This window comes from Miscanthus floridulus, chromosome 8 (genome assembly GCF_019320115.1).
Source record: "Miscanthus floridulus cultivar M001 chromosome 8, ASM1932011v1, whole genome shotgun sequence".
NCBI classification, from domain to species: Eukaryota; Viridiplantae; Streptophyta; class Magnoliopsida; order Poales; family Poaceae; genus Miscanthus; species Miscanthus floridulus.
In genome coordinates this window covers 104,949,744-105,021,593 of record NC_089587.1, presented here as the reverse complement: position 1 = coordinate 105,021,593, position 71,850 = coordinate 104,949,744, and the positions used below count along the sequence as shown (strand labels likewise).

The window sequence follows — 71,850 nt, the reverse complement described above, 5'->3', positions numbered from 1 at the left end:
CCCCAAACTCTACGGGCTTAACAAGTGGAAGGGTCAAAACACATGGACCCCTTTTCATACATAAAAGGAGAGGAAAAACAAATTCGTTCGCACCAAAACAAAATGACAAGTTTGTTCAAACAATACAATAGGGTCAGAACTTGTTCACTTATTACAAGAATGACTGCCCGACCTATTGAACTAACTAACCCCTCTAGGGGAGAACTATGCCTTCGATCCTGTCTGCCAGGTCCTACAAAAGGGGAGCCACCACCGCTTTTATCTCCTCCAGCTCGTGGACTTCATAGCCAGGCGCAAAGCCATGGCTCATCGTCTCTAGATCAATGTTGTCCCCATAATGAGAACGAGCAATCACGAAGGATTGATTGACCCTGGAGCGAAGGGCATTCCTCTCGAGCTGGCACACCCTAGCTGTGATCTCGATGGCATGGGCCGTGAGCGACCTAGTCCGCTCTGACTGCACCACCTCAAGTTCGTCGTAGACCACTCTGAGGGTGGCGCTCATGATACCAAGCTTGTCGCTCTCCGCCTAAAGATTCCTCCTCACCTCGGTCAGGTTCATGGCTAGCCTGGCAGAAACACTCTCGGCCTCTAGCTTCTAGGTCGTCATGTTTCTAAGCTCATCCTAGAGGGAGCCGACCTTCTGTTGTGCGTCGTCATGCTCTTAGCAGGCATGGTCATGCCCTCAGAAGGCCTAGTCATGCTCCTCTCGAGCCACGCCATGCTTCGAGTGGAGCCTCTCTGCGGTCTAGAGCAGCTCATCCCACTCCTTACATAGCTGGGCGACTACCACGACATCTTGGCTCGCCCTCTTCTCTAGGGCCACGAGCTTCTCCTCGCCCCTAGCTTCAACTCCCTTTCCTTCTCAACCTCAGCTAGAAGGGCGAGGATCCGCTGGCGGGTCTCAGCATCCTTCTAGAGCAGCTCGTCCTACTCCTTCCTGACCTTGGTGGCCTCCTCATCGTCCCTCTGTGACCACACTGATAGGGCTTCGAACGCCTTCTCGGCCTTGTCAGTGTCCCGACGGGCCTTGGCCACCCATGACCAAAGATTGTCTGCCTCCTCGGCAAGGGGAGTTAGCTCAGCCACCCTCTGTTGGGTGGCAATAAGCTAAGCGGTCACCTCCCCATGTAGCCGTGCCTCTTTGATGAGGCGGTCTTAGGTCTCCTTCTGTTGACGAAGGAACCGAGACTTCCCTTGGCTACGAGGTATAAGGGACTGCAGGGAAACGATGGTCAGAATACAAAAAGTATATAGAGAAAGAAAAGGGCAAGAAGCAAGATCAGGCAAGTACCCGGCTGAAGGGAATGACAACATCGTGCAAGGCACCCTTGGCGTGGTCCAAGGCTTCTAGCACGGACATGATCCCCATGTCGAGGCTCTCTCGCTCCATGCTCCCAGCATCATCATCGAGGGTGAAGAGCATCGACGCCGGATCCTATGGATTTGTCCACCGGAGCAGGGGCTCGCCCCACACGGGTGAGTCGCTGCCTACCAATGTCAGGGCCAGGGATGACTCCCCGCCGGTCCCAAGCACCACCGACCCCTCTTGCCGTGATGTCCCCGCCAAGGGACCCCCTCTAATGACAGAAGGAGTTAGCAGTGTGGACCTCGACCTCTCTGCCACCACCACAACTCCCGAGGACCCCTCGGCCATGTCCCCATCCATCCGGCCCATGTCAGGCATCGTCGCTTGGGCCGTCGATGGCGCGGGTCGTGTCGGTGCCTCAGGCACCACTACGATTACGCCTGGTTGTGACCCATTTGTCACGGCTGCCGCTACCTCCACCTGTGTTGGTGGGGTCATGACAGGCTACGTCGCGCCTGCCACGGTTGGCGCCGTGAGCGTGGTCGGCAGCCCCGTCCGCCCTATCGTCAGCAGCGATATCACGGCCATCACTGGCTGCCCTACGACCTCTGAAGGCGCCCTTTGAGCCCCCATGTTTGCCTGTCCCATCAAGGGCATGGGCGCCACCATGGGTAGCATCCGACCGCCTGACGACGTGGTCACACTGGTGCTGCTCCCACCCAAAATGGGCACGACATCAGCTAATGGTTACCGCCTCAATTGGAGAGCGACACTCTTCTTCGACGCCAGCGCCAATTGTGCTGCCTGCCGACGCTGCAAGAGACGAAAAGCATAAGTCACGATGAAATCTGACTAAAATAGGATAAAACAGAGGAACTGATAACTCACCTCAGCATCGTTGGACGGCAGGTACATTTGGGGGGCAACCCCTTGACCTCTGCTCTGCCTCGTAGGGTGATGCCATTTTGAGCCCACCTCCTGCTCCTAGGCAGAGGGGCTTGCTCCCCTTGACTCTTGAGGCATGACGGCAGAGCCGCTCGCCTCTGTCGACATCTTAGGCATGGCAGCAGAGCCACCCGCCCCCATTGACTCCTAAGGGAGGCCGACAGTATGTCCTGCCTATGCCAACTCCCCGGACGTACCCTCCCCTCCGTGGAACGGGAAGAGTCCCAACTCCTGCAAGGATGAACCAATACCTGTCAGCACATCCTTGTTCTCTAGGATGTCCCACTTGACATCATCGGCTATGTCATCGTCATTGCCATCATCGTCATCATTGTCGCTGTCGGTGTCCTCCCCCTGTTCCCACGCCTACAGGTTCTGCTGCCTCTTCCTCTTCTTGTCCTCCTTTGCCTTCCTCAGTCGCTCGCCCTCGGTGGCAACGGCACCGAGTGATCCGTGAAGATGAGGTCCCTCGACTGGTCCCGCCCCTCACAAAGTTAGTATCAAGAGGTTGGGAAATCTATTGAAGAGAAGGCTTGAGAAGGGTAAATTTACGAAGATGATGTGGCCTGGTTCTGGCCGCATTGGAGGATGTCCCGGCATCGTGTAGACAAAATTGAGCGGGGCACCCGTGTCATCCCGCAAGAGCTCCATTGCCTCCTTGATGCGTTGCGCGATCTCAGAGTTGGGGACCACCCCCTCGGCGAGCGCCGTTCCATCGAACGATGTCTTGGGCGCCATCGCATACAGCGGGAATGCACGCGTCATCAATGGCACCACCCTCCTTGCATTGTAGGCCCCGATGATGCCCAACCCTTTCAAGTCATTCTCCTTGAGGATGTGGATGGTGGCGATGTGGTCCCGGATCTTCTTCTTGTCCTTCTCCAGGATGCCCCACTTTCTCCATGACATCGAGGCCTCTTCGATCAGGCGCCTGGTGAACTCCAGCAGAGAGGTGGCGGCGGCATTCTTGAGGTAGAACCACTGCAAGTGACACCCCTTGTTGGACGTTGATAGCCGCATCGATGGGTACTCGCTGACTCGATTATTCCAGAGCTGGATGCTGGCTCACCCCATCGGCATGTGCAGCTCCTGCCTGTCGCTCTTCTCCCTCTTCTTTTGGAGGTTGATGACAAAGAAGTACCTCCACAAATCAAAGTGGGGGCTGATCCCACAAACCCCTCGCATAGAGCGACGAACGACGCCATGTGCTAGATCCCGTTGGGATTGAGATGCTGCACTTCGATCTTGTAGTAGTGCAGCAACCTCCAAAGAAATCTGTGGGCGGGGGTCGCAAACCCATGCTCGTGGAAGTGGGTGAACGACACCACATAGTCGTCGGGCGGTGACAACATGTCCTCCTCGCCGGGCAGCAGCCACTCCTCGGCCGCGGTCCGTGCGTAGAGAACACCATGACGGATGAGGCCCTCCATGTGCTAGAAGGTGATGTTAGAGTGGCACCACAGATCCATTGGAGATGGGGATGGGTGGATGCGAGCTTGACGATGGCGGGGATGCGGAGACAAGAAACCTGAGCGATTGGCGGTGGTGGTCATGGCAACGTAGGCAAGGATACAAGGTATGGAATCCAGGGGCGAACCCTTTGGTTTTATCAGGGTGACAGATGTGAGGAAACCAACTATCCACCTAGATCTTGATGCCTGCCATGATCTGTCGCAACGTCCTGCCATGGGACGTGCACACGCAATCTCCGTCCATTCCCTCAGAAAACTCGCTGGACATTTCGCCTCTCTGGACGGGCCACGACTCATCACGAGTAAGAGGAATATGGATCTAAAAGCACCTCTATGGCCTGACTGGGCCTATGAGTTCATAGGTCGGCCCATCGATAGGTTCAACAACCGCTTTAGGCACCTTTAGGGTAAGAGGTGGAAAGGGATGGGCCCGCTAGCAGCCAGTACCCGAGCGCATGAGTGCAGCGGGCATCCCAGCCCATGTTCGAGTATCGACCGGTTATGATCCATGGTTTTTTTAAAAGAAAGGTACTTAGCCCTCGGGACCGGTCGAACAGACCCAAGAACTATATGGATTGACCGCTGAGAATCTAGGGTCAGTCACCAGGCTGATCCAAGCTGGATCCCATGAACGTGATGTAGGGGGCCCCACTCAGACTAGCCCATTAACAGCTCACAGGGTGCCATGATTTGTCCTTAGAGGAAAATCATGGCACGGCTCGGCCCCTCCATTTTTATCAGAAAAAACACTTGAGGGAAGACAATCGTAAAGACGAACCGATCATCGACCGGGGCCCTGCTACACGTGGGAGCTCGAGGAAAGGGAATCACCACCCTAGGTCACGCTGTGGGCAACAAAAGAAGGCCGAGGCCTTCAGAGTCCTCCTGTTTGGAAAAGCCTCCGAAGAAATATTCTACTCCTCGGTAGGCTCGGGGGCTACTGTAGAGGACCAATACTAGGGTACCCAAAGAGGAGGAGCTAATAACCATCAACATTGATTCATCTGAGCAGTCAAGAGCACGACTACAGCTCCAATCGACCCCTAGGTGCGCAAGCTCCGCCTTGCCCGACACCAAGGCCATGGGCTCCACCTCTCCCGACCTCTGAGGGCTGGCTCCACCTCATCTGGCCTCTGAGGGCGGGGTATGCCTCACCCAACCTCTGGGGACAGGCTCCGCCTCGCCCGATACCGAGGTTGCGGGCTCTGCCTCGCCCGATCTCTGAGGGCTGGCTCCGCCTCGCCCGACATCTAGTGGTGGGCTCCGCCTCGCTCGGCCTCTAGGGGTGGGAACCGCCTCACCTGACACTGAGGTCGTGGGCTCCGCCTCGCTCGGCCTCTAGGGGCGAGCTCCTCCTCGCCCGACTCTTGGGTTTGTGTTCTGCCTCGCCCGACCTTTGAGGGCGAGCTTCGCCTCAGCCGACACCGAGGCCGCGGGCTCCGCCTCGCCCGACCCTTGGGTTTGCACTCCGCCTTGCCCGATCTCTAGGGGGGACTCTACCTCGACCGACCCTGAGGCCGGGGGATCCGTCTCGCCCGACGGAGACCCAACCACCGCCAACCACTTCAGGTCCAAGCGAATGGGTCTGGGTCAAAGCTCTGACACCAGGGAGGTGACCGACATGCCCTAATATAACCCGTGGCCGTGACGGGCCATGCCTGGGGATTCACATTAGGAACACCATCGGGCGTACTGGTGTTGTTCTGCCTAGCCCTCGTACGAGCACTGACAGGTGCGTCAGTTCACCACGACGTCCGCGCAGGACAGAGTGGAGCGCGCATGACCTAGAGATGACGCCTACACATGGCGCCAGTGACGGATAGGGCCACGACATGGAGCTATCCCTGTTAACGTCTATAGGGTCGGCGGGACCCATGTGAAGGAAAAGAAGGACCTGGCGATCCCGAAGGACTTCTTCTCCTTCTCATTCTCCTCTTTTCCCTCCACTGTAACCCGTGCTTTCCCTTGGTCTATAAAAGGGAAAGCAGGGCGTCCCATGAAGGGGACTCGAACCTATCAAACCCCAAACCGATCAGAACACACAAGCACACAGCTGAGAAGCGACCGAACTCTTGGCACCCGTTCGCTCCTCTCACGAGAGACTTGGGACATGTCCCTCTCTTGACCGTTTGTAACCCCTACTACGAACTTTCAGTGCTAGTAACATGAGCAGCAGCAATGAACTGGACGTAGGGACATTCTGCCCGAACCAGTATAAACCTCGTGTCCTCTTAGCACACCATCTGAGCCAGACGTGCAATATTAGAAATTTACTTGTCGGTGGCAACTCAAAACACCGACAATGACACAACTAAACTCACTGGTATGTAAAAGACATTTTTTGGATTCGTTAATCTATGTCAGCGCGAAAAGCAATTGAGGCATGAACAATGCAAAATAATTGAGGCCTGAACACTACAAAGTAATTGAGGCCTGAACAAAGGCAATAGTCCCATAGTTAGTAACCTAAGTGGAAATAGCTAATTAAATTGGCAAAGTTTTTTTGTTGAATATAGTACCTACTCGGTACCACGAGATCCGGACGCTGAGAGGAGCCGCTGCCGCCGGTGGCGGCGAGGAAGAGGGCATGCCAGGCGGGGTCGGCCGTGCCGCGTGGTCGCGTCGTGGCCGAGAGCGGCTTACGACGCAGCTGGGGTCGTCAAGCACACTTCACCTAGGACACGGCAAGAAGCGAACGGAGCAGAGGGGGCGCCACCGTGCACACGCAAAGTAGAGGAACCGGTCATGGCGTGGGGAGCTGGCCGCGTCTGCTGTGGGCGCCGTGGCGAGCACCGTGACGGTGCGCAGCCGTGCCGGGGGCAGGCGTCGCGAGCGCGTCGGTGGCAGCCCGTGCCGGGTCCGCGAGGGAGAGGGGATCTGGGGTAGAGGGGCCATGAGACGAGGGAAGAGAAGAGGGTGGCGTACCGCTAGAAGCGGACACTTAGCGGAGCCGCCGGCGCGACCAGCGAGGAAGAGGCTGCTAGGGTTTCGTCGAGCCCACGCGGATCAGCAGGAGAAGGCAGCGCCGAGGGGAAGCCGCGCCGGCGGCCACAGGCTAGGCCCGGTCATGCTGCTCCGTGGCCAGGGACGGCCGCCGTGAGGGCAGGGCGTCGTCGCCACCGCGCGTCGGGGAGAGAGAGAGATCGAGCGAAGAGGAGAAGGGTTGGGAAGCAGAAGTTTGGGGAAGGAGAAGCAGAAGCCGTTATATATTTTTGTCTGATCGGATTCGGATGAGAAGCTGCTGAAGTGAAAGATAAGCAGAAGAGAATCCATGGAAGTAAAGGAGTAGACCGGGAAGCCGCTCTCGGTAGAATCCGCTCTATGAGATCTGGATCGTCGAACTGAAGATCTGATGGTGGTGAGAATTCAGGGCGACGTGGAGTGATGTTCTATTGAGGAGCCCTGCTAGTATTTTAGGGGTTAATTAATTAATTAATGCGAGGCGAGGAGATGTGTTCGTGTGCCTTCTCACCCACCGGCGGCTAGCGTCGCGATCGACTCGAGTGTGCGTGCGTGTGGTAGCACACTGCTTCAGCTCGCGGGTCGTCGGCTCGTGGCGTCGTGCGCGCGCCGTGAGCTGAGCTAGCGTAAAGGTGGCCGGGGGCGGGGAGAAAGCGCGCACGGCGTACGCATGCAGCCGCTGGATTGGCCTTAGCTGCAGGGATGCGTCCAAGCTTGCTGAAAAGACGGATCGAAGGCTTTGCCCAGCCTTGGGACTTGGTGCTGGGCGGGAAGGCCAGGTGCTGCTGCAGACGAGACGTCAAACCGGCAAAGCGTCTGCGTAGCGCGCTACTGCGCTAGGGCCAAGTCCAGCCCTAGACGGAAGACGATCACACGCAGTGAGAGGATTATTAGAAGAAAAGCAAGCGAACGGCTAAGGCCTTATTCGATGCACGTGTATTCAATTCAATCTATATGTATTGGAGTAGGATGGAATATAACTTAGTTTAATTTCACTTCAATTCATTTCAGCATAAATGGATTGAGACGAATACATGCACATCAAAACATGGACTAAGGATTTTCTAGACGGGAACGCGGCAGACTCACGAAGATGCTCAATTGGGATGGTGAACAACGTGAGTTCGCGAGACGCAGTAGTTTCTGAGGGCTTAGTGGACTTGGATCCTACTCATATTGCTCTTGACGTCTTTCATCATCTGGAGCTTTTGGCGGGCGCGCCTAGAATACGCGCGGTAAGCAGCGGGCTCTCCATTGCCTATGAGATCAATCAAGATAATGGGGCAGCCAAGACAGAAAAACCATGGCTTCCAGCCAGCCCAGCCTGGCACACGCAATGGCATGCGTTCACGCACGGCTAGCCCTGGAGGGTAGTCGTAGCTACTCCTACATTGCCTGAGCTCACTGCCAGATAATATTCCCGGCGCACATACGTCTGCTGCTGCGACAAGGCATGGCAGACGGCCAGACAGGCGGCCACCGGTTGATGATACTCCACCAAGGACCAGAACCAGATCGGCAAGAGATGGATCCAGGAGGAGTTAAGGCCCGGCGTGGACGGTTGCGCGGCGAGCACTGTAGGCTACAGCGTGTGCTTGTGCGCTTATTCGCAACCTCGTCTGCTGGCGCTGCTGCATGCATGCCGCGGCAGCGGCAGCAGTATTGCCCGCTGCCCGGCCGTCGGTGGCTCACATGCATGGTCCATCATCATCCCAGCTGCAGGATCGGCCGGCGGGATGCAGGGCCCAGCCATACCGCCTGGGGCAGGCGAGCAGGGTCCTTGAGTGCCATCGAGTGGACTCCCTACTGCTGCACTGCACACGTACGGCTCCTGTCCAGCGTCCGAGCGATGGCTGACGATGAGCTAGCGCGCCAATCGCCATGCATGCAAGGGTGGTGTGGTGGTGGCTTTTGTGTAACGAACAGCTGTCCGGTATCCTGTCAGTGCGTGGGGCCGGCCGGGAACACGCAGCACAGCCCTGGAACAGCCCTCGGCGTCGAGCTCGAGCCAGGCAGAGAGCGACAGCGGAGAGCCGGAGACGACGGAGAAGGGAGAAGAACCGAACCGACCGACCCCTACCCACCGGACCACGGGCCACATGCAGCGGGGCCAGGCAAGGCCACCGGACAAAATACTCGCGGCTCGTTAACTCGATTGACTCGTATCCGATTCGACTCGGGTCGTTTTAACTTGTTCACGAGCTAAGTTGGAAGTCTAGCTTGTTGTTTTAACGAGCCAGCTCGCGAGCTGCTCACGAGCTCAAACGAGCTGAGACCTATCAGCCTACGACCATGAATTCAGAAGATGATGATGCTGACCTAGAAGTATACACCTATTACATTGATATGTAATCCTTATTTTCAGCTGTTTCATATAATTTTTTATTTTATAATTGTTGTGGTACTTAAATATTGATTTATGGATTGTTTTTCAGAGAGAAGATGATGATGCTGACATTGAATCTGTGGACTTTCCTAAGTTTGTGGTGGCAAGCAACTAGTTAGTATGCTGGAACTGCATGAATCATGGATGGATCAGCTACGTTGCATGGTTGATACTTTTGATGAACCTGATATGTATTAATCATGTATGGTTACATAATGATGAATGTCATCTTCTGAAATTATTGTGATATGAACATTATAAACATGTGTGTCATATTTTTTAGTAGCTCGCAAGTTAAACGAGCCAGCTCGAACTCACTAACGAGCGAACTGTTCATCTAGCTCGTAATATTAACGAGCTGGTTCGTTAGTCTACCGAGCCGAGTCGAGCTGTTTCGTTAGCCTAACGAGCCAGCTCGAGCCGGACCGAGGTAAATTGAGCTGGTTCGACCTACCCACCCTGACGAGACGACGACGAATCAGCCCAGAGCGGACGTGGCCACCCCAGGCCCGGCGTGTCCGTGCTGCGCTGACACGGGCACGCACCGTTCCCGCCCCGTCGTACCACAGCAGCCAGCCGGACGCCCAGCTCGAGCTACAGCGTCATTGGCGCCATGCATGCATGTGCATGCTTCCGCGCGCACCGCTGTGCGCTGCTGGCCGGGACGGACGACGATCAGGCCGGTTAGCTTAGCAGAGCACTCGCTCGTATTAATGCAGTAATGCATCTACAGTACAAGCGATGAAGCCACTGCGCGGCAGCCTGCTTTCGTGCATGCATGCTGCATGCATCGCAGCAGTTCGATCGCAACAGCGGGCGCCGGGCGGGGGCAGCAGGCAGGCAGCTGCATGCGTGCACTGTGCGCGCCCGCAGCGCGCGTCATATATCCTCATCCCGCCGTGGCAGGGCCAGGCGGCAGCCATCGATCAATGAAAGGGGTTGGATCGCGCGGGGCCGGCCAGTTGGGTTTCGTTGGGTGGGAGTGGTGGGACACCGGGACGACGCCGGCGGCTGGCCGGCCTCACATCACATGCGCCGGACACGGAAACCTCAGCGGATGACCGCGGACGATGGGCCGGGTGCACCGAGGACGGACGGACGGACGACGAGCATTTTTTTGCATTGGCGTGAGCGGGCGGCCGGTGGATAAGCCTGTTTGCTGGCTCGTATACGATCGTGGGCTGAAATAATAATGTACGATCGATTGTAACGAAACGAACACGCTTAATCTTCGGGGCTTCTCGTCAATCCTGATGGTGCCCGCCTGTTGTACACTGCCCGTACGTGCATGCTGTGCCCGGCTTGGCGTCCTGCTTGTCGCAGCTGGAGTTAATAAATTTCGAATTGACCTGTCTCCCTCGTGGAGAGCAGCGAGAGGGAGGCGACGCAGGAGAAAGGAGGAGGTGGAGTGGGTTCCGACAGCGACAGGACGAGGAGGAGGAATGGCTCGGCCGTGATCTCTCTCTCTGTGTTTCTATTCCGTCGCAGGCTTTTTGCTCCCAGCCGTCTGTCCCGATGCTGTTTACTCTGTACTTTGGGTATGGTCTTGGGCTCTTGGCTGGTAGTATACTACAATACAGCATCGTACGTATTTTTCGGTGTCCGGAAATTCTACTGTACGTTTTATTTGTTCAACGCATTTCATACACTTCCTCCAAGTACTGACATTGTGATGCTATCATCATATTTTTTTCTCTAATACTAGAAGGTGACCTCGAAAGAAATCTAGATGCTGAAGTACACACGTGGCCACATATGCCTGTACAAAAAAAAACGATATGAATCATCCTTAAATTTGCATCTAAAATCACACACCTTAACTATTATTAAGTTTTTTTTTTGCGAATAACGGTGCAGACCTAAACACTCATATATGCATGCTGTTGACATAAAAAAAAATGTGCCGACAAGTGCAGTGAACTCCGCGATTAAGTTCCTTGACTTAACACGTTCGCATTTGCAGTTTGAACGAAGAAAAGAGGTTTTGGGCACTGAACGGCCAAAACCGCCTAGCGGGATTCTTGAACCGGCCCAGTCGGTTTCTCTCTGTCGCTAGGAGGCCGAAAGCCAACGTCATGAAAACTGGCTTGGATGGTTTCAGGATCCGGCGAGGCCGGTTTTCATAGTTTGAGACCGGTTTGAGTCCAACTCGTCCCTGACTCATTTTTTTGTCATGGGGAACTCCATCTTGGAGATGTTTCCTATAAGGATAAGATGACCCCCTCTATTTATATCGTAGGATTACTGCCGATTGAGTAATCTAAAAACTAATCGATCAAAAATATACCCATTACCTTTTTTTCATTTAACATAGATTTTTCCAACCCTCTCTGTTTAGCGTGTCTCTCCAACGAGATTGACGGCGTTCTAGGTGGACTTACCGCCCGAGGACAACCTCGACGTGCCCCTCCACGACGGTTCTTCCCAGAGGTGTTCTCGAGATTTCCATGCGAAGAACGAGCACCAAATATAGGCTCTACATACTGACCTGCTAATGGGTTGGGTCTCGCTGATTTCAAGCGTCCTCGCTACGTGATATGCCATGTGCAGCCTCAAACGTGCTAGTCCTTGCTGGTGTGGGACACAATAGTGTCAACACACGAACACTCAGTCCTTATGAACACACTCACCCACACCTTACCTCTATAAACACCTCCGAATGATTGAGATTGGACCGAGTCAACATAGATAACCCATAATTCTAAAATACCTACATATGCCTTTATAAAAAAAATACAAAGTATGTCGATATTGTTCTAAATTACTAACTTCTGATTGTCAATATACAAAACTAACATAAGCATAAAAGTTAAACCTTAAATTTGCATCGACTTACAAAAGTTGCTTTATGTATGTGCTTCTAAATCACTCAACTCTATCACTATTTATGGGATATCTTTTTCTACGTGACACTAAAAAGTGAAGCTGCATTGCTAGCCAACACTAAAAAAAGTCTAAGTAACCCGCGGACAATAAGGTTTATTGAAAGACATTGCGGTCCATTAAAGTATTTATTTGTGGCTTACAAGAGACAGAAACACGACGGAGGGACTAGTACTCAGTACTCACTCCGTCCCATAATAAATGCGTTCAAAATTTTTCTCAAAATAAGTGCACCTCTACCTATAAGAAAAACTAACTTCACTTATCTTTTTCTACTTTCTCTCTTTTAAAGACGTAATGATTACATCTTTATAGAAGCATATAGGTAAATTTCTCACTAACCTTTATCTCTTCACCGACCCCCGGAAGTGCACTCGTCTTTGGGACGGAGCTAGTACTCCGTCAGATCTACGGGACGAAAACACCCTATGACCCTAACAGGCTGGGGCCGGCCGGTACGGCCAACTTCCTGACCGCTCGCACGATGGCTACTAGCTGGAGCTGCAACGCTTTCAGCGGAAACTGCGCAAAGCCGATGGAGCAACGAGCACCCAATCCACTGTCTCCCTCCTCTCGTAGTCGTACGGCAATAATGGCATCGATCGATCGACCGATGGCTTCCAATGCATTCTTTTCACCGCGGTAATAACTCAAAACGAGGCGCGCGACTGCCGACTGGGTTGTGCGTTTTGCAGTACGCGCCCCGTAATTATTTACCCGTGCACGAACAGTGCGCAGCAGATTCGGCCAGTCACCAGCGCGGCCAGTGCGCGCGCAGGCAGCAGCAATGAAGAAGATGATGAAGCGAGACGTCCGGGGGGCAGGCCAACGCCATTGGCCAGGTGAGGTAGCCGAGGCCCGAGGGCAGCGCACCGCAGGACATTTCCATTCCATCTTGTTGTCTCTACTCTCACCCTCATGATTGCCATGATTTCTTTCTTCCCCCTCGCTCGCTTTTCCTCCTCTCCAGCTCTCCCTCTCCATGTCCAAAGGTCATGCATATGCCCCGCGCTCTGCTGCTCCACGGCACTACGGCAGCACATCGAAATGCTCCTTGATCTTTTTGTTAGAATTGATCTCACCCGTCTTGACCCAACGGTCGAGACGGACCCCTTGACAACGTCCTGATCGGGGACGTCTAGCCATCTAGTGCTAGTGGGCCCCCGTCGCACAGTGCCTATAAAGAGGAGGTGGGGCAAACGGCTCTGTTCACGAGGTTCACCGCCGCCACAGCCCCACTGTCCTAACCCTAATCCGATCCAGAGGATGGCACTGCCAGCGGCGGAAAGCGCCACTGCCTTCACCACCACCGCCGGTCTCCACCGCTACTCCGACCGTCGCTGCCTAGTGCAGAGCTTCACCAACAAACCAGTGAAAGCAGGGAGCTCCTCCGACGGTCAGATGCTCCTACTTCTCTCTCTCTCTGTCTCCTACCCCGAAGCAAACTCATGATTCAACAGGAAAGAACTAACCTACTGGATCCACTACTAGATGATCCAAAGTAAAGTTTAAATAATGGTATCGGAGCCAGGTTCTCTAGTATGTGGATTTGGATCGGGGCAAAGAAAAGAAGAAAGAAAAAGAAACGAACTTCGGTTCGGAGAAAATGAAACCCTAAAGAAATTGGACGGTCCGGGGAAGTTTTCCCCACCGCCGTCATTACCGCCTCACGCGGGATGGAGCACCCGCCGCCGGTTTGCTGACGCGCGGGAAGAGATGAGCTAGATCCGATTCGGATCGAAAGAAAAGGAATACAAAGGGTCCATCGAATCCTAAACCCTAATCGGGTAAAGAAAAGGGGAAAGAAGGGGTCTCGATTTCGAAAAGTACTCGAACCCTAACCCTAACCCGTCGGGGAAGAAGAACAGTGTCCATCCCGAAACCCTAACCCTAATTTTTACCCCATCCCCAAATCGGGTAAATCCCAGAAGAAAGAATGGGGACAGAAAGAGAAAGGGCCTGCGGGACGTACCGCCGGCGCCACCGCCGTCGCGCGGGAAAGAGATACCGCGACGCCGCCTCATCGGCGCGCGGGAAGAACAGAACGGCTCCCGGCCGGTTGTTACGCCATCGCACGGCCACGCCTCGGACTTCGAGGTCAAGGACGCCGCCAACGGACCGCTCGACGGCGGCGCGTTCACTCTACGGAGAGAGCGCGCGCACCGGCGAAGGGACCGGCGGCGGCGCCACCACCTTTTCCTCCCGGCCGCCACGGGCGGCATCAGCTCGGTAGCAGCACGAAAAGGGGAGGCGAAGGGAAAGAGTAAGAAAGAGGGCCGGCCGGGGAGCTTGCTCCGGCGGTCTCACCCTCACCGCCGTCACCGACGGTGCGTCGGCCGCGAGCTGCGCGCTCGGAGAGAGAGGGCAGCAGTGAGAAATGACCTAGGGTTTAGGGTGGGATGCGGCTGGCCAAGTTTTGATCTAGCGAAACTCTCGCTCGACCGTCGGATGCACAGGATGACGAATGAACGGCCGAGATCACTCGGGCCAGATTGAGCCTAGGCGGGCGACGAGAATCCCAGCCCAGGCCCAGGTTGCGGCCTGGGCGGGGGAAGCACGCGTGCGCAGAGCCGCTGGTCCGCCCGCGTCGCTGGGTCGGCCCATGTGCTGCGCGAAATGGGCCGCTGGCCGTTTTGTTTTGTTGGCTGGGCCAAAATGCACAGTAAAGAATTTTCAGGAAATTGCATTTTCCTGGAAAATGATAAATGGCTCAAAGAAAATTAGAAAAGAGAATTTTTCCGTGGGTAAAATTCACTCAATTAAGTTAATGTTTCCGCTGCAAAGTTAAAAATTTATTGTCTTCTAATTTGAAGAGCAGTTATAGTTATTCAGTAAATGATGAAAAGTTTATCCTCCAGTTAAAATTAGAATCAGCTGGAAAATTTTAATTGGAGGAATAGTCGGTTGATAGTTAAGATAAATTATAATATTGTTATTTTCTGACCAACGTTGATGATAACAATATCATAAGTTTATTTATGAGTTTAAGTTTAAAGTTAAATTATGGTATTGTTATTTTCTGACCAACGTTGATGATAACAATATTATAATGAGTTTTATGATTAAAGTTTAAATCTCTGATGAATTTTGCATCAAAGTGACCAATTTTCAGAGAATATATAAAGATCAAGGAATGCTCTTAAGCTAGAGAAATGTATTTTCATGTTTCCGCTGCAATGAAGTTGATTGTCTTCTAATTAAATTCGAACCAACGGGAGAATTTAATTTTGAGGAGCAGTTCTATGTTTTCAAGATTATTGAATTTCTATACGTTAATTCCATTTCTGCCCAACGGTGATGTGGAATTAATGTAGAAGAATGATGTTTTATTCTATTTCTGCCCAACGGTGATATAGAATAGAACATAAAGTTTTCAAAGTTTAATGAGCATTATTGTTGAATATTTTTCAGACAAAAGACCTCCATGCTTTCATTCTTGAAGGCAGAAAGAGAAATGAGCTGGGTACTTGTAACTCAGATGATGAAATGCCTAAGGGCAAGTTATGTATGAAAGAATGCCATTGGTTAAGGGACTGTGTTCTCTTTAAAGAATGGCTTCAAAAGAAAAGAATTCTAGGATATTGATCCAAGAAAAAAAAAAGGATAGATCAATGAGAGTCTTCATTGAGAAATGTCTTTTATGTACTCTCTGTGGAGAAGAATTTATTTTCAGTTTCACTTATGAGAGTTGTAAAAGTCATATACATGTTTAATTTGACTAACATTGTACTAAACATGTGTGTTAAAAGAATATTCGGATTTATTTCTGAATTTGATGATTGAACACGAGCCAATCCTGGCAATATATGTCCGTTCAAAGGAATATCTCGCATGGAGGGAAAAAGTTTGTGATAGTACCCGCATGGCGGGAAAAGTTTGAGAAAATACCTGCATGGCGGGAGAGTTTGGCATAGTACTTATCCCGCATGGCGGGAGGAGGATGTGATGATTCATATGCTCTAAAGAAATATCCCGCACATGGAGAGAAGTTTTGGGATAGCTCTTATGCTATTCTAGTATTTACCGTACACTCTGATTGTGTCATGGTCATAAGTACTCAATGAGTTTGAGAACAAAAGAAAGTTGCATGTGAACCAAGAGATAAGAATGATATGCAAGTGTGACTTGCAGAAGTATTGATAATAATAGACTATGTTGAGTTTTGAAGTGTAATGAGGAAAATATACTCCCATACGAATTTTGTTTGCATGATGTAATCATGTGGATGAAGTAAGTAATCAAAGTTTCCTTATTCACAAGAGTTCTTAATGTTTCGAAATTGTGGCATACGAATTTTGTTTGCATGATGTAATCATGTGGATGAAGTAAGTAATCAAAGTTTCCTTATTCACAAGAGTTCTTAATGTTTCGAAATTGTGGTAGAAAAGTTCATACCACATTTCGAGGGGGAGAAATGTAAGATTAAGAAAGATACTTCCCCATACTTCAGATAATGCAATGCATACTATGCATTGAAGGTAAAAGTGATCTATAAAAGATGAATGTGATCGTTGAGGGAGTAAGACGGTCATAATAGCGATACCCCTAAAGTAAAGAAATAGCTAAATTCCTAGACTTTTTATAGTTCCGATGGGAAGATAGCATAGTCAGCTAGTATTTATACTAGATGACGCCATATGAGTTTTTAGCAGATTAAACCCAAAATAAGAAATTTGAAGATACACCATCTTTACAGAAGATGGAGTAATCTGGGGGAGTATGGTATGTAGATACCTAAGGCTTGAATAGAAGTGGGATTACATATCCACTACAGTGTTTTTAGAGCAACAAATTGCTTTATACATGCTGATGTTGTATGACATATACAACACCAGATGTTAGCTCTTAAAGAGGATGAATAAGTAAACAAGGATCTTGTGATACAGGAGGCTATAGAACAATTGCCTTTTTGGCAATGAAGAGTAACAATAGCCCCATATGAAAGAAGTGCCACGAGTCCCTAGAAGGTCTCAAAGAATAAGAAAATTAGATATTTCTGGTGACTAAGAAGAAATTCCTAATGGAGCCAAAACAGTAGGCTATAATGGGTCTACAAGACAAAGGTGACTCCAAAGGGAATATAGAAAGATACCCAAAGAGAATATGGAAAGCAATAAAGCGCCACTTGTGGTGAAATGATTTACATAAAGAGAAGGAATAGATTAATAATGAGCATGCAAGGATTCTTTTAGAATCATAATGGTATTAGTGGCACATTACGATTTACAGTTACATCAGAAGGATGTAAAGACACATTCCTCAGCGAGGATTTGTATGGAAACGTTTACATGGCATAACTCAAAAGGTTTTGTCGTGGAAGGAAAAGAACGTAAATGGATGTTGCCTAAAGAAATCCATTTATGGATTAAAGCAAGCTTCAAGACAGTGGTTCTTGAAGTTTGACAGTACAATAAGAAAGTTGGGTTTTTAAAGAGAATGTAGAGGACAATTGTATTTATGCAAAGTTTAAACATGGGAAATTTATTTTCCTAATCCTGCATGTGGGTAGCACCTTACTCGCTAGTAGTGGTGTTAATCTACTGTTGGAGAAGAAGCAGTTCTTGTCCTCAAGTTTCAATGAGAATGGTCTTGGTAAAGCATCATTCGTTCTAGGAATTGGAACTTACCGAGATAAAAGGAAAAGGGGTATTAGAACTATCTCAAGTGTATACTTAGAGAAGATTCTAAAGAAATAAAGTATATATGTGAATAAACCTGCGCCTGTTCCTATAGTCAAGGGTAATAGTTTTCGGAACTTTCAGTGTTCCAAGAATAAATGTGAGATCGATCAAATGGACGTCCTATATGATTCAGCTGTTGAAAGCTTACTGAATGCTTATAAGCAAGAACTTACCCTGACACAGTTTATGTATCCGGGATGTTTTTTGGCAGAAGTCCAGTCCAGATATAGATCACTGGAATGGAGTTGAGAATGTTTTGCAATTGTGCAAAGATTTATAGGCCTCATGGTAAGTGAGAAAGAATAAGTACTCTCAAATAGTTGTGGGTATAAAAGTTAAATTTTGGCGAGATGTTTAGTGAAACCTACATAGTAGCTAACACTCGCAGTTGGAGTTTTATTGTGGAAAAGCTCCAAAGAAACAGTTGTGGTGTCATCAAAGATGCATAACCATGGTATAGCTTGTTATGAGGCTTAAGGACAGGCGAAGTGGTTAAAAGAACTTACACCCGGAATTGATAATGGTATTCAACAGCAATAACCATTTAAGTAGTTCGCTCCTATAACAACGGGTCAAGTGTGCTGCCAAACACATTGACGTTAAAGTTATACGTTGTGAAGGAGAAAGTCTGGAATCATACTAAAAGTATTGAACATAAAAGCAACAAGCAAGTGTTGCGGATCCGCGTACAAAAGGCTTACCACCCAGTGTGTTTAGAGAACACACAGTCGACATGGGTTTATGGTATAGCCTATGATTTCCGGACAATAAAGGGCCCAAAGTTAAAGAATCTGTTTCAGAAGAGAGATGTGTATTGTAGCTGTTAAGTCTATCGGCGATTGACCGTGACGATGAAGCATGCTCTATGCACTAATCTGTGATGGAACAAATAAAAGTAAAAGTGATTAAAGTCAAAGTTTAAAGTTAAAGTATGAGTTGAGATCAAGGGGGAGAATGTTAGAATTGATCTCACCCGTCTTGACCCAACGGTCGAGACGGACCCCTTGACAACGTCCTGATCGGGGACGTCTAGCCATCTAGTGCTAGTGGGCCCCCGTCGCACAGTGCCTATAAAGAGGAGGTGGGGCAAACGGCTCTGTTCACGAGGTTCACCGCCGCCACAGCCCACTGTCCTAACCCTAATCCGATCCAGAGGATGGCACTGCCAGCGACGGGAAGCGCCACTGCCTTCACCACCACCGCCGGTCTCCACCGCTACTCCGACCGTCGCTGCCTAGTGCAGAGCTTCACCAACGAATCAGTGAAAGCAGGGAGCTCCTCCGACGGTCAGATGCTCCTACTTCTCTCTCTCTGTCTCCTACCCCGAAGCAAACTCATGATTCAACAGGAAAGAACTAACCTACTGGATCCACTACTAGATGATCCAAAGTAAAGTTTAAACACTTTTCACACGCGCTCTATACGGACCAAGACCACCATACGGTCATACGGCCATATCGGGCAGGCAGCCATGTGGCTGTGCGAGGTAGCCATGACTTTCATTCAAGAGGCAGACGCGTGGTACGTGTGCGCGTCGCTGCTGTATAGCTGGTACTGTAGTTGTCGTACATGCATGGACGACCGACGACCCTGCAGCAAGGCAAGCAGGGAGAGAGCAGAGAGCTGAACCTGAGAGGCCGGGACGGGAGAAAGCTGATGAGCGCTAGGCTATACTCCTACGTAGGCTATGGCGGCTAGGGTAGCAGTGGTAGCCCGTAGGGTGGGGATGCCCTGAGCCGACGCGTGCAATTTTGCAGTGCATGGGAGTGCGAGATCAGGTGGGTCGACCAGCCCACCATGCTCCATGCAATGCAACATGCATCTTTCCGACTGGGGCCTTGTTTAGATTGAGAAAAATTTCAATCCGATGAATAGTAGCATTTTCGTCTTATTTGGTAAATATTGTCCAATCGTGGACCAACTAAGTTCAAAAGATTCATCTCGTGATTTCCAACTAAACTGTGCAATTAGTTTTTTTTTTACCTACATTTAATACTCCATACAAGTGGCTAAAAATTGATGTGATGGAGAGAGAGTGAAAAAACTTGGAATTTTGGGGTAATCTAAACAAGGCCTGGGCTTCGTCGTTCCTGGGGGCTCATGATTAGCCAGCCGCTGGGTCGGTAGCTTTCATCGCATGCATGCATGCTTTGGCTGTGGCTCTCGATCGGTCGGCCTCTCGGCGCACTTGTCACCTGTCCTCCCCACCCACCAGCGCACGCAGACGCAGGTGCGCTGCCGCCGTGTCCCTTTTCTTTCTCGCAGCTGAGGGCTGACGGCTCGTGCCTGCCCTCCGCCCCGGCAGTCATGCCCTCGCCAAAAGGACTAGAGCTAGCAGTAGCGCAGCACGATGCCTCCCCGCTTAGCTCTGGCTTTGCTTTGGCTCTCTTTTCCCCGATCAAATCGAGCCAAAAACGCTCGATGCCTCGACAGATCACTGCACGCGGACCTACTACTCCTAGCTAGCTTTAGCGCATGCATGCAGCAGGGGCACCGGGAGAGTGCGTGCTGGTGGCACAGAAACACTTGTTGCGCCCCCGACCCGAGTTGGCAGATCCGATGCCGCCTGCCCCCGTGCCGGCAAAGGCGGGACGCGGGCGGACCCTCTCTCGCGAACAGGCTCAGGTCAGGGTCAGGTGGTAGGATTTGTTCTTGTGCTGGGTGACACGTGGGAAGCCTGCGGTCGGCACTCCGCACTCGGGAGAGAGTGCTCGGCTTGGCTGCGCCACCATGCGCGCCTGTCTCCAACCTACTGTTACTTTGCTCATCAGCTGTTGGTTAGGCCTGGTTTAGTTGGGTAAAGTTGGGATTTTGGCTACTATAGCACTTTCGTTTTTATTTGGCAATTAATATTTAATCATGGACTAATTAGGCTCAAAACGTTCGTCTCGCGATTTCCAACCAAACTGTGCAATTAGTTTTTTTCGTCTATATTTAATGCTCCGTGCACGTATCATAAGATTCGATGTGACAGCTACTGTAACACTTTTTGGAAAAAGTTTTTGAAACTAAAAATGGCCTTAGTCAAGTCTACGCTTCGTCCGACGACGAGGCGCAGCATGCGATGGACTACTGCCTCCCTAGATGTGTTTCCCTTTTCCTTCTTGTCGGTCGTGGAGTATAAGCACTTTTCATGGAAGTATGGAGCGTCTTATATCAGCCTCTTCGTTTTGACGGGATGGGCTTATAAGCCATGGGCAGAAGTACTGCCGGTTAGTTTGGTATGAGAGAAAAATACTATTGACTGGCTTATAAATCAAGTCAGATATACTATGTCGAACAGGCTGATAGTTTTTGTACATTATTTTGTGTCTACAGCCGAGCGAGAGAGGTACATACTGTGCTCCTACATGCTACAGTAGTCTCTTTCCATAGCACTTGCAGGCATGCGCTGATATGACTGGCTCCGTTCGCGTACCTTTAAATTCAGCTTGATCCTTTTTTTTTTATTCAAAATAGTATTTTTCTCTTATAAATTTCTCCAACATTTCTCTAAATCATCCAGATTTTTCTAGAATTTCTCCGAATGAACAGGCCGCTAGAAGGAAAAAGATGCAAAGGCCAAACTGGTCAGGGTCTCAGGGATAAGGCTCACTAGTACCGTTGGTGTCCTGGCTACAGGCTACAGTACATTAGATTGGATTGGAAGGGGGAAAAACAAAAGGACCTTCAACAAGGCCTCGTCCACGCCGGAGTCGCTGATGGCGGATCTCATGTCGTCGGAAAATGACCCGTGGTGCTCGCTCAGCGGGCTTGAGGAAGTTGCATGCAGTCGTTGTTGGTTGCAAATCTGTGCTAGGCGATTAAGACGCTGAGAGCATCTAAATTCCTAATTGGATTTTGATGATTAATAATAATATAAGATTATTATGACTAACGTGTGTTTTATAGAGGCAATTTAAGTTAGGTCAGGGTAATGACAATTGATTGTGCAATCATGGTTGTCGTGCCCCTACGATAGAAATCATTTTAGTTTTTAAAGGACGGACGAAAAGTTAAGGACGGACTAGTTCTAAGTATTATTGGTATTGAAGAGACGCTTAGAGTAGTTTAGGACTTTGTTTTTCCGTTTGGCCGTACTATTAAGGGGGTATGGACTAGTAGCTTGACCTAGATGAGTCTAGTGGGTTAGGTGTGGTGCATATTTGTCAAATCTAACACTAGATAGTTCAGGAGTAGCCCTAAGATCAATTGGAGCAAACTTTATTCACATATGATCTCGAGTTGTAAGTGAATGGAGGGTCAAATGACTGACCAAACGCTAGTCTGGTTGTGACCGAACGCTGAAGGGTGAGTCCGGTCAATTCATTTGATCAACTGGAGCCGTCTGGTTGCGACCAAACGCTGTCTGGTTGTGACTGGACGCTGAGTGCCTACGTCCGATCAACTCCAGAGAAGTTCCAGAGATGAAGTTTCTTGATCGGACACGTCCGGTCAGTGCTGACCGGACGCTGGTCAGGATCCGATAACTGACCGGACGCTGAACAGTGAAGTGACCGAACTCTGGGTGCTAGTGTCCGGTCAACTTCCAGAGAGCGTTTTTCGTGACCGAACACGTCCGGTCAGTGCTGACCGGACGTAGATCAGAATCCGATCAGAACTTAACGGCTCTTTCTGATACAGTGACGGGGATAACTGACCGGAGCATCCGGTCACCCTGACCATAGCGTCCGATCACCCCACATAATGATGACTCAGCCTCCGAACGTTATGTTTTGAATGAGGGGATATAAATACTTACTCCACTCGTCCAACGGAGGTCTCTTGCTCATTTGTTCAGTTGAGAAACGCCTTTAAGAGTGCAAAGGAGAGCAAGAGCCTAGTGAGGTGATTGAGATTTAAGAATTCAAGATTAAGGCCTTATTAGTGCAAGGAAAGTAGCAATTGTGCATTCACCCTTCTTATTAGGCTTGTCGTGGTCAAGTGAGAGTTTATGCTTGTTACTCTTGGTGATCGCCATCACCTAGACGGATTGGTAGTGATTGAGAGTTTGGTGATCATCCGGCGAAACTTGTGGATGACCCAACTCAAGTTATGAGCGGTTGTAGACGATTCACCGTGCGCGGGTGCTCCAACGAGGACTAGTGAGGAGTGGCGACTCTTCAATACCTCGGCAAAACATCGCTGCATTCCTCTCCCTATCTTTACTTTAAGCATTTACATTCAAGCAATTCATTTCTTGTCTTTACATTTATAGAATTGCCATGCTAGAGTAGGATTAGAACTTAAGGTGCTAAGCTTTTATGCGGTAGAACAATAGAATCACATTCTAGGCACAAAGTATGAAGTGGGCTAAGTGTAGGACTTAATTATTGCAAAGAATTTAGAATTAGCCCAATTCACCCACTCCTTTTGGGCATCTTAATCCTTTCAATTGGTATCAGAGCCTCGTGCTCACTAAATTAGGCTTAACCGCCTAGAGAAAGATGTCTCATGGGGATGGACCTCTTCCTATCTTTGAGGGAGATGATTTTTCTTATTGGAAAATCCGCATAAAGGCTTATTTAGAAGCTCTAGATGTTGAAATTCTTAGAGCCACCTCTTAAGGTTTCTCAAAACCTAAGGACCCCACACACCTTCAAGGCGATGAAGTTAATTATGAGAAATGAAATACAAAGGCTAGAAACATCATCTTTAGAGATCTTTACAAAGATGTTTTTAACCATATGCAGAACCACAAGGACGCCCATACACTATGGTCAGACATTTGTGTGCTCCATGAGGGAACAAAGAGTGAGCGTGAGAAACGCTATCATCTTGTTATGAAATAGCTTAATTCATTTGAGATACTTCCTAAAGAAGGTGCTAATGAGATGTACTCACGCTTGAATATTCTTGTAGATGAAGTCAATGGGCTAGGACTTACACAAATGCAATCCTCCGATGTTGTAAGAAAAATCTTGAGTGTCCTCCCCCATTGACAAATATGGGCATATTATAACTGTGTGCTTTATCAAGGTGATCTTTTCACCGCTACACCAACATAAATATTAGAAAAGATCAATGCACATGAGATGTATATGCACATCACACCACAAGATGGCTCTTCTTCCACCAAGAAGAAAGACCTAGCATTCAAGGCTAGTCAAGAGAATAAGGGCAAAGCAAGAGTTGAATATGAGAGCCCAAGTGATGATGAAATTGATGATGCAAGTCTTGCTCTCATGGTGAGAAGAAACCACCGAGATGCTTAAGAAGCTCAACAAGAACGATGTCAAGTTTAATGGCAAGAAGAAGTTCTTCACTAGCAATAGAAGGAAGTCAATTTATGAGATGGATTGCTATAATTATGAAGAACTTAGTCATCTAGCTCATCAATGCCCCAAGCCCAAGAAAGACAAATACAAGAAGAAGTACAAGGGCAAGAAAGATGACTCAAGTGATGAAGATGATGATGAGAAAAAGAAAAACAAGCCATACAAGAAGGATGACAAGAAGAAGGATTTCCATTAGAAGAAGAAGAATAGCAAGGCATACATCGTCGGTGATTGGCTCACGGATATTGATTCATCAAGTTGCTCATCCGATGATCAAAGTAAGAACGAGAAGATCGCTGCCATAGTAATTGACTCTTCACTATCCTCACCGACACCACCGCCGTCATTCTCTACACACCTATGCCTTATGGCCAAGAGTGAACGAAAGGTATAAAATAATGATGGTAGTAGTGGTGATGGTCATGCTAGCAATGATAATAGTGATAGTGATGATGAATTTGAATCACCTTCATATGATGATCTTGTCAAGTTGCTAAATCAATATACTAAAATCATTAGAAAGACAAGATCTAAAAACAAAAAGCTTAAACTTGAAAATGACTCACTCTTAGCTAAATGTGGCATAGCCGAAAAAGCTAGTGTTGACCTTAGAGAAGAAAACAAAATTATGTCATCCAAACTCAAGGAGCTCAAATCATCTATAAAAGAGCTTAAAGAAAAATATGATAAACTTGAGGGGATATATAATGAGCTCACCACTAGCTACAAAATGCTAAAAGAAGAGTACACAAATCTCAAAGTCAATCATGATAATCTTGTTGTCTCTCATGAGTTATTATCCTATGAGCCACATGATGCTACCAACCATGTTGTTAAGATTGATATAGCTACATCATGTGATGCTTTGATTATTGAGAGCATTGAGCAAGGTTCCAGTGGCAAAGGCAAGCAAGTGGTTGAGTTCGATAATTATGATGAGTATGTCAAGATCAAGAATGAGAATAAGAAGCTCAAGAAAGATTTTGAAAAGCTATCAACCACCAACACCATCGTGATAGAGAACCTTGACCATGATTGTGATCTAGCTCTTGAGAATGAGAAGCTTAAAGAAGAGAACAAGAGACTCAAGATGGAGAAAAATCATGATGAACTCAAAGAAGAGAACAAGAAGCTCAAGTTGGAAAAAGAACATCTTAAGACCGGCTTAAGCAAGTTCACAAGAGGCCAACATCTTCAAAGTGAGCTACTCATGAACACCGTAATGAAGATAGATAGAAGTGGCATTGGGTACTTGGCACATCAAGAGAAGAAGGCTCAAGCTCAACACCAACAATAACACAAGTCAAAGCTAGAGCCAAAGAGGTGTTTTGAGTGTGGACAAGAAGGCCACTTTGCCCATGAGTGTCAAACTCCACCACCACAACTCTTGCCGAAGCATGCTAGACCCTTTGCTTTCAATACTCATTACATGCCTAGAAAGGACTCTAGTGGAAAAATAAAAGTCATGTTCTTAGGACCTCCCAACAAGAATAGGCCTAAGAAAATTTGGGTTGTAAAGTCACTTATTGAGAAAGTCAAGGGCCCTCAACAAGTTTGGGTCCCTAAACAAGCTTGATCTCTTGTGTGTAGGTGAACTACAAGACCGGTGGAAGTCATTGGGTAATTGATAGTAGTTGCACTCAACATATGACCAGTGACCCTCGTATGTTCAAATCACTAGATGAAGAAGTTGATGGTCAAGAAAGAATTACATTTGGTGATAATTCAAAGGGCAAAGTTCAAGGATTGGGAAAAGTGGCAATATCAAATGATCATTCCATCTCAAATGTGCTATATGTTGCTTCATTGAGCTTTAACTTGCTATCCATTGGTCAATTGTATGATCTTGGCTTTCAATGCTTGTTTACCAAGAAGGAAGTGGTTGTATCTAAGAAAGATGATGATCAAATTATATTCAAGGGATTTAGATATAACAACCTATATCTAGTGAATTTCATCTCTGAAGATGCCAACTTGAAGACATGCCTGTTCACCAAAACTTCACTTAGGTGGCTATGGCATAGAAGACTTGTTCATATTGGGATGAGCTCACTCAAGAAGCTTATGAAGAATGAATTGGTGAGAGGGGTTGAAGGATGTGAAATTTGAGAAGGACAAGCTTTGCAGTGCATGTCAAACCGATAAGCAAGTTGCAAACACTCATCCTATAAAAGCTTACATGTCAACAATAAGAGTGCTAGATCTCCTTCATATGGACTTATTTGGACCAACAACCTATAAGAGTTTGGGAGGAAATCTCTATTGTCTTATGATTGTTGATGACTACTCTAAATATACATGGGTGTTTTTTCTTCATGACAAGACCAAAGTTGCATCATGTTTCAAGAAGTTTGCCAAGAGAGCACAAAATGAGTTTGAAGTGAAGCTCAAGAAGATAAGAAGTGATAATGAAAAAAAGTTTGACAACACAAACATTGAAGCTTATTATGATGAAGTTAGAATCAAGCATGAGGTCTCCGCAACATATACTCCTCAACAAAATGGTGTAGTTGAGATAAAGAACCGGACACTTATCACACTTGCAAGAACAATGCTTGATGAGTACAATACACCCGAAGCTTTATGGGCGGAAGCTATCAACACCGCATGTTATGTATCCAACCGCCTATTCATTCAAAAGTTTTTTGGCAAGACACCTTATGAGTTGCTCAATGGGAAGAAGTCGGACGTCTCACTCTTCTGTGTGTTTGGTTACAAATGCTATATCTACAAGAAGCGGCAACACCTAGGGAAGTTTCAAAGATGTTTGTGATATTGGCTTTCTTATTGGTTACTCATCAAAGTCTAAAGCATATCGAGTATTTAATCATGCCACCGGCTTGGTTGAAGAAACATATGATGTGGAATTTGATGAATCTAATGGCTCCCAAGGAGCACATGAGAATCTTGATGATGTAGGTGATAAACCATTGAGGGAGGCTATGAAGAACATTTTGGTTGGAGACATCAAGCCTAAAGATGATGAAGATAATGTACAAGTGGTTGATCCACCTTCTTCATTAAATGTGCCATAAGATGGTGATAAAGATGGAAGAGTAGAAAATAAAGATACTCATGTCTCCCATGATCAAATGGTGACACAAGCTCAAGATGTTGATGCTCCACAACCTCCCCCTCAAGTGGTTGATAGAAGAAATTCACCTCTACTACAAGCTCATCCATAAGATCTCATCATAGGAAGTCCATCAAAGGGTATAATGACTCGCTCTCAAAAACTTGCTTTATTTATTGAAGACTACTCTTTTGTCTCTTGTGTTGAACCTAAGAATGTAGAAGAAGATCTCCACGATTCCGATTGGATAAATACCATGCATGAAGAGTTGAACAACTTCACTCGTAATGAAGTTTGGACTTGAAAGGATCAAGATGCCTAAGAGGGGGGTGAATTAGACTAATTCTAAATTTCTTTGCAATAATTAAGTCCTATGGTTAGCCCAATTAACCCCTTGTGCCTAGAAAGTGTATCTATTGATCTACCACACAAAAGTTTAGCAACCTATGTTCCAATCCTACTCTAGCATGACAATTCTATGAATGTAAAAGACAAGAATTGAATTACTCAAAGTAAATAGAGAAGGAGGAACGCGGTGATGTTTTACCGAGGTATCAGAGAGTTGCCACTCCCCACTAGTCCTCGTTGGAGCACCCACGTAAGGGTGTAGCCCCCCCTTGATCCGCGCAAGGATCAAGTGCTCTCTACGGGTTGATTCTTCAATACTCCATCGCGGTGAATCACCCACAACCGCTCACAACTTGAGTTGGGTCATCCACAAGCTCCGTCGGATTATCACCAAACTCCCAATCACTACCAAGCTATCTAGGTGATGGCGATCACCAAGAGTAATAAGCACGGACTCTCACTTGACCATGACAAGCCTAATGAGAAGGGTGGATGCACACTTTGCTACTATTGATCTCACTAATGAGGGCGCTCTTTGGGATTCTGAAATCTCAATCACCTCACTAGGACTTTGCTCTTCTTGACACTTTCAAAGGTGTTTCTCAGATGTTGGAATGAGTAAAAGTACCCCCACACATGAATGGAGGAAGTATTTATAAGCATGGCTGAAAAACGAACCGTTATGTGCCTCTGCGGGGTGACCGGACGCTCCGATCATGTTGAACGTACGCTCCGGTCAGTTCACCCTGAACTCTAGTGTTTAAGTGGCGACTGGACGCGTCCGGTCATGATTTTCCCTCTCTGGAACCTTACTAGAGTCGATCGGACGCTAGAACTTAGCGTCCGGTCAACACTGACCGAACGCGTCCGGTCGTGATTTTCCCTCTATGGAACCTTACTGTAGTTGACCGGACGCTAGGACTCAGCGTCTGGTCACTTCACCTCTCAGCATCCGGTCACTTCCAGACGACTTAACCTTGATCAAATGAGCTGACCAGACTCTACGCCAGCGTCCGGTCAAACCGAAGCCAGCATCCGATCAACATTTGACTCTCCATTCACTTCCAACTTTCGATCATACGTGAATGAAGTTTGCTCCAATGGATCTAAGGGCTTTTTAGGAGCTACCTAGTGCTAGGTTTAGCAAGTGTGCACCACACCTAACTCACTAGACTCACCTAGGTCAAGCTACCCATCCATACCCCCCTTAATAGTATGGCCAAAGGAAAAACAAAATCCTAAACTACTCAACTTAAATCGACACTTAGAACTAGTCCATCCTTAACCTTGTCATCCATCCTTTGAAAACCGAAACAATTTCTATCGTAGGGGCATGACCACCATGATAGCCCAATCGATCTCCATTACCATGACCTAACTTAATTGCCTCTGCAAAACACACGTTGGTCAAAGTAATCATGTATTGTCATTAATCACCGAAACCCAACTAGGGGCCTAGATGCTTTCAATCTCCCCCTTTTTGGTGATTGATGATAATACCACCTCAAGTATGTGAAAGATAAACTAAGCTCCCCCTAAGTCTAACATACTCGATCCCTCTCCCCCTTTAGCGTCAAACACCAAAACCTAAGGGTCGGTTGATGAGGCTACAGCGGACGAGTCGGGCGCTGAGGTACGAGGAGCGAGCTGGAACTATGTGCCATCATCATCTAACCTTGAGCTCTGAGTTGTGACCTTATGTAGCTGGAGGCAATGCTGAAGCGGTCTGGGTCGGATCAGAGACTAGAGCGGCCGTAGACTGTGCAGGTATCGCTGAAGCAGGCGGCTCTGATGATGCAACAGAAGAAGGGAGCGTCTCTGTAGTCCCGATAATAGGTACAACTATAGAAGGACCTAGGACATGAAAATATGGTGGAGTAGGCTACCCTGTTAACTCACTGAAAGTCACTCCAAGGCTCCTAGAGACTGAGGTATCTGGCACTAGCAACGAGGAAGTCTGAGCTGGTGTGAAGCCCGTCTAAAGAGGTGTGAACTGTGGGGCTAGCACTGGCGAGGCAAACCACTAGGACACCTACTTTGTAGATAAAGCAAACTGTGCTGGTGGCGATCCCTAACTCTGAAGCCCACTAAGCTATAAAGCTAGAGTCATAGAAGTGGTGGTAGGCTGACCTAGCTGGGGCAAAGACTGGCGGTGGAGCCCCAATAAGTGTCACAACATGCTGCATAAATCCAAGGAGCTACTGCTGCATGAGGAGCTACTGCTGATGCATGGCCTACTGCTGCTGCTGTATAGCTTGCTACCGCTGCTGGATCGCCTGTTGCTGTCACTGGACCTCATCTTGTCTCGTCTGAAATTGAGCAAAAGTGGCAGCTGTCTCCTGAGCCTAGTGAGCCTGATCCTGCCTCATCCGCTCAAGTATGGCAAGTAGAGCGAGGTCATTCTGCGGTGTAGATGGAGCTAAACTGGAGCTACTGACCTCATGGTCATGTCATCGTGGAGGCATCTGAGGAATAGGCTGTTAGTCATCATCTGAGCTATCACTGCGGTCGCTCGCAACAATCCCCTCCTGCTGAGCATCAAGCTGCTCCTCCTCTATAGCTGCTATGCTCCTGATGGTCTCATCCTGCTGAGCTATAGTCTTTAGCATCTCTGGACATCGGCTCGGCTGGTTGAGTGTCCTCACTGCACTATGTCAGATCATCTGAGTCATGTTGTATGTAGGGAACTCTGTAGTGGCACCACTATGCTTTGCCAGCATCTCTAGTGACCTCACAGTAACTGCCCTATGAATCAGGAATGTAATCTAGTGAGCATACGGTAGCTGCCTGTGACCCCTGAACCCCTCTGTAATGGTATCCTCCATCTTTGATAGAAAGAGATCCCAAATATCAAACACTGTCTGCTGCATCAGAGTGTTCAGCAACCATAACTATATGCGAGTCAAGCCCTTGTGATACCCCATCCTCAAAAGCAGTGTCCTCCTCATAACGACATCAAGCACTCTAGCAGTGGGAGTGAGATCACTGGGTGTCCTGCTCGACCCCTTACCGAATGGCTCTGTGAAGCAATGGCGGACTAGATCTGTAGGGGGCACCATACCGCCATGAGGGCATCTAGGGGGCGCTGTCTGTCCATAGCAAACCTCATGTAGCCGGACAAGCTACTCTTTAAGCCTGAGTATCTCTCTGACCCTAGTGCTTGTCTGCCTATAATCTCTGCCTCTGAATGCAAAGTGTATAAATCTATGCTGTGGGTCAATCTAGAGTGTAGCATAGAACTGACGGACCTAAGATGGAACATATAAGTCTATCTATCCAAGTAAATCTGTTAGCCCTGGTAGGTAAGCTAGGTAAGGGCGAATATGCTCTCCAGCTGTTGCTACAATGGTCTCAATGTTACACACCCTCTGAGATCTGAATACTGCCCCACTATTAAGATATGCATTATAAAAAATCTTCCTGCAAAGGTGTGTAGAAACCCTTTGAAGCACGCTCATCTCGCCTCGGTGGGAACCACTGTTCAAAGTCCACAAATCTAAGTTGCTGCACCTGCTTGGCCATGGCAGCCCTCAAATCCATGTGAGTCACTAGAGGCGGACCCTGTGGTCTAGGCGGTGGACGTGAACCCCTCTGCTGTGTCTCTGACCTCGGTGTGACTGGAGCATAGGTATGACCTAAGCGGTGAAGCTGTGGTTGAGGTGCCTGCTCTATCTCCTCGGCCTGCTCTCCCTCCTGAGTTTGCTCTGCTGGCTATGGCTATTGCTGAGGCTCCCCTGAGACTAACTCTCATCAATAGCCACACGCCATCCTGCAACCATGAGGGTCCCAGCTAGACCACCATGATGGTGCTCAACCTGCTCAAGTGCAGCCCTCATAGATGGAGAGAGCTGATCTACAATAACAACACCACTCCAAGCTCCTCCTCTCTCTGCACGCTCTATGGCCTCTACAACTGCGGCTGCTCTCGTTGTATCTGCATCAGGGTACTTGCGCTTCCTCATCGCTAGCTTCTTTGTCGCCTTGCCTTTTGCATCTGTAGGCTAGCAAGGTGGGGACCTCGGATCCTCATCACTAGGACCTCCTCCAACATTCTTGACATAAGCCATCAGATGAAGCTGAAAGGAACAACTGCCCTAACAAGAATCAACTGCCAACTGTCACTTTTGAGGCTTGGCCTCGATCCGTACTCGTGAGCTTGGCCTCGAGTTGACTGACAACTGCAAAAAGGACTACAACGGCACCGACTTGCTGCATGATAGAATAGACAGAATATACAAATAAATACAATATATCTAAAGATACGAAATCCTAGGAAGCAAGCAATTAGGAACAAAATTAGAAACGAGGGCTTGCTACCTGACGAACCGGTGAAACGACAAGAATAGGATCAGATCAGGGAATCACCGGGTCAGCTAGGGTTTGCAGTGGAGTGGATCGGCAGTGCACTGTGGTGAAGGGCACGGTGAGCAGTGGCTGGGGCACTCGGAGCGTTAGGGCAGAGGCTCGGCGGTGCTTGGGTAGAGCACGTGCACGGTGGCGCGGACTCTGCGGCGCTGGAGCTATGTGGGCGGTGGCGCAGGCAGGGCTCTACGGCGGTAGGCATGGGTAGGCGTGACGGCGCAGGGACACGGCGGCGCGAGCAGGGTGTGGGGCGAGCGACGGTGCGGTGGTGCTCGGGCTCGACAGAGGATGGCGTGGCGGAGCTTGCTACACTGCAGCGGTGGTGCGAGCGCGGATGGTGGCACTGGAGACGGTGGCTCGGGCGATGTTGGTGCAGCAAGGATACGGAATAGGGATTAGGTCAACCGCGCGTGGCGATTATATGGTGGCTCCCACGAAGTAGAAAAGGAAATGGATGAGAAGTCCTAAAACAGCACATTTTCTACTAACCGGACGCTCTGGTGGCAGCGACCGAACGCTGCCACCCAGCGTCCGGTCGATTCCAGAGAGGTCCAAAACCCCTAGAATCACGACCAGACGTGTCCAGTAAACCACGACCAGACATAGCCAGAGTCCGGTGCAAGCTGTGTCCTTTGTCTTCGATTGACCGGACACTGGATCGCCATCGAACTGGACACTACGAAAGCACTGTTTCAGCGTCTGGTCACTCCTCAACAGCAGTTCACCTCCTATGAACTGACTAGACATTGGACATCAGAGTTCGGTGCAGCGTCTGATCACTCTTTTTCCAGCAAATCTTCAAAGTCCTTTGTGCTGCCTGTTCCCAATGAAGTCCCAACTTCAATAAGATCCAAATAAACACCAATTGGGACTGATGTGAGTGACCTCTCTCAAACCCTCAAAAATTTTCAAGATATTTTGCTTTAGGTTATAATTCTTTTTAAGAAAATAGGCAATAAGAGGGCAATTGAAGATAAACAGCAACGCAACATTCATGCATATGCAATGCAATATTTGAAAGTAAATCTAGTTGCTTGTCAAGTTTGATCCAAGGTTAAGCTTCTTCACACGCTTTTCGGTGGTTATCTTAACCATGTTAGACAAGCCCTATATGCATTACTATAAAAAGTAAACATGTTGTATATCACAATGCAATGCAAGGGACAACACAAACTTATTTTTTAGTGAAGTTACTAAACTCAAGAACATTGAGCTCATTCCACAATCGACAAAAAGTCGCCTCATCTTGCGGTTTAGTGAAAATATCCGACAATTGATCCTCGGTCCTTACACCTTCTAATAAAATATCATTCTTTGCAACATGATCTCTAAGAAAGTGATGACAAATATCTATGTGCTTGGTGCGAAAGTGTTGAACCGGATTATTTGCAAGTTTTACTGCACTTTCATTGTCGCACAAAAGAGGTACTTTTTCTAGAACTACACCATAGTCTAGCAAAGTTTGTTTCATGTAAAGAATTATGCACAACAAGCACCCACGGCAATGTATTCCGCTTCGGTGATGGACAAAGCCACACTATTTTGTTTCTTGGAGGACAAAGACACAAGTGATCTACCAAGCAAATGACACCCTCCGGATGTGCTTTTTCTATCCACTTTGCAACCAGCATAATCCGAATCGGAATAGCCAACTAATTCGAATATAGCTCCTTTGGGATACCAAAGGCAAATGCTTGGTGTGTGCTTAAGATACCTAAGGATTCTTTTAACGGCAATTAAATAAGTTTTCTTAGGATTAGCTTGAAATCTAGCACACATACACACAACAATCATGATGTCGGGCCTAGATGCGGTTAAATATAACAAGCTACCAATCATAGAGCGGTAGAGTTTGATCAACCGTGTTACCTCCCTTATCTAGGTTGAGATGTCCATTAGTTGGCATTGGTGTCTTGATTGGCTTACATTCATCCATCTTGAATCTCTTGAGAAGATCATTTGTATATTTCTCTTGAGAGATGAAAATCCCTTCTCTCATTTACTTGACTTGAAAACCAAGAAAGAATGTAAGCTCTCCAATCATTGACATCTCAAACTCCTTTGACATCAATTCACCAAATTCTTTGCAAGAATCTTCATTCGATGATTCAAAGATGATATCATCAACATACACTTGACAAATGAAGATATGCCCATCAAGCTTCTTGGTGAATAGTATGATGTCGACCTTCCCAATGGTGAAGCCCTTCTCAACGAGGAAGTCCTAGAGGTGCTCATACCAAGATCTTAGGGCTTGCTTAAGCCCATATAATGCCTTGGACAACCTATAAACATGATTATGATATCTAGGGTGTTCAAACCTGGGAGGTTGATCAACATAGACTAGTTCATTAATAAAGCCATTTAAAAATGCACTTTTCACATCCATTTGATATAGTTTCATGTCATGATGTGATGCATATGCAAGGAGGATACGAATGGCTTCTAGTCTTACAACCGGTGCAAAGGTCTCTCCAAAATCCAAACCTTTAACTTGAGAGAACCCCTTTACAACTAGTATTGCCTTGTTCCTCACAACAACGCCTTAATCATCTTGCTTGTTGCAAAACACCCACTTTGTTCTAATCACTCTTGCACCTTTTGGCCGCTCTTCAAGAGTTCAAACTTTATTGCGGGTGAAGTTGTTCAACTCTTCATGCATAGCATTTATCCAATCTAGATCTCAAAGAGCTTCTTCTACCTTAGTAGGTTCAAAACAAGAGACAAAAGAGTGATGTGCAATAAATGAAGCAAGTTTTTGTGAGCAAGTCATTACACCCTTTGATGGACTCCTTACGATGAGATCTTGTGGATGATCTTGTAGTAGAGGTGTGTTTCTTCTATTGACCACTTGAGGAGAAGGTTGTGGAGCATCAACATCTTCTGCTTGTACCACCATTTGATCATGGAAGACATGAGTGTCTTCATTTTCTACTCTCCCATCTTTATCACCATCTTGTGGCACATTTGATGAAGAAGGTGGATCAATTACTTGTACATCATCTTCATCATCTTTAGGCTTGATGTCTCCAACTAGAATGTTCTTCATAGCCTCCCTCAATGGTTCATCACCTACATCATCAAGATTCTCATATGCTCCTTGGGAGCCGTTAGATTCATCAAATTCCACATCATATGTTTCTTCAACCAAGCTGGTGGCATGATTAAATACTCTATATGCTTTGGACTTTGATGAGTAACCAACAAGAAAGCCAATATCACAACGTCTTTGAAACTTCCCTAGGTGTTGCCGCTTCTTATAGATGTAGCATTTGGAACCAAACACCCTAAAGAAGGAGATGCCCGGCTTCTTCCTATTGAGCAACTCATAAGGTGTCTTGCTAAGGAACTTTTGAAGGAATAGGTGGTTGGATGCATAGCGTGCGGTGTTGATAGCTTCCGCCCATAGAGCTTTTGGGGTGTTGTACTCATCTAGCGTTGTTCTTGCAAGAGTGATCAATGTCTGGTTCTTTCTCTCAACTACACCATTTTGTTGAGGAGTATATGTTGCGGACACCTCATGCTTGATCCCAACTTCATCACAATAGGCTTCAATGTTTGTGTTGTCAAATTTCTTCCCATTGTCACTTCTAATCTTCTTGAGCTTCACTTCAAATTCATTTTGTGCTCTCTTGGCAAACTTCTTGAAGCAATATGTAACTTCAGATTTGTCATGAAGGAAAAATACCCATGTGTATCTTGAATAGTCATCAACAATCACAAGACAATAAAGATTTCCTCCCAAACTCTTGTATGTTGTTGGTCCAAATAAGTCCATATAAAGGAGTTCTAGCACTCTTGTGGTTGACATGAAAGCTTTTGTTGGATGAGTATTTGTAACTTGCTTGCCGGCTTGACATGCACTACAAGGCTTGTCCTTCTCAAACTTCACATCCTTCAACCCTCTCACCAAATTATTCTTCATTAGCTTCTTGAGTGAGCTCATCCCAACATGAGCAAGTCTTCTATGCCATAGCCACCCAAGTGTTATTTTGGTGAATAGACATGTTTTCAAGTTAGCATCTTCAGAGGTGAAATCAACTAAGTATAGGTTGTTGTATCTAAATCCTTTGAATATCACTTGATCATCCTCCTTAGATACAACAACTTCTTTCTCGGTGAACAAGCATTGGAAGCCAAGATCACACAATTGTCCAACGGATAGCAAGTTGAAGCTCAATGAAGCAACATAGAGCATATTTGAGATAGAATAATCATTTGATATTGCCACTTTGCCCAATCCTTTAACCTTGCCCTTAGAATTATCTCCAAATGTGATTCTTTTTTGTCTATCTACTTCTTCATCTAGTGAGGTGAATATATGAGGATTACCGGTCAGATGTTGTGTGCAACCACTATCAATAACCCAATGACTTCCACCGGTCTTGTAGTTCACCTACACACAAGAGATCAAGCTTTAGGAACCCAAACTTGTTGAGGGCCCTTCACCTTCTCAACAAGTGACTTTGCAACCCAAATTTTCTTAGGCCTATTCTTGTTTGGAGGTCCTAAGAACATGACTTTCATCTTTCCACTAGAATCCTTTCTAAGCATGTAATGAGCATTGAAGGCAAAAGGTCTAGCATGCTTGGGCAAGGGTTGTGGTGGTGGAGTTTAACACTCATGGGCAAAGTGGCCTTCTTGTCCACACTCAAAACACTTCTTTGGCTTTGGCTTTTGTTGTTGTTGTTGAGATTGAGCCTTCTTCTCTTTGTTTGCCATGTACCCAATGCCACTTCTATTCATCTTCATGATGGTGTTCATTAGTAGCTCACTTTGAAGATGCTTGCCTCTTGTGAACTTGCTCAATCTAATCTTGAGATGCTCTTTTTCCAACTTGAGCTTCTTATTCTCTTCTTTGAGAGCATCATTATTTTTCTCTTGCTTGAGCTTCTTGTTCTCTTCTTTGAGCTTCTCATTCTCAAGAATTAAGTCACCATCATGATCACTAGTTTCAAGTACTATGGTGTTGGTGGTCTTGAGCTCTTCAAGATCTTTCTTGAGCTTTTCATTGTCATTCTTGAGCTTGACAAACTCATCATAATCATCGGCCTCAACCACTTGCTTGTCCTTGCTACTAGAACTTTGCTCAATGCTCTCAATGATCAAATCATCACATGATGTAGCTATATCAACCTTAACAACATTGTTAGTAGCATCATGTGGCTCATTGGATAGAAATTCTTGAGCAATGACAAGATTATCATGATTAATCTTAAGAGTAGTATATTCTTCTTTTAGCTTATTGTGGCTAGTGATGAGCTCTTTGTGCATCCCATCAAGTTTATCATGTTTATCTTTACGCTCTTTCTTAGAAGATTTGAGCTCCTTGAGTTTGGATGATATAGCATCATTTGCTTCTCTAAGCTCAACACTAGCTTTTTCGGCTATATCATATTTTGCTAAAAGTGAATCATTCTTAGCCTCTAGTTTTTCATTCTTAGCTCTACTCTTTCTAATGATCTTAGTGTATTGATTTAGAAATTTAACAAGATCATCATAAGAAGGTGATTCATATTCATCATCATCACTATCGCTATTATCATTGCTAGCATGTTTATCACCACTACTATCATCATTTGATACCTTGCTATCACCCTTGGCCATAAGGCATAGGTGTGTAGGGGATGATGGCGGTGAAGGTGATGAAGAGTCAATAACAATGGCAGCCACCTTCTCGTTGTCACTATCATCATCGGATGAGCCACTAGATGAATCAATGTCCGTGAGCCAATCATCGACGATGTATGCCTTTCCACTTTTCTTCTTGTGGAAGTCCTTCTTGCCATCTCTCTTCTTGTATGGCTTGTTCTTCTTCTTCTCATCTTCTTCTTCGTTGCTTGAGTCATCTTTCTTGCCCTTGTACTTGTTCTTATACTTGTACTTGTCTTTCTTGGGCTTTGTGCATTGATGTGCTAGATGACCAAGTTCTCCACAATTGTAGCAATCCATCTTCGAGATTGGCTTCCTTCTAGAGCTTGTGAAGAACTTCTTCTTCTTGCCATCGAACTTGATGCCACTCTTGTTGAGCTTCTTTAGCATCTTGGCGGTTCTTTTCACCATGAGAGCAAGACTTGTATCATCAATTTCATCATCACTTGAGCTCTCATACTCAAGTCTTGCTTTGCCCTTCTCTTAGCTAGCCTTGAATGCCAAGTCTTTGTCTTTCTTCTTGTTAGAGGATGAGCCATCTTGAGGTGTGATGTGCATGTACATCTCATGAGCATTGATCTTTCCCAAGATTTGTGTCGGTGTAGCGGTGGAAAGATCACCTTGATGAAGCACAGTCACAATATGCCCATATTTGTCAATGGGGAGGACACTCAAGATCTTTCTTACAACATCGAATGGTTGCATTTGAGTGAGTCCAAGCCCATTGACTTTCTCTACAAGAACATTCAAGCGTGAATACATTTCATTAGCACATTCTTTAGGAAGCATCTCAAAAGAGTTAAGCTTTTTCATGACAAGATGATAGTGTTCCTCATGCTCACTCTTTATTCCCTCATGGAGCGCACAAACGTCTGACCATAGTGCATGGGCGTCTTTGTGGTTCCTCACCCGGTTGAACACATCTTTGCAAAGGCCTCTAAAGATGGTGTTTCGAGCCTTTACATTCCATTTTTTGTAATTCACCTCATTGCCTTGTAGGTGTGTAGCATCACGAGGTTTGGGGAAGCCTTATGAGGCAGCTCTAAGTATTCCAACATCTAGAGCTTCTAGATATGCCTCCATGTGGATTTTTCAATATGGAAAATCATCCCCCTCAAAGATAGAAGGAGGTCCATTCCCGTGAGACATCTTTCTCTAGGCGGTTAAGCCTAAATACATGAGCATGAGGCTTTGATACCAATTGAAAGGATCAAGATGCCCAAGAGGCGGGGGTGAATTGGGCTAATTCTAAATTTCTTTCAATAATTAAGTCCTATGGTTAGCCTAATTAACCTCTTGTGCCTAGAAAGTGTATCTATTGATCTACCGCACAAAAGTTTAGCAACCTATGTTCCAATCCTACTCTAGCATAGCAATTCTATGAATGTAAAAGACAAGAATTGAATTACTCAAAGTAAACGCTCAAAGTAAATAGAGAAGGAGGAACGCGGCGATGTTTTGCCGAGGTATCGGAGAGTCGCCACTCTCCACTAGTCCTCATTGGAGCACCCACGCAAAGGTGTAGCTCCCCCTTGATCCGCGCAAGGATCAAGTGCTCTCTATGGGTTAATTCTTCAACACTCCGTCGTGGTGAATCACCCACAACCGCTCACAACTTGAGTTAGGTCATCCACAAGCTCCGTCGGATGATCACTAAACTCCCAATCACCACCAAGCCATCTAGGTGATGGCGATCACCAAGAGTAATAAGCACGAACTCTCACTTGACCACCACAAGCCTAATGAGAAGGGTGGATGCACACTTTGCTACTCTTGATCTCACTAATGAGGGCTCTCTTTGGGATTCTCAAATCTCAATCACCTCACTAGGACCTTGCTCTTCTTGGCACTCTTAAAGGTGTTTCTCAACTATTGGAATGAGCAAAAGTACCCCAACACACGAATGGAAGAAGTATTTATAAGCATGGTTGAAAAACAAACCATTATGTGCCTCTGTGGGGTGACCGGATGCTCCAATCATGTTGACCAGACGCTCCGGTCAGTTCACCCCAAACTCCAGTGTTTAAGTGGTGACCGAATGCTGGACAACGTCTAGTCAGCATTGACCGGACATGTGCGGTCATGATTTTCCCTCTCTGGAACCATACTGGAGTCGACCGGATGCTGGAACTCAGTGTCCGGTCAACACTGACCAGACGCGTCCGGTCATGATTTTCCCTCTCTGGAACTTTACTATAGTTGACTGGACACTGGGAGTCAGCGTTCGGTCACTTCACCTCTCGGCGTTAGGTCACTTCCAGACAACTTCACCTTGATCAAACGAACTGATCGGACTCTGCACCAGCGTCCGGTCAAACCAAAGCTAGCGTCCGGTCAGCATTTGACCCTCCATTCACTTCCAACTTTCGATCATACGTGAATGAAGTTTGCTCCAATAGATCTAAGGGCTTTTTAGGAGCTACCTAGTGCTAGGTTTAGCAAGTGTGCACCACACCTAACTCACTAGACTCACCTAGGTCAAGCTACCCATCCATACCCCCCTTAATAGTATGGCCAAAGGAAAAACAAAGTCCTAAAGTACTCTAAGCATCTCTTCAACTCCAATCGACACTTAGAATTAGTCCATCCTTATCCTTGTCGTCCATCCTTTGAAAACTGAAACAATTTTCATTATAGGGGCATGACCACCATGATAGCCCAATCGATCTCCATTACCATGATCTAACTTAATTGTCTCTGCAAAACACATGTTAGTCATAGTAATCACGTATTGTCATTAATCACCGAAACCCAACTAGGAGCCTAGATGCTTTCAGGACTCTTGAAGAGCGACCACAAGGTGCAAGAGTCATTGGAACAAAGTGGGTGTTCCACAACAAGCAAGATGATCAAGGCATTGTGGTAAGGAACAAGGCAAGACTAGTTGTAAAGGGGTTCTCTCAAGTTAAAGGGTTGGATTTTGGAGAGACCTTTGCACCGGTTGCAAGACTTAAAGCCATTCATATCCTCCTTGCATATGCATCGCATCATGAAATGAAATTATATTAAATGGATGTTAAAAGTACATTTTTAAATGACTTCATAAATGAACTAGTCTATGTTGATCAACCTCCCAGGTTTGAAGACCCTAGATATCCTAATCATGTTTATAGGTTGTCCAATGCGCTATATGGGCTTAAGCAAGCCCCAAGAGCTTGGTATGAACGCCTTCGGGATTTCCTCATTGAGAAGGGCCTCACCATTAGGAAGGTCGACACCACACTATTCACCAAGAAGCTTGATGGAGAAATCTTCATTTGTCAAGTATATGTTGATGATATCATATTTGGATCATCAAATGAAGATTATTGCAAAGAGTTTGGTGAATTAATGTTGAAGGAGTTCGAGATGTCAATGATTGGAGAGCTTACATTCTTTCTTGGTTTTTAAGTCAAGCAAATGAGAGAAGGGATTTTCATCTCTCAAAAAAGTATACCAAGGACCTTCTCAAGAGGTTCAATATGGATGAATGTAAGCCAATCAAAACATCAATGCCATCTAATGGACATCTCGACCTAGATAAGGGAGGTAAAATGGTTGATCATACATCTCGGCCTAGATGAGGGAGGTAAAACATCAATATGTATGAATGTAAGTCAATGATTGGTAGCTTGTTATATTTGACCGCATCTAGGCCCAACATCATGTTTAGTGTGTGTATGATTTCAAGCTAATCCTAAGAAAGCTCATTTGGTTGCCGTTAAAAGAATCCTTAGGTATCTTAAGTACACACCAAGCATTGGTTTTTGGTATCCCAAAGGAGCTAGATTTTAATTAGTTGGCTATTCCAATTCGAACTATGCCAGTTACAAAATTGATAGAAAAAACACATCCGAATGGTGCCATTTGCTTGGTAGATCACTAGTGTCTTGGTCCTCCAAGAAGCAAAATAGTGTGGCTTTGTCCACTGCCGAAGCGGAATATATTACCATGGGTGCTTGTTGTGCACAAATACTTTACATGAAGTAAACTTTGCTAGACTATGGTGTAGTTCTAGAAAAGGTACCTCTTTTGTGTGACAATGAGAGTGCGGTAAAACTTGCTAATAATCTGGTTCAACACTCTCGCACCAAGCACATAGATATCCGCCATCACTTTCTTAGAGATCATGTTACTAAAAATGATATATCACTAGAAGGTGTAAGGACTGAGGATCAATTGGAGGAAATCTTCACTAAACTGCTAGATGAGGCTACATTTTGTCGCTTGAGGAATGAGCTCAATATGCTTGATTTTAGTAACTTCACTAGAAAATGAGCTTGTGTTGTCCCTTGCATTGCATTGTTACATACAACATGTTTAATTTTTGGTAATGCACTTAGGGCTTGTATAACATGGTTAAGATAACCATCGAAAAGCATGTGAAGAAGCTTAACCTTAGATCAAACTTGATAAGCAACTAGAAGTACTTTCAAGTATTGCATATGCATGTGTGTTGCTTTGTTGTTTCCTTTCGATTACCCTTTTATTGCTATTTTCTTAAAAAGAATTATAGCCAAAGGCAAAATATTTTAAAAATTTTGAGGGTTTGAGAGAGGTCACTCACATTCGTCTCAATTGGTGTTTATTTGGGTCTTATTGAAGTTGGAACTTGATTGGGAACAGGCAGCGCGAAGGAACATTGAATATTCGTTCAAAAATAGCGACCGGACGCTGCACCGGACTCTGGATTCCAGCGTCCGGTTAGTTCATCAGAGGTGAATAGAAGCGCGTAGGAGTGACCAGATGCTGAAATAGAGATCATCCTGCGTCTGGTGTGAAGGCATCCCTGCGTCCGGTCAATCGAAGAAGATGTTTTTAGGACCAACCAGACTCTGGCTGCGTTCGGTCAAGGGTAACCGGTCACATCCGATCATGACTTGAGAGGTTTTGGACCTCTCTGTTGTTGACCAGACTCTGGGTGGCAGCGCTCGGTCGTTGCCACCGGAGCTTCCGGTCAGTGGAAATCATGTAGATCCAGAACTCCTTTCTGTTTCCTTTTCTTATCCAACACGGGGGCCACGATATATACATCCCGTATGCCGCGCCACTCCATGTTTACCCTAACCGATGTGCCAACTTCTCCATCGCAGCCATCCATGCCTATGCCACACGCTCATGGCCTAGTCGCGCCTCTGCCGCTGCGCCTGCTTCATGCTCCCGTGCCTGCACTGTAGCAGTGCTACCGTGCCAGCACCGTCCCCATTCGCGCTGCATTGCTCCACCATGCCCATTGCATCCACGCCTACGCCACGCTCGTGCCAACCTCGCCCACGCCACCGCGCCCGTGTAGTGCTACCGCGCCACAACAACTCTACCTTGTCGTGCCCTAGCCACGCCTACTTTACATTTTTCGGCCATCGCACCATGTCGTGCCAAATCCTAACCCTAGTCTTTGCCAACCCAGTGGTGCCCCATGATTCTCTTCCTTGCTCATTGATCACTAGTTCGTCAGCGAGTCAGTGTTCTTGAGGTTGTTCTGGCAGTGGTCAGTTAACTCGGGGCCAAGCCTCGCGAGTGTTAGTTGGCAGTTGATTCTTGTTCATTGCAGTATTTCTTTTTAGATCCAGCAATGGCACGAGTCAAGAATGCTAGAGGTGGTCCCGGTGATGAGGATCCAAGGTCTCCGCCTCGCCTGTCTGCTCAAGAGAAGGGGAAGGCAAAAAGGACCACAACAAAGAAGCAGAAGCTTGTTGATGTGGAGACAGAGAGCAACAGTAGTGGCAGCCGCTGCTGAGCAAGCAGAGAGAGGTGGAGCTAGGAGTGGTGTCTGTATTATAGATCAGCTATCACCAACTCAGAGGGCCACCATCGAGAGGGTTGAGAGTCTTCATGGTAGTCCAGCTGGGACTGTCATGCTTGGAGGACGACATGTCGCTTTAGAGGAGAGTTAGCCTTAGGGAGAGATAGAGCAATAGACATAGCCAGCGGAGCAAACAGAGGGTACTCAGCAGCCAGAGCAGACTAAGGAGACAGAGCTGGCAGCATAGCCATAGCATTGATGCTCTAGTCGTACATGTACTCAGGTGTCACCGAGGCCTGAGACACAGAGGAGGGGCTCTCGTCCACCTTCTAGACCACAGGGTCCGCCTCTGGTGACTCACCTTGACCTGAGGGCAGCCATAGCCAAGCAGGTGCAGTAGCTCCATTTTGTATAGTTTGAGGACTGGTTTCTGTCGAGGCGGGATGAGCGTGCTTCAGAGCGCTTCTATACAGTACTATAGGAGGACTTCTACAATGCTTATCTGAATAGTAGAGTTGCCTTTAGATCTCAGAGAGTTTGCTCCATAGAGTCACTTGTTGCAGCAGCATGTGAGCAGATTCGTCCTCACCTCTCTTATCTGCCAGGGCTGACAAATCTTCTAGGATGGACTAGCCGCTATGTTCCATCATAGGTCCATGAGTTCTACTCTTCACTTTGGATTGACCCGCACAGATTCATACACTTTGCATTCAGAGGCTATGACTACAGGCTCTAGAGCTCAAGGGTCAGAAAGATTATCAGGATTCTAGAGTCACCCATTCACCTTCATGAGGTTTGCTATGGTCAGATGGAGCCTCCTATATGCCCTCACAGCGGTCTTATGCCTCCTACAGACCTTGTCAAACCATGCTTCACAGAGCCATTTGGTGAGGGGTCAAGCAGGACACCACGTTACCATAATCCCACAGCTCAGCTACTTGATGCTATCATGAGGACTCTGCTCCCGAGGATGGGTTACCGCGAGGGTTTGACTTGTATTTAGTTATGGTTAGTGAACTCTCTGGTGCAACAGACTGTATTTGATATTTGGGATGTCATACTATCAGAGATGGAGGACACACTTGCAGAGGGGTTCAGAGGTCACCGGCAATTGCCTTATGCTCACTAGATCACCTTCTTGATTCGAAAGGCAGTTACACAGAAGTCCCTAGAAATGATGGCTGAGTACACAAGTGCTACTACTGAGTTCCCTCCATATAACATGACTCAAATGCTCCGCCATAGTAGTGCGAGGACACCTCGCCTGTGAGCCATCGCCCAGAGGTCCCAGAGACAGCAACCCAGCAGGATGAGATCATTAGGGGCATTGCAGCGACAGAGGAGAAGCAGCTAGATGCTCAATAGGAGGGTGTGGTTGAGAGCGACCCTAGTAACAGTTATGATGATGATTATCAGCCTATTCCTCAGATGCCTCCTCGACCACACGACAGAGAGGCTAGTGGCTCTAGTTCAGCTCCACCATAGCCACCGCAGATAGATCCAGCACTTCTTGCCGTACTTGAGCAGATGAGGCAGGACTAGGTGCGCCAGGCCTAGGAGACAGCAGCTACACTTGCACAGGTTCAGGCTTGATAGGACGAGTTCTAGAGGCAGTAGCAGGCCATGCAGTAGCAGCAGCTTATGATCCAACAGCAGTTACTTGGATTCATGCAGCATGTCTTTACTACTATTGGGGTGGCTCCTCCATAGTCTACACCTTAGATCAGCTAGCCTACCACCACTTTAGTGACTCTAGCTGTACAACCCAGTGGGATTTAGAGTCAAGGACAGCCAGCTACTCAGTTTGCTTCGCCTACAGAGCATGTGTCCTAGTGGTTTGCTTTGCCAGTGATAGCCTAGGGTCCTCACTTCACTCCTATTGTTATGGGCTTCACTCTACCTTAGAGCTCCTCAGTGCTAGTGACTGACACCCCAGTATCTAGGAGCCTTGGTGCGACATTCAGTGAGCTTACAGGGTAGCCTACACCACTAGAGTTGTGAGTCCCTGTCCCTACCATAGTTGCTCTAGTTACTAGCACTACAAAGACACTCCCATCGTCTATTGCATCATTAGAGCCACCTCCTATAGTGATACTTCTAGAGTCACAGGCCACGCTAGTTCCTGAGCAAACCCAAACCGCTTCACCTTCACTTCCAGTGATAGAGGGTCAGACTGCTCAGAGCTTAGGGTCAGAGGATGATGCTGCTCAGTTCTAGATTTCTCACCGCACCTCAGCACCCAACTCGACTGCTCCTACCCCGTCGTCTGACCCTTAGGTTTTGGTGCTTGATGCCAAAGGGGGAGAGCGACCGAGTGTGTTAGATCTAGGGGGAGCATTACATCTATGGGGAGAATATGATTTATTTCTTTTGGCTCTATGTGTGATACATTATGCATTCACGTTTACTTTCATGCATTGAACTACATACGTGTGATTGTGATACTTATGTGACATGTGTGCTCTCTACTTTGATTTATATATATGTTATGTCACTTCATTATGCTCATTTGCTTTGCTTCCGTGTTTTACTCCGATTCAAATGAGCTTTACTTCTTGTACTCATGCTTAATTCATATCTAATGAGTACACCATGGTGGCTTGGGTCATATAAGCATGTCTAACTCCTTTGCTCTTATTATCAAAATCTTATATGAGCCAAGCATGTTGAAAACCTCATCTCTTTTACATACTCGAGGTTGTGTTGTCATCAATCACCAAAAAGGGGGAGATTGAAAGCATCTAGGCGCCTAGTTGGGTTTCAGTGATTAATGACAATACGAGATTACTATGACTAACGTGTGTTTTGTAGAGACAATTTTAGTTAGGTCATGGTAATGGCAATTGATTGGACAATCATGGTTGTCATGCCCCTACGATGGAAATCACTTTGGTTTTCAAATGATGGACGACAAGGTTAAGGACAGACTAGTTCTAAGTGTCATTTGGTGTTGAAGAGACACTTAGAGTAGTTTAGGACTTTGTTTTTTCCTTTGGCCATACTATTAATGGGGGTATGGACTAGTAGCTTGACCTAGGTGAGTCTAGTGGGTTAGGTGTGGTGCACACTTGTCAAATCTAACACTAGATAGCTCAGGAGTAGCCCTAAGATCAATTGGAGCAAACTTCATTCACATATGATCTCAAGTTGGAAGTGAATGAAGGGTCAAATGACTGACCGGACGCTGGTCTGGTTGTGACCGGATGCTGAAGGGTGAGTCCGGTTAGTTTATTTGATGAACTAGAGCCGTCTGGTTGCGATCGAACGCTGAGTGAAAAGTGACCGGACGCTGGGTGCCTGTGTCCGGTCAACTCCAGAGAGGAAGTTTCCTAATTGGACACGTCTGGTCAGTGCTGACTGGATGCTAGTCCGGATCCAATAATTGACCGGATGCTGAACAGTGAAGTGACCGGACTCTGGGTGCCAGCATCCGATCAGCATCAGTAAGGTTCTAGAGAGCGTTTTTTTTGTGACCGGACACTTCTGGTTAGTGCTGATTGGACGCAGGTCAGAGTCCGGTCAGAACTTAATAGCTCTTTTTGACACAGTGGCAGGGGTAACTGATCGGAGCTTCCGGTCACCCTGATCGGAGCGTTTGGTCACCCCACAGAATGATGACTCAGCCTCCAAACATTATGTTTTGAATGAGGGGATATAAATACTTACTCCACTCGTCCAAGGGAGGTCTCTTACCCATTTGTTCAGCTGAGAAACACCCTTGAGAGTGCAAAGGAGAGCAAGAGCCTAGTGAGATGATTTAGATTTGAGAATCCAAGATTATGGCCTCATTAGTGCAAGGAGAGTAGCAAGTGTGCATCCACCCTTCTCATTAGGCTTGTCGTGGTCAAGTGTGAGTTTGTGCTTGTTACTCTTGGTGATCGCCATCACCTAGACGGTTTGGTGGTGATTGGGAGTTTGTTGATCATCTGGCGAAGCTTGTGAATGATCCAACTCAAGTTGTGAGCGGCTGTGGGTGATTCACTGCGATGGAGTGTCAAAGAATCAACCCGTAGAGAGCACTTGATCCTTGCGCGGATCAAGGGGGAGCTACACCCTTGCGCGGGTGCTCCAACGAGGACTAGTGGGGAGTGGCGACTCTCCGATACCTCGGCAAAACATCGCCGTGTTCCTTTCCCTCTCTTTACTTTGAGCATTTACATTTGAGTAATTCATTTCTTGTCTTTACATTCCTAGAATTGTTATGCTAGAGTAGGATTGGAACTTAGGGTGCTAAACTTTTGTGCAGTAGAATAATAAAATCACATTCTAGGCACAAGGGATGAAGTGGGCTAAGTGTAGGACTTAATTGTTACAAAGAATTTAGAATTAGCCCAATTCACCTCCTCTTGGGCATCTTGATCCTTTCAGACGCCATCTTTAATCAGTCTGATGTGATTGCTTTGCCGACAGTTGGTAAGCTTAGGCATGCTTGGATTTGGTTGTATTTATACTAGAAGCTTACCCCACGTGTTGCTGTGAAAATTGCAAATTAATAGGTTCCGTAGCATGTTGACGTGGACAATAAAATGCTTGTGTGTCATGCTGATGTAGTCATTGCAATTGCATGTGCTATTGGGTTTTAATTGTATGTAATAGTGCTTTGCTAGGGTGGATAGGTTGCATGGCAAGATATATAGCTTTTTTTAATAAAGATACTCAAATGGGTGTTACATGATGGACAAAAAGACACAAAACGACCTCTAAAAATAAGAGTTCATCAAAGACCAAATCTGTCTTCTTCTTCCTTCGAACATCCACTGCATGCAAGAGTTTGAAGATCGCACTGTGAAGACAACAAAGAAAAGGGACACCTGCAAACACCCTCCCTAGACAAGGCTTTGAAGACCGAAAAAAGCCACTCGCCGCTGACAACGAGATCTAGTATACATTGAAAAAACATCGGCTGGAGAAAACCTCCAAAGGACGCAGGCTTACAATCTTTCACGATCAGAACAACGCGTTGAAGATGTCGGACCTTGCTGTAGAACAGATCAAATGAAGAGGCTGAGATTGCCGTATCGAAAGCCAACCAACGGCTTACTCTGATAAACACAACAAAAGTCAATGAAGAAGAACAACATATGACAAACCAAACTCTCACTAGTCCTTCTCCGATGCTAGATCAAACATCGTTGGAGGTAGGGAGAGGCTAGAGAGATATTATTCCAAACAATCATCGTCGCCACCACCTCGATAATGATACGAGAAAATGAAACCTGGATCAACAAGGATCCACAAAACCTAAAGGGATCGGGTCCTACTTCTATATCCACCAACGATATCGCCGGTTAGGAGAGAGGAGGAGGACCGAGCGATGTCCAGCTACAAAAGGATTGGTTTTTTTCGTGTCATAGCTGATTACTTCTTTTTTTATTTTAAAGAGTGGCATTCCATGTCCACTATCTCGATCGAGGTATGGAGGTCAGAATAAATAGAATAATAATGAATGGAAAAAAGAGAAACCCCTTTAGCTGGATAAGAGGTGGATCAAGGCAGTGGATTGTGAATCCACTATGTATAGGTTTAATTCCCGTCGTTCGTCCATCGTATTATTGTAATTTTTAAAAATGCAATTTTTCATATTCATAGTTACGTATTTACTTGGGAGGGCAGCGGCGGCGTCGGGCTGGCAAGCGCGGTGCTCGTACTCGCGTTAGTAGAGGTTGTGTTGTCGGAGATATATATAGCTAGCAGGGTTAGAATTCGTTCCGGAGCAGACCGGCCGATCGTGGGCCAGTGCCCCCTGACCGATAACTGAAACAGTCCTATTAGTACTAATCGTAGTCCGGCCCATTAGTCACAGCTATTGTAGCCCGACCCATCAATCACAGTTGAAGGCGAAACCATATAGGCCCACCTACGCCTTTCTCACCGGCCCACTGCGCCCGAACGCCCAGCCTAAGGCCCAGAGGGCAAGCCGAACAAGGTTTTTGTGCTTCAGAAGCCCACAAACGCAAACACCAGCGAACAAGGAATGAAACGTTAGCGAAAAGGAGGGTATTTCGTCACCGCTTTCGACGCTCAGAAGCCCACAAACGCACCGTGACAGTATATAGTACAACAATGGCACTATCCACGCGCACCAAACGAAACTAAAAACGAATCAATTATGGTGTCATCGATGTAAAGAAAAACGATGACAATGATGAATAAGTCTGGTTGCTGTGTTTTTTTTTTTTTTTTGACTGTTGTGGTCTTTGTGTTTTTAGACAGCATAGAACAACATCTTAGACTAGAGGATAGCATCTAGGACAACATCTTAGACTAGCATCTAGAGGACAGCATCTTAGACTAGCATCTTGGTATATGCTTAGCTGGCTAGCAGCCTATAAATATGTATCCCCAACCCCTCGGGTTGGTATGGCATTGAGAAATAAACCAGAAAATTATCTCAACTCCTAGTGTCATCCTCTCTCTCGATGAGAGTAAGAATTCTGCTACTTCCAAGAGTGAGAATTCAGCGACTAACAAGTAGTATCAGAGCCGTACTATCCTATAGCCTAAGCATCTCCTGCTCATCTCTTCTCCTAGCCGCACAACAGCCCCAGCTGCGAGCAGCAGCTCCGGCCGCTCTTGCTCACTCCTTAGCTCGTCTGAAGCAGCCCTCTCCCCACGCAGCAGGCCCCCGGTAGCGCGTCATGTCCGCAGGGCAGTCTCAGCGCTCGGTCGCCTCGAGCACACGGTGTCGGCAGGAGGCCGAACTTGCCGCGGCAGAGGAACGCGAGCAAGCGGCGGCAGAGACCGCTGCGGCGGCGGCAAGGGCGTCGAGGCTGGCAGCGGCGGAGCTGGCAGCAGCCAGAGCGGAGGCGGAAGCAGCGGCGGCGACAAATGCAGCGCGTGCGGCGGCAGCGGAGGTCGAGGCTCTGCGCGGCAGCAACGACAGCTCCATTTCCGCTGACGACACCGCCGACGCGGACCTCGAGCTGCTAGAGAGGGAGGCAGCGCGAGCGCAGGCGGCGCAGTGGGTAGCCGCGCACGCCCACAAGCGTGGTGGCAGCATAGACAGGCGCGGACGCGCTGACGGCGCTCCTGGAGGAGGCATGCACGGCGGTGGCGCTCCTAGGGCAGCCGCGCACGCCCACGAGCGCGGCGGCGGCCCAGACAGGCGCGGACGCGCCGGCGGCGCTCCTGGAGGAGGCGCGCACGGCAACGGTGGCGGATGGGTTGATAGAGAGCGCGGCCTTCACAAGCAGCGTGGCTCTCTCTCCCCGGATCGGTACCGATGGGTCGATGGAGAGCACGGCCTTCACAGGCAACATGGCTCTCTCTCTCTCCTCGGATCGGTACCGTGGTTACCACGGGCTCCAGGCTGTTGTCAGGGACGTCGGTCCCGACGGTGGGTGGCCTACCCTCACCAATACCAACTACGTTGAGTGGGCTGCGGTGATGAGGGTAAAGCTCCAGGTGCGGCACATGTGGGAGGCAGTCCGATACGACGACGTCGACTATGACATAGATCGACGGGCGCTGGATGCCCTCATCGCTGCAGTCCCGCCCGAGATGCAGTTCTCGCTTACCAACAAGCGGACTGCCAAAGAGGCTTGGGACGCCATCGCTGCGGCACGCATCGGCAGCGACCGCGCCCGCAAGTCCACACTGCAGGCACTTCGCAAGGAGTGGGAGAACCTGGCCTTCAAGCCAGGTGAGGACGTTGATGACTTTGCTCTTCGTCTCAACACTCTGTTGCAGAAGATGGTGTAGTTCGACGATGACACCTACGGCGAGGAGAGAGCTGTCGAAAAGCTTTTTCGCTGCGTCCCCGAGAAGTACAAGCAAATGGCTCGCTCGATCGAGTCCCTGCTGGATCTCTCCACGATGTCGATCGAGGAGGCGATAGGTCGCCTCAAGGTCGTCGACAGCGATGAGCCACAGTCTCTCTCGGGGCCTATCACCATTGGCTGGAAGCTCCTTCTCACTCGGGAGCAGTGGCTTGCCAGTCAAGGTGATCAGAAGAAGGGGGAGCCTTCTTCTGCGACAGGCGGCTACAAGCGTGGCAAGCCACGCAAGGCGCGTAGAGACGCCCGGGTCGGGGTGCGAGGACGTGCCGAGGGTGATGCGCATGAAGGCGCCCAGGGCGGCGCCACCAGCAGGCACAAGCCGGCACGAGACGACGCCTGTCGCAACTACGGCCAGCTCGGCCATTGGGCCAAGGACTGCCGACAGCCATGACGCGGCTAGGCCCACGTCGCACAGGCAGAGGAGGAGGAGCCGGCTCTGTTCATGGCACATGCAAGCATTGAGCTACCTCCAGCGGCACCGGCCACAGCGGCTCTCCTCCACCTCGATGAGCCAAAAGCACACGCCCTCCTCGACGACAGCTCCGGCAACGACAAGACTAATGGGTGGTGCCTCAACACCGACGCCACCCATCACATGACCGGTCGATGGGAGTTCTTCACCGAGCTTGACTCTAGTGTCCGAGGCTCCATCAAGTTTGGGGATGCCTCCAGCGTGGAGATCAAGGGTGTCGGCTCCATCATCTTCACCACCGTGTCTGGTGAGCACAGGCTGCTCACCGGAGTCTACTACATCCCCGCGTTGAGGAACTCCATCATCAGCTTAGGACAGCTGGATGAGAACGGTTCACGCATGGTGGTTGAGGACAGAGTCATGAGGATTTAGGATCATCATCGACGCCTTCTTGCCAAGGTATCCAGAAGCGCAAATCGACTCTACGTCCTTAACGTGCAGGTGGCACAACCCCTCTGTCTCGCTGCTCATCGGGACGACGAGGCGTGGCAGTGGCACGAGCATTTCAGGCACCTTCACTTTGAGGCCCTGAAGCGGCTCAGTGCCACGAAGATGGTGCGAGGCCTACCTTGCCTCGACCATGTGGAGCAGCTCTGCGACGTCTGCGTGTTGACAAAGCAGAGGTGACTCCCCTTTCCACAGCGGGCTAGCTTTCGAGCCAAGGAGAGGCTCGAGCTTGTGCGTGGGGACTTGTGTGGCCCAGTGACACCGGCCACACCAGGAGGACGACGCTACTTCCTGCTGCTCGTCGACGACCTCTCCCGCTACATGTGGGTGATGGTCCTCGGCAGCAAGGGAGAGGCTGCGAACGCCATCAGGCACGAGCAGGCTGCTGTGGAGGCGGAGTATGGCCACAAGCTACGCGTGCTGCGCACCGACAACGGCAGCGAGTTCATGGTGGCTGAATTCGTGTCGTACTGCATTGACGAGGGCATTCAGCGCCACTACTCCGCGCCGTACAGCCCGCAGCAGAACGGCGTCGTCGAGCGGCGCAGCCAGACGGTTGTGGGGATGGCTCAGGCCCTCCTCAAGTAGAGGGGGATGTTGGCTGTCTTCTGGGGAGAGGCGGTGGTGACGGCCGTCTACATCCTCAACCGCTCGCCTACCAAGGCGCTCGACGGCAGGACGCTGTATGAGGCTTGGCATGAGCGCAAGCCGACGGTCTCCCACTTGCGGGTCTTCGGCTGTCTCACGTTCGCCAAGGAGCTTGGCCACATCAGCAAGCTCAACGACAGGAGCACTCCGGGAGTGTTCATCGGCTACGCGGAGGGCTCGAAGGCCTACCGCATCCTCAACCCGAAGACACAGCATGTGCGCACGACGCGCGACATTGTGTTTGACAAAGGGCGAGGATGGGTGTGGGACAAGGCGGTGGACGACGGCTCGGCTCCGACGTATAATGACTTCACTGTCGAGTACGTCCACTTCGAGGGAGCTAGGGGAGTAGGCGGCTTCGGCGAGCGCGTCTACCTCAGTCCCCGAGCCTCCACCGACCCCGGCGACTGCTACTCCGATAGCACCACGCTCTCCAGCCAGGACCTCGGCTGCGATGAGTTCTTCGCCGGCTCCACCACAACCGACAATGTCACGCACTCCAGCACCGATAGGCACCACTCCGAGCACGTCTACTCCACCACCAGCTCGTGTTGAGCATGACCCGGTTGAGCTCGCTACTCCGCTCTCTCACGACGAGGAGCGCGTCGACACGTACCACGACGGCGAGCCGTTGCGGTACCGTACGATGGAGAACCTTCTTGGTGACCAGCCGGTGCCAGGACCGATGCCTCACGACCTGGAGGCGCAGTTGCACCTTGCGTGTGACGACGGCGAGCCTCGGTCGTTTACAAAGGCCAAGAGACACGTGGCATGGCACGCGCGCGATGCAGTTGGAGATGGATGCGGTTGAGAAGAACCGCACCTAGGAGCTTGCTGACCTTCCTCGTGGTCACCGCGCGATCACCCTTAAGTGGGTGTACAAGCTAAAGAGGGATGAAGCCGGTGCCATCGTCAAGCACAAGGTTCGCTTGGTGGCACGAGGTTTCGTGCAGTAGGAGGGGGTCGACTTCGACGACGCCTTTGCTCCCGTGGCACGGATGGAGTCCGTGCGACTCCTCCTTGCGCTAGCTACCCAGGAGGGCTGGCGTGTTCATCACATGGACGTCAAGTCGGCGTTCCTTAACGGCGACTTGGAGGAGGAGGTCTATGTGCGCCAGCCGCCGAGATTTATGATCCCCGACAAGGAGGGCAAGGTGCTCCGCCTGCGTAAGGCCCTCTATGGCTTGCGGCAGGCACCGAGGGTGTGGAATGCCAAGTTAGATTCCACGCTAAAGGGGATGGGCTTCGAGCAAAGCCCGCACGAGGCGGCCATCTACCGATGGGGCAGTGGAGGTAATGCTCTGCTGGTGGGTGTCTACGTCGACGACTTGGTGATCACCGGCACCAAGGATGCAGAGGTGGCAGCATTCAAGAAAGAGATGAAGGCCACCTTCCAGATGAGTGACCTAGGGCCTCTCTCCTTCTACCTGGGAATCGAGGTGCACCAGGATGACTCCGGGATCACGCTTCGACAGACCGCCTACGCCAAGCGCGTCGTTGAGCTAGCTGGGCTCACCGACTGCAACCCAGCTCTCACTCCGATGGAGAAGCTGAAGCTGAGCCGCGACAGCACGATGGAGGAGATGGACGCTACGCAGTACCGACGTCTTGTGGGGAGCCTTCGCTACCTCACCCACACACGTCGGCTACGTTAGTCGGTTCATGCAGCGACCGGCAATAGAGCACCAGCAGGCTATGAAGAGGATCATCCGCTACGTTGCGGGGACTCTCGACCACGGCCTCTACTACCCTAGGTGCCCTGGGGCGGCACACTTCGTCGGGTACAGCGACAGCGACCACGCCGGCGACATCGACACCAGCAAGAGCACGAGCGGGATCCTCTTCTTCCTCGGCAAGTGCCTCGTTAGCTGGCAGTCGGTCAAGCAGCAGGTGGTGGCCCTGTCCAGCTGTGAGGCCGAGTACATAGCGGCCTTCACCGCTTCGACTCAGGCGCTCTAGCTCGCTCGACTACTTGGTGATCTCCTCGACAGAGACACTAGAGCGGTGGAGCTCAGGGTGGACAGCAAGTCCGCTCTAGCCATGGCAAAGAACCCCGTCTTCCATGAACGCAGCAAGCACATCCGGGTGAGGTACCACTTCATCCGAGGTTGTCTTGAGGAAGGGAGCATCAAGACGAGCTACATCAACACCAAGGACCAGCTTGCGGACCTACTCACCAAGCCCTTTGGGAGGATCAAGTTCCTTGAGCTCTGCTCTAAGACCGAGAACTTTCCCACATGACGACGCACAAGACTTAGGGAGAGAATGATGGATAAGTCTGACTGTTGTGGTCTTTGTAGGGCTATTGTGGTCTTTGTGTTTTTATGACAGCATATGACATCATCTTAAACTAAAGGATAGCATCTAGAACAGCATCTTAGACTAGCATCTAGAGGACATCATCTTAGCATCTAGGACAGCACCTTGACATATGCTTAACTGGCTAGCAGCCTATAAATATGTATCACCAACCCCTCGGGTTGGTATAGCATTGAGAAATAAACCAGAAAATTGTCCCAACTCCTAGTGTCATCCTCTCTCGATGAGTGTAGGAATTCTGCTACTTCCAAGAGTGAGAATTCAGCGACTAACAGACAACAGTGGATATATTTACAGAGGATTACAGCCTCAGCGAGCTAGCAATTGCAAAACATCAACCACGGCAAACAATTTTACATCTACAAAATCACAGAGCTCATATATACAAACAAGGGGGCTGGCTAGGTAGGTCAAGTCAGAAAGCCACACACGGATTCCTCTTCAAGTTCGGAGAGTGTTCCTGCTCGGCGGCAACAGCCCGTTGGCTGGGCTGAACAGCCGGGTCCTCTTGGGCTCTGATATCCTCACCTGTGTTATTGCTGTCGCCAGTGCGTCAACTATACCACATTCATCTTGCTCTTCAGAGTTGTCACTTGAGGATTCTGAAGATAAAGACTCGCAGTAATCAAACCTAACTCTCTCCCTATGAATCATGGGAGTTGCAGTCTTGTTAGTACCCCATAGGTCAGAGAATTCAGCTTTCTGCGGGCATTCAGTGTAGAATAAGACCCAGGGGTGCCCTGTGTTCAAAGCCATTGGAAGAGTCAATGAGAAATCACATCAAAGAAGCATAAGCTATAAGGATGCTTGAACTTACGGAGAACATCTTCGGCATAGGGTCTTGAAGAGACATCTCGATTAAGCATTCGGCCAATGAGATCACGAGCAAGCATTGACACCGATGCCCACTGACTGCTGTGAAAGTCAAGCTCGACAGTCTTTATAGCATCAAAGATAGCTTCGACAGAATTTCCTTGGAATGGAAGAGTGCCCATCAATAGAACATGCAGAAGCACCCCAGCAGCCCATATATCTACTTTTTGCGAGTAATTTCCTAGTAGAACCTCAGGTGCCACATACGCGGGGCTGCCAGCAACACCAATCAATTGCTGACCTGCTCAAAGTTGAGGAACATATTAGTGAGCATCAAACCTGTAGCAAGTGAAAGAGTCATATAGACGATTCAAGAGCATCATCTAGTTTTGACCTAGATGCAACTTGTTTTTTTCTAGCCAGAGAATACCACGTTTGTAACCTCAAACCTCAAGTAAATACGTTTCAATAAAGATCTACAGATATTAACATAGCAGCCAGGTCATATCACAGAATCTAAATGGCAGATAGACTAAAATACCGAATGGCAAATGGTCCATTTGTGCGACACTACAAAATCTCAGAAAGAAAATTAATGATCAAACAATTTGTCAATATTCTAGAAAGAAATATCATAATTGCCATATGCAAGGAATTGTGTTTCAACATATTCCTTGTATAACGATAAGTGCATTGAAACAAAACAGGGTAAGCTCATCCAATATAATCACGTCATGGTTTCATACATAGTTTTACAGGAAAACAAAGACATGTTAGTGTTAGTCTGATCACATACACAAGGAAACTACTAACAGACATTTTACCACCTCCTGATGAGCAAATTATTACTGGCCTTAAAACCAGTTAGGCTGCTATATGCCTATATCTAGCGCACAGAAGCACACAAATGCCTTAAAACCACATGACCCATGTAGCAGTAACGATGACCTGACTACCTCACCACCATGATGTCATTCTATTGATGCTGCGAACCCAAATATCCAGAACTCCATGGGAGTAACAACTACCTCCGGATGACAACAACTTGACTGCAACTACCAAATTAGCACCACTTCGACTCTTGACAGACCTAACAAAACAAAATGACACAGTGAATGAGTACCTGATACCAAGTCATCACTGAAAACACAACTTGCACATTTCAAATCCCCTGTAAAACGCCTTTTAAATGCTAGTGACAATGTGCAAATGCAGCATGAACTGGAAAACCCTGCCAAAGACCTAGTTTTATGTGTGCATTAGCAAAATAAACCATTCTTCCTAATGCAGAATTTGAGCACAACGACAAGATAGTAACCACTACAACACCATAAGAATTTGATGTGATTAAATCTTCCTATATTGAGTAATTCTCGTTCTCCACCATTGTTATCTACTAATCTGGCAGCATTTTTAAGGAACTACATTGTCAGAATAGAACGAATTCGACTAGATAGAAGTGGCAATCTTTCTAGGTACTTACCATCGGCAACTCGCACGGCCAATCCGAAATCTGCAAGCTTCAACCTTCCAGCCTTGGTGAGCAGAACATTCTCCGGCTTGACGTCCCTATGCACGACACCCATCTCGTGGCAGTACTTGAGGACGGCCATGAGCTCCTTGATCACATTGGCGGAGCGGCGCTCCGAGAGCTTACCCTCCCTGGCCACCTCATCGAGGAGCCGTCCGCCGTGGCAGAGCTCCATGACGAGGTAGAAGGCGTCGGCGTCCTCGAAGACGGCCCTGAGCGTGACGACGCCCGGGTGGCCCGAGAGGTGTTGCATGATCTCCACCTCGCGGTGGGCCGTGTCCCCGCCGTTCTTGGGCAACGCCTTGCAGGCGAACTCCTCCTCGCCCCGGGCGGCCTTGGGGCGGCAGACGCGGACGGACCCGAACTTGCCGTGCCCGATCTCCTCGCCGAGGTCGTACTCGCTCTCCAGCCGCTTCCGCCGCCCGATCCGCGTGGCGCTGTCGATGCAGCTCACCTTCCGCTTGAGCCCGCGCCCCGGGAGGAAGACCCCCGCCGACGCCGACGCGCCGCTCGCCGCGGGGGCCGTCATCACCACGGCGGGGGCGGCCGCGTCGGCGCGGCGCGGGGACCGCGGCGGCTCGGAACCGCGGCAGGCGCGCTTGCGGGAGGCCAAATCTTGGAGGGACCTGGCGGCGGAGCACGCTGGGGGCGCGCCCTTGCGCTTCCGGGGCACCGGCTCCATGGCGCGCGCGCGAGCGCGCGGAGGATCGGAATCTCCCACTCCTAGCTTGGGTTTTGGCGGCGCCGCCTCCGGCTCCCGCGCATCGCGCGTCGGCGGTGGGGGGAGGGGGGCGGATCGGGGCAGCAGCTGGGGTCTGATTGCGGGGCGGAGCGGGGCAGCGGCTCGGCGGGTGGGGCTCGGAGAGATGTGGCGTCGAGGTGACGCAAAAGGACGAGGCTTTTGTGTGTGTGTGTGTGTATCGGTCCATCGGAGTCGGAGCGGAGCGGAAGAGCGGAGCTGGGGCGCGAGCACGAGCGCCAGCGTGGTTCGTTGGCGCACGGCGTAACCGAGGCGAAGCTACGCGAGGTTTCTTGAGTGGGTTTGTGGTCCTGGGCCGTCACGAGGCCCATGTGATGTGGGGGGCGTTTTCAATATCCTAGCCGGAACAAGCAGACGGCGGCGCTTTGTCGCTGCAGACTGCGGACAAGCTGTGTTATACGTCCTCACTCAAAACAGCCTGGTCGCAAACCACGAGCCACTGTAAAATGTCTCCCGTTATAGATAATAATAAGAAGCGGACGTGGGTCTAGGACTCTAGGGCCACGGTCTTAGACGTGATCCAAAATATCTCTCGAAGTTACGTGAATTTCTAGCTCGACTGAAAATACGTTGGGTCAAATTTCTTAATCCTAACTGGGCCAAACACGTTTGGATGGAGATTGATGAGATAGAGAAAGAGAAATAGATTGGGACAAAAGTAGAGGTATGGGATGAGCATGCTAGCCTTTATTTTCATATCCCTATCTTCATCTCCGATTATCCAAAACCCATATTTCCTATTTTACAAACGCCACTGGAGAGAAAAGAGCACCTGCGATTCCCAAGTACCATCCCTATCCTTCACGATCCACATCTTTGCCCGCCGGTCGCCACAATCCCCACTAGTTTTTTCTCTCCTCCTCCTACGTTAATTGGGCCTGTTCGGTTCTACTTTTTTTGGCTGTGACGGGTGCTACTTCATGTTTTGTATACAATAGAAAGTTATTGTGGAGATGCAACAACAGCCATAATAAGCTGAAGCAACACACCCTTGTACAACCAGTATCACAAAGCCAACCTTTTGTACAAGCACTAGGAGAATAAAAGATGTTGTTCAAAAACCATGAATGTTAGAAGAACTAGTTTTGTTATCTATTAGTATTACATCCGGTGCAGACTATATAACCCGGTGCTAGTGGTATACATGCTTTGATCGTGGTCTAGGCTTTCAAAATTGACGAGCTCTGCCATTGCTTATAAGGCGTTCGGTTGAGGAATCAAATCGTTCAAATGAGATAGTGCACCATGAGTCAATCCCTTAATAGGGTGTTTGGTTTAAGGAATCAAACCATTCTAGATGAGGTGGTGCATCATAAGTTTATTTCCGAAATTTGGTGTGATGACTACATTCCTTGTACTATTATGGATTAGTAGCTTGTGAGGAATGAGGTGATGATGCTTCAGCTCATTCTATTATACAAACCAAACAAAAAAAATAAAGAGTGTGAAGATGATTAACTCATTTTTCAAACCAAATACCCTATAAATTTGGTGGAATAATTTTATTCCTAAAACTAGTACTGATTACTACTAGTTTCTGTGAAATGAGATTTTATTATATAAGCCAAATAAAAAGTGAGGATTGAGAGACGATGAACTACCAGACACCCTATTACTGACTCGGTAAGACTATCTCCAACAGCAGACGTATCACGCTACCCAAACGCAAAATGTCTGCTCCACGTCAATTTACGGCAAAAACATACAATCCAATAGATGACGCAAATGGCGAACCCATTTTGGGTGGGAGATGATGGAGAACGCAAATCTGCGTGGTCTCTCTCCTCGACCCAAATCTCCGGCGCCGTGGACGACGACGGGGCCAGGCGGGACCGCGACGGGGCGCGGCCGGCGCGGCCAGGCGGGAACACGGCGGGGAGCGGCCAGCGGGGCGAGGCGGACCGGCGACGGGGAGCGGCCGGCGCGGCGAGGCGGGCCCGCGACGGGGAGCGGCCGGCGTGGCGAGGCGGGTCCATGGCCGGCGAGACCACCACCACAGCCGCTGGCCACCACAGCCGCCGCCCACCACCACCGCGCACCACGCCGCCCGCCGCCAGATTCGGACGCCACCGGCCGGATCTGGGAGAGGGAGGGCCGGGGAAGAAGAAGGGGAGGGAGGGCCGGATCCGGCCGAGAGAGGGAGGGAAGAAGGCGGGCGGCGTCTGCAGCGGGCGCCGCGCCAGTGCGCAGCCGTGCTGGGGCGAGCACCACTAGCGCGCCGACGCCCCGCCCGCGACGATGGCTGTCCGCTCTGGGCGTCGCGCCTGTGCCAGCGGCGGGGAGGGAGGGAGAGGCTCGACACTTGGCGGGGAAGGAGGCGGGCGGGCAGCGGCGCATGCAGGGTGGCGCGGGATCTGCGGCCGGCGAGGAGCGAGGAAGAGAGAGAGAGGGCAAGGGGAGATCGGGAGGAAGAGGGAGGGAGGGGAAGAGAAGTGACAAGGGGAGAGAGAGAGGAGATATTTTTACCGGTGTACAGTGATTTAGGTCGTCTGTTGGAGGAGCTGAATTTTGGGTGCGGATACTTTTTGCTGTGTAGAACCTAAATTAGAGAATAAGTGTTGTGTCTGGACGCTCATTATTGGAGACAGTCCTGCAGCAACATAGGCCCTGTTTAGTTTCTAAAATTTTTTGTCTCCTACAGTAAAAGAGTATGTTTGGACACATGCATGAAGTACTAAATGTAGACGGAAAAAAACTAATTGCACAGTTTTCGGCAAAATCGCGAGACGGATCTTTTAAGCCTAATTAGTTTATGAAAGCCTTAAGTGCTACAATACCCACATGTGCTAATGACCGATTAATTAGTATCATTAGATTCGTCTCGCAGTTTCCTGATAAGTTCTGTAATTTGTTTTTTTATTAGTATCAAAAACCCCTCCCGACATTCTTCCGACACATCCGATGTGACACCTAAAAATTTTCACCTCCCCAACTAAACACACCCATAATATACAGGATTATCTGCTAAAAGTTGGCAGTCACTGATTACTACTCCAAATACCTCTGGCAAGCGTAATAAAGAAACTGACGTCCAGGGGCCGGGGCCCAAGCCCCAAAGTAGGCCGATTTCTACGGTGCCGGTCTTAGGATTTTAAGGCTCTCTAGCGATCTTGTCGCAGCGACCCCTCTTCACCATGTATAAAATCTTATAATATATAGGTGCTAATTTTACTTGCAAAACGAAAGCAAATTCAATAACATATTTTTAATTTAATATGTCTGATAATTATCGAGGAACAATGTAGATTAAGCAATATATTTGTAGATGTATGATAATTATCGAGGAACAATATAGATTAAAAAAGCAATATATTCATTTTCTTTTCTCACCCATGACAAATGTTTCTTAGGTAACATTCTAAAATTCTAACACCTAAATGAGAAGAAAAATATAACTATATGGGTACAAAGTACTAGAAGTCTGGAATATTATACAAATAATTAATTTGGATTAAAAATAAAAAGGAAAAAATACATTGGCCCCGTTCGGCTTACCCCATATTCGGCTTGTTTTTTCAGCCAGAACAATGTTTTCTCTCACAACAATTCAGCCAAAACAGTGTTTTCAGTCAAGATTTAGCTAGCCGAACGGGGCCCTTGGGCCTAAACAGCTGATCGGTGATCACAATTCATAAGAAGCCAAGAATCAAGATGTCGTCGTCGTGGAGCCCTGCCTAGTCGCCGTCCTCGTGCGCCGTGTCCGTGTCTCCGGTAGTCTAGCTCTTCGCAGCGGCGCGGCTCGCTAGCTCCGCGTGTGTAAGGCGCACGTCGCGAACTCACGATTAGAATGTGCTGTGTGCAGCGTGACTCATCGCCTTCTTTCTACCCGAGAGCCATTGGGAAAGAAATACCGATGTTGTTTTTTTAGGCCATCTGACCAGTTCTATATCTCTTTTCTCGTTAATTTGCTAATAACTAATGGACTATAGGACCTAGGGATTTATATACCTGGGCTTGAGACCCTCCTCCACTTGGCCCTCGACCGTCGCACCTCGTGCCCTACCCCTAGGGCTGGCACTGGATTTCTGAATAGTCTAGGACTCTAGGTGCCATATGCAGCCCAACTTATACATGCCAAAAGGATGCACCCTTTGTCAAGAACTCAAGATGACACTGGAGCTGAACTTTAGAAAATTGGATTTACACATGATATTTCTATTTCAAGAACGGGTGCAAAACTATGCGAATCTTCCGGTCTAACCTCACGGAGGGAAGTCGTTGGGCCGAATTCTTTCTTCACTGAATAGCATGGTTCTTCTATTTTGTGGTTCAAGTTCGGTCGACAAATACATATTTAGCCCGGAAATGTGATTAGTTTGGTTAGCCAGATTACTTATCTTTTTAGAGAATTTTCACGTTGTATTTTGATTTATTTGCATTCATAAACAACTTATTTGTTGCCAGTATAAATGTATAATTTAGTGATTTATAAGATTTTTTAAATGATCTATGGTATTTTTAGATATTTTATGGTGCCATAGCATAGTATATTTAAATTTAGTCGAGTGCACAAATTTATTGTTCAACGTGTACAAACTTTAGTTCTATTTTTCGTTCCATAGGTATATATTCAACGTTGAAATTAATTTATACTTATATATTTTTATTATTATATTATTGGGTGCATGTCCCAATTCCAGTAATGGGTGTGATTGGTTTCTTACATTAGATTTAACATGCATTAGACCTTATGCAACATAACTCAAGCCAACATAAATGTATGCAATATATATCTTGGTGTTTCGTTGTCCTGCATAAGTAAACCATGTTTAGTAAAATTTATATACCTTGGTGTTTCGTTGTCATGCATAGGTAAGTTGTGTTTAGTAAAATTTTGTTTGGTTGTTTACAGTGTTTTAAATTGCAGGCTATATCATTTAGCGCAGCGGAAAGGTATGCTCAACCAATATAGCACAACTATATCCCGTTATTTAGTATAATGGTGTTGTAGTGGCAACTGGCATGAGCTGTTATAATGCTGTTCTAACTATGTTATAGCTCGCTATTTAAAACACTAGTTGCTTACCTTGTGTTGCATGTAGTCACCGTAATGTTCTATAAGTGGTCTCATGTTCCTATTAGAGGTAGGGGAGGTGTGAATATTTTGTCTTTTTTATGCCCATTGGCTTATATGCAAATCTGCATTGCCTACTGTGAAACCCCGCTAAATGGGCCAAAGCTGGGCCGGCCTGACGGGTTGGGCTGAATGGATGAGCTACTGTAGCTCAGGTCACATGATACCATAGCTGCGGGACACTGTGGCTATAGGACTTTAGTCCCACATCGGAACCTAAGGGGAAACCGAACCAGCTTAAAAGCTTGAGCCTAGGAGAAAATTAACTTTGGATTGATTTTTTTGCGCGAAGCGAGGACCAAAGCACAAATAAGTTAATTAGCATGCGTGGTTTCATTCAATGTGTAGAATGGATCTTAACCGTTATCCACCTACTACAACCAAATCTGACATATACTAACTAAGAGCATCTCTAAGAGTTTGCTATTTCAACTTGGCATCCGCGCGCGTATATGGCTTGGCATCCGGGGCTCTTCGTTCGCTTAGCGGGCCTCCTCGTTTTGTTAACGGGGTTTTTTTATTTTACCAAGTCAAAAATGCCAAACTCTTGGAGATGGATTGTTTTTTTACTTGACATATAATTTTGGGAGTTGGCAAATCACAAGATTTGCCAAGTAAAATTTGACAAACTCTTGGAGATGCTCTAATGCTACATTGAGCTTGTTTTAAACATTGGATGTACAAGTCTAGATACAGGCGAATGTAAGCAATCAAACAGACCTAATGTTTCATTAGGTGTATAAACTTTTGCTCCTTTATTCGAATTATAAGACATTTTTACTATATATGTGGACATAATATATATATAAGTACATAACAAAAGCTATGTATATAGAAAATCTAAAACTTCTTATAATTTAGAATGGAGGGAGTATTTTTATGTTTTAATTATTTTTTCCAAGTATTTAATATTTTCTTATGAAGATGGACGTATTTTTCTATTAGCCTGAGATAACTTTCTCGTGAAGCCATAATATTTCCATGTGAAGTTATAATAGTTTTTTCCCTAGGACAATTTCATGCCTAGAATAACTTTCTTATGAAGCAAGCTCATAAATATACAACATTCTTCTTTTGGAACAATTCAACCTTTTACTAGGAACACTGTTCCACTCATTAGAAAAATACTTTAGCTTTATAAGAAAAATGTACTTTGAGAAAATATTATCCTAATATATTTAAGTGGAGTTTTGTTTTAAAGTTTTATTGCAATATACCACTCCCTCTATTCCAAACTATAAGACGTTTTCACATTTTTTAGATACGTAGTTTTTGTTATACACTTAAATATTCATTATGTCTATATACATAGTAAAAGCAATGTATCTAGGAAAACAAAAAAATCTTATAATTTAAAACATAAAGAGTATTAAGAAATATAACGGTGCAATCATAAATTTCTTTTCACTACTCGATGGTTAAAAATTGGCTATAAAATAACTCTAGATACGTAATTTTCTTTTCACCGTCTTTCGTTCTAAATTAAAATTTGTCTTGTTTTTTCTAGATATTATCTAGCTGCGTAGTAAACGTTATATATCAAGAAAATACAAATGAATATAGGGAGTGTTTCCTTGCGGCTGGTGTCGTGTATTATAAGGGTTCAAAATTTCAGCAAAATTTCGCTGAAATTTCACAAATTTCGGTATTTCGGTGGTGGCCAAAAGAAAATCTAAAATTTTATAATACACTAATACATATGTTATATAATTTTAGACTCATATTTTTCTATTATTTATATTACATATTCTTCTACTCAACAGATAGGTAGTCAGTTGGGCGCGCTGCAGCCAGCGCCGGCTCCTGCTTCGTGTGGTTGCGGGAATTCGTAGGTGTTCTGTTTGTTTGTGTGGAGAGTCGGGCGTTGTCTGTGTTTTCTCTCTCTGTTTTTTGAGTGATCATACTGCAACCAGCACTGGATGCCAACTTTTTCTGCTTTGTTGGACACGTCATGAAGCTTTAATAACATCGTAGGTACATACATATGGAAAGTTAGCCTTAAGTTTGTCTCGCTTGTAAACGTGAGATTGCTAACCAAGAACCACAGGGCTATAGGCATACCATAGCTAAGGGGGCAGTTTCTCATAGCACAGGTAGTGTTTACATGAAACAAAAGGGAACGGAGTGCAGCAGCTGGAGCAAGCAGGTTGTATTCTTCGAGCACCAAGTGCAACAGCCGCAGGACGTGTAGGATTGTTGTTGCTTGCTAGCGTACAATTTCGGCTTTAACCTCTGGTAGAAGAAAGATCCTGTCTCGGTGTAGTGCGGCCTTCCGTGTCCTGATCAATATCACTGCATTGATATGAGTATCAGCAAATGTCTCCGATTCAAGGACCGTAGCACCAGAAATTTGTTTAACTCTGTTCTTATCCAAGTGCTTTATGTTATCTTTCTGGGATTTTTCTGCAGGGTCTTTGTTGTCTATAACATTTTTGTTTATTCATTGTAGGCATAGAACATACAGGATTTTTCTAATCATAGGCACTATGGATACATAAGCTATATGGCCTTAATATCGCACCTGAGGTGATAGCAGAGTGGCTGGTGTTGCTGCTGTCGGTGACGTCTCTGTTTCCTGGTTAATCAATTCGGTAAGTGAAGGAAATGTATATTTGTTTGTTTGTTTGTTTGAATAATAGCGCCTTGTTGATAGAATTGTGTATTGACCACCTAAAAAAAACCTTATGTAGTATACTGAATGTTCCTTGAGCCGAGGCTTAAACAAAAGAATCCATTTCAATGGGATCTGGCCTTCTATGGCAGTTCCCTGGAAAGGTGGCCGATAATCATGCACATCCATACACATAAACATGATAATTTATTCTAGAATTAAGACAGGGACACGCTCATCTAGCAACACCAAATTCATCTGCAACAAAGCAAAAGGACATAGAATAGAAAGTAGGAATTCGGACAAAGAGCAAAGCTGACATATTATTCACAAAGAGGTACATCAAGGGCCATGAAAATGAAGTTTATGAGAGAGGTTGTTCATCTATATGTGTAACCAGAGTTAAGAACCTAATCTAATTATAGGCAACATTTACAAAGAAAGTGTTCTGGATACGCAAAAAAAGAATCAGAAACAGTGTAAAGAGAAATGAGCATCATTTTTTATCACCACATAAATGGGATATGCTAATGCTAATGATTGCAGCATTAAAAAAATCATTTTAATTTTTTTTTCGTAGGTAACAAAACGATGTTTCGCATGTGGTTTATCAAAACAAAATGCAACTAAAAAAGGCTACATAAAGAAATCAGAACTCATGAAAGGCGGTAAGCCGACAATTCATATTGCATCTGCACTAACCTTGGCTTTTAATAAGGAATTTTTTTTATCAACACTGAAACTGTAGCCCCTCTGAAATTGGGAGCAATCTACAACAGCACAAACTGAAATAAGATTCTAATCCTATGTCGAGCAACCAGAGCACTGAAAATTTTGAAGTGATGATTGTAACTGAAAGAGAAGTTTCATGAAATCTAATTAGGTGAATATAAGTTGAAACCGTAGACACCTGGCGTAACCTTTATATCAAGTTTCTGGCGAAATTCTTTATGTGAATGCACAATTAGAATCATAGACAGGAGGAAAGGCAAATGGCATGAACAACTATTGTTATAGGGATGAATAGCGTATCCAATTGACTGGCTAGAGCAATTCATATGAATCTGGAAAGAAAAAAAAACATGGAAACATCCAAATTTCATGTATACATTCAAATCCACAATTTTCCTCCAACTATAGAACACAGGAATCCAGGATAGAAGCATACATGGATAATCTCAAAACAATCAAGTAATTATTTGAGAAAGGGAATTATGTAACTAATCTGAAAAGAAATGGGGAAAGATTAACCTGCAAGAACAACTGCAGCTGACACTAACATCTACATAGCTGAAGGCAACGGCATGAACCTGTATTGAAGGGAAAGAAACCAATACTTAGAGCAAGACGGTGGATAGTTAACGAAATCACTGATAGTTTAGCAAGCAGGAGCAGAAAAAGAATTTTTCATTAAGATAACCTGTCCACTGCCCTTTCATGAAACTGTAGGTCATTGATCCAAATGCAATATCTGTCACCAGCTTAGGACAAAGTCCTGTGACTACTGGAAGACAAATCAGTTAATACTCAAGATAATAAGAAGGTAAGATTGGAGTAACCAGACCTAGGACATATGTGGAGGCGAAGCAATGTAGTAATCTTTATGTCATTATTAGCACAAGCGTAACTTATGTATATATCAGAAAAAGAACATTCCTCTTACCAGACTCTGAATGCATCATATGATACACGATGGTCAGGGAAAGAAAAGAAATTTTACTTTCACACATGGAAAGGACATCCCCTCAATTGGTAGACTTTGCAACAATACAGCAGCATACAAAAGTTGAATAGGCAGATGGCTCTGCCCTTTGATGGGAAAAAAAATGAAAGTACACAGCAAAAGAGATTCTGTAGGGGGGAAAAAAGGAATGGATTTGTAGCTCTCATCCGTAGCAACCACGTTGGGGATTGTTGGTTGAGCACACCTGGTTAATGGATCTGTAGCAAAATCATGAGCAGATAAATAGATAAGGTTAGGATTTGTGAAGAACAGAGAACATGTCAAGGATTTGTATCCATTGCCTCACCATCGGAGAGGCGAGATGTAGGAGGCCTTTCCTGGGAAGCAGTATGGTAAGACCCGGCGGCATAGTCGTTGCCGAACCTCAGAGACGCGCCGCTGCCTCAAGGCAAGGGGGCGTGACGAAGTCGAGGAAAGTGTCGCTTTGCCTTGCGGACGCTCCGGTTGGTTACTGGGTTGGGGCTCCGGCGAGATGCGCAAGAGGTAGGGGGTAACGGGAATCCATTGACGCGGTCATCGACGGCCGAGGAGGCGAGGATGAATGGCAACCACGGCAGGCCGACTGGTGTTGGAGCAGAGGGCGGCGGATCCAGCCATGAATCGTTGACGGTTGGGGCTGAGAAGATACGTGGAGGGTCGACGAAGTTTTTGGAAGCGACGGCCTGCGTTTCCTACCTGACTTGCCATGGAATCGGCTAATGGAAGGCGGTGCACGCCCTCGATCCAGCGTGGTTGGCAGATGGAGGACGGTGGGGGCGAGGCGGGAGCGGAGGAGTCAACGGAGGGGGCGAGGTTGAGGACATGCGAGCGGAGGGAGCGAGGATGGGAAGACGCGATGAGAAAGGCGGGGCCAGGACCCGAGGAGGCGGCGAAGAGGGCGAAATGGATGGCCGATTTTTGCCACGCAAGCACGGCATTTATTTAGGAGGAGCTGAACCCAGCTGATCAGGGTCTAGTGAATCAAGCGCTGACACATGGCGATGAACGGTTGGGCAGAAGCCGCGGAGGCCGTTTGAAAGAGTATATAATATATTAATATTTGTTTAGATCTATTTTTTTAGAAAAATTATACTTTATGTGCTGGTGTCTAAAAAAAAGTCCGACCAAATTTGGACCGAATTTTATGAAATTCGGTAATTTTGGTGGTAGTTAAAATTTTTGCAATACCGAAATTAAAACCCTGTAATAACGTAGACATGTAGGCCCCGTTCGGCTTACCTTATATTCAGCTTGTTTTTTCAGCCTGAACAGTGTTTTTCTCTTACAACAATTCAGCCACAACAGTATTTTTCAGCCAGTTTCAGCCAAGATTTCGCAAGCCGAACGGGGCCGTAGTGGATGCTTGGTTTAGAAACTAACTTTTTTAAGGGTCAAAACTCTTTAAACATGCCGTGTTGTAGTGTTGTCAACGCATGCGCGGCTTCCACATGCGTCTGTATTAAGGCTTAATCTTCTCCTACTACAACTAAAAAGAATAAAACTAAAACAAGTGCGATAATTTTTGATTCGTCGCTCTGCCCTGCTCTCGTGCGATCTCCTCCCCGCTCGCTTGCCCTCGGCGCGCGCGCGATCTCCTCCTCCAATTACGCGATCTCCGATACCTCGCTTACATCCCGTGCGCCCCTCCCCATGCGAGATCTCGTCTCCAATCAGGCTTCCTCTCCCTCGGCCCTCGCCCTCGTTGTCGCGCGTGCGCTCGCACATGCCGCCCTGATGCCGTGCCGCCGCGCCCGCGCGCTCACCTGCGCCGCCGCCTTCTCGTGCCATGGCTAAGAGAGGAGCTCGTCGACCCACTCCCGTTGCACGCGTGAATGCGATGGCTGGCCCTGCCAACGGGTACGCGCGTGGATACAGGATGGAGCGACTGTGCTTCGAGCACTGACAAGCCCGAGGCAGAAGCGCCGGGTAGAGGGCGCCCTCATCCTCACCTTCCTTGCCAAGTGTGGGGCTCTCCCAAGTCTACCTCACCGCCGTCCTCGAGTACCTCGTAGTTGTCATCGCCGTTGTGACACAAAAGTTCGTGCCCCCTCCTTCTCAATCTCCATCTTCCTTTTTGTCCATCTGCCTTCTTCTTAATCTCGATCCGATGTCCTACGTCGATCTGGTTGTTTCGCTCTTCTCAATCTGGTTGGACAACAAATCAGTTTGCTTAGGTCTTGGCTAACATCTTTACTCGTTCCTCACCGATGTACAGACCTTGCCGGGATGACGAACGCACGCACCAGAGAGCGATGGTGAACGGCGCCAAGCCAATGCCCCTAAGACTGTCTCCAACAACCGTGACCCAAAATACAAGACCCATTCGTCTTTTGGGTAACACTACAGGCAAATGGTTCAATACCTATTTTTAGTCTTCTCCAACAACAAGACCCAAAAGACAACCCTTTCTGTAAATGGGTCTCTAGGAGAGAGGATACTTAGATTTGGGTTATGCCTCTCCTAGCACCAAAAATGGGTCTTCCATATAGGTACTCTGTTGGAGACTATAGGTATTGTGTTGGAGACCTATTTTGGGTTTGGGTTCCGTAATGGGTCTCCTATTGGAGACAGCCTAACGCCTGGTGCTTCCCCACCTGCGGCATCCGCCAGTCATCCATGATGTTGTTGATCCAGTGTCTTCTGTTGACACTCCTCAGGTCAAAGAAACCCCAGCTTCAACCATGATGTCATACAAATTCTAGGTGTAGTTATTTTCTTTGTAATCTTCTATTCCTTCGTCATGGAGCATAGTTCTCTAAACTACAAAAACAGTGTTTTTTGTTTCTTTCAGAAAAAATAGTGTTTTGTGAAACATGCGAAATTCAGATCTTACAGCATTCAAGAGGTGGTTTGAATGCTTTTGGTGGCATAAAAAATGTTTGTCTAGGCACTGGCCTTCTGAATTAGTGTAGTTCTATTCCATTCAAGTTTGGACGTCAGCTGTCCATAGCAAGTCATTTTTCCTGTTCCCCTATCATACTCATTAGTTTTGTTCACTATTACATTTCAATTTTATTTTGACCAGATAATCTAATAGGCAAATGCTGCTTCGATGGTAAAACAAAAACGTATTCTGTTCTGACTACTATACTGAATTTCGTACTTTATGCTTTTTTGGGACAAAATAAAATGGAAATACCCTCATTCTAACGAACTAATCCTAAATCACTTGTTGAGTGCAGTGAAAGTCTGAAACTATTCGATAGAATGCATGTATTGGATTGCACGGGGATGTATTCTCAAAAAAACTGAGGTGTTTCTTGCATTCAGTTTGCTTTTTAGTTGCAAGAACTCAATTATTCATGCCAATACATGCCTCTAAACCACTACTACATGTCAGGTACTGCAATATAAATCTTTATGCCAAAATCATGGAACTCTAGAAGAGTAGGTTAGTGATCTACAACTCTACATATACATATCTACAATATTCGTGCGATCGAATTCACTAGATAAAGCTTGGTAATTTTCTTCAATACAAATACAAAAATGATAAAATTTACCTGTGTTAGCTAATCAGGCATGACTAGAAAAAATAAATGTAACCTCTAAAAATCTCCATTCAACTCTTATCATATGCTTTATGCATATCTAATTTCACTGCACAGAGACCGGATTTTCATTTTTTCCTATTATTAATAGCATGCACACACTCATAAGCCAAAAAAATGTTATCAGTGATCAATCGTCCCGGCACAAAGGCACGTTGTTGTTCACTGATGATGTCTAGTAAAATAATCTTCAGCCTATTTGCGAGTAATTTTGCTATCACCTTATAGACTTGTATTACATAGACAAACATGGTACAGAGATAGTATGCTCCTTGGTTATTTAGTTTTGATATTGCTTGCTAACCTATATCAACAAGACCAAAACTGGATTGATATACTATTAGATTATTTAGTATTTAACCCCTGAGTAACCAGTTGTCTGCGAGAACCAAAAGTCAAATCAAAATTTTGTTTTTTTCGTAAGTCTTTCCTACAGCTTCGTTTTTTCATTCTGTTGATGCCGTCACAACAAATGAAATATAGAATATAAATTGCTTCCATTTATCAAACTCTTTGACAACACATGTTTAAGCTAATCTTGGTAGTATGTTGATTCTTTGGTCATCGATGCTGTTGTGTGGTACCGGATTATGTATTTGTGGGATCTAGCGTCATTGTTAGATGGATTGATCCAAGAGAATGTAATCCTAAATGATAGTTTTATCTATCAATTGAAGATCCAAATAGAAAGGTATTTGAAGGCATGGTTACACTGATTCGTTTTGAGATAGACAATGTGATCGAGAAAAAAGGTATATTTCCCTCTTCTACTAGACATCTTGTGGTGGTTCAAAATTCTGCTTCTTATCTAATGTTAGTATCCCTTGTGGAAAGTGTTATACACTACAGATTGAAACAAATTCCTAGCTGTTCATCCAGCAATGAGTCCTTACGAATTTGTTAATACCGCGGAGCCATTTCAATATGATAATATCTTAATAGAGCAACGTGTCTGTCACCAATTACAATTTAAATGGTGACGTGAAGTTGCAGCCTCCAAGAGCGACCAAGGATAAGGAGACGTACCATCTGTGACTACTGTACACCAGCCACATAGGTGACGATTGTTGTA

At 47.2% G+C, this 71,850-nt stretch overlaps 2 protein-coding genes across 4 annotated transcripts; both read right to left on the bottom strand.

Annotated features, from left to right (window-relative positions):
* Positions 1-54,846: 54,846 nt before the first annotated feature.
* Positions 54,847-57,985, bottom strand: LOC136473155 (serine/threonine-protein kinase PEPKR2-like). Its single transcript, XM_066470838.1, has 3 exons — positions 57,012-57,985; positions 55,533-55,829; positions 54,847-55,455 (listed from the first exon to the last, which is right to left on the bottom strand). The coding sequence occupies exons 1-3, from the start codon at positions 57,739-57,741 to the stop codon at positions 55,157-55,159; spliced, it is 1,326 nt and encodes a 441-aa protein (XP_066326935.1). The 5' UTR covers positions 57,742-57,985; the 3' UTR covers positions 54,847-55,156.
* Positions 57,986-64,829: 6,844 nt separating this feature from the next.
* LOC136473154 (uncharacterized) lies at positions 64,830-68,134 on the bottom strand. Of its 3 annotated transcripts, none has more exons than XM_066470837.1 (7): positions 67,535-68,134; positions 66,925-67,445; positions 66,756-66,814; positions 66,207-66,274; positions 65,575-65,660; positions 65,415-65,468; positions 64,830-65,185 (listed from the first exon to the last, which is right to left on the bottom strand). In XM_066470837.1, exons 3-7 carry the CDS (start codon positions 66,784-66,786, stop codon positions 65,119-65,121), a joined length of 306 nt encoding a protein of 101 aa, XP_066326934.1. In that variant the 5' UTR covers positions 66,787-66,814; positions 66,925-67,445; positions 67,535-68,134; the 3' UTR covers positions 64,830-65,118. The 3 variants fall into 3 exon arrangements, 2 of the variants coding, with proteins under 2 accessions (XP_066326934.1, XP_066326933.1); XM_066470836.1 differs by having other exon boundaries at positions 64,830-65,172; XR_010762532.1 differs by lacking the exons at positions 65,575-65,660; positions 66,207-66,274.
* Between the last annotated feature and the right edge of the window lie 3,716 nt (positions 68,135-71,850).

Excerpts from the sequence above, each read along its gene's own strand:
- LOC136473155 (XM_066470838.1), bottom strand. The coding sequence starts at position 57,741 with ATGGAGCCGGTGCCCCGGAAGCGCAAGGGCGCGCCCCCAGCGTGCTCC. Across the intron at positions 55,830-57,011 it reads GGCCGTGCGAGTTGCCGATG|GTCAGCAATTGATTGGTGTT; the intron begins GTAAGTACCTAG and ends AACTTTGAGCAG. Across the intron at positions 55,456-55,532 it reads CTATGCCGAAGATGTTCTCC|GGCACCCCTGGGTCTTATTC; the intron begins GTAAGTTCAAGC and ends CTTTGAACACAG.
- LOC136473154 (XM_066470836.1), bottom strand. The coding sequence starts at position 66,786 with ATGTTAGTGTCAGCTGCAGTTGTTCTTGCAG. Across the intron at positions 65,469-65,574 it reads CATTCAGTATACTACATAAG|GAAACAGAGACGTCACCGAC; the intron begins GTTTTTTTTAGG and ends TTGATTAACCAG. Across the intron at positions 65,173-65,414 it reads CCACTCTGCTATCACCTCAG|GACACGGAAGGCCGCACTAC; the intron begins GTGCGATATTAA and ends GATATTGATCAG.